Source organism: Pempheris klunzingeri, chromosome 21 (genome assembly GCF_042242105.1).
Source record: "Pempheris klunzingeri isolate RE-2024b chromosome 21, fPemKlu1.hap1, whole genome shotgun sequence".
In the NCBI taxonomy this organism is placed as follows: domain Eukaryota; kingdom Metazoa; phylum Chordata; class Actinopteri; order Acropomatiformes; family Pempheridae; genus Pempheris; species Pempheris klunzingeri.
Genome location: NC_092032.1, coordinates 18,348,335 through 18,420,423, shown reverse-complemented (window position 1 = coordinate 18,420,423; position 72,089 = coordinate 18,348,335). Strand labels below are relative to the sequence as shown.

Sequence of the window (72,089 nt, the reverse complement as noted above, 5' to 3'; positions counted from 1 at the left end):
AGGAATTCAACATTAAGGGTTCAAGAATTCCCACATCAGCAGCATCAGATATTATACTGAGCAGGAAAAACTCCCCTTAAACGGGAAGAAACCTGGAACAGACCCAGGATCAGAGGGGGGCGGCTTTCAGGGTCCGTGTTGGGTGGAGGTTAGACAGAGAGAGAGAGAGAGAACAGACAGCAACCAAAATAAGCAACTATAGTGCTGACAATAGGCAAATTGAGCAGTTTATGCTTTGAATGAATTGAACATTGCAAGTAAAGTTAACTTTTCCTGAATAAGGAAGTTGGCAACTTTAAACGTAGGGAACTGAACAAGATGCTTCAGTTCCAGCAGCCAGTTACAAATTGCTTGCTTGTTTTTAGGGATATTAGCTAAAGCCAGTCCACACACCCAAATTCAAATGTTTTCACCTGTTCAGTGGTCCATTATGATAATACGAAATAAAACCATCTTGTCTTCGGGATGTGGTTACCTCATTTTTAAAAACGTTATCTGTAGTAATTCCCATTTAGCAGCTGCTGAACCACCATCAGTCTACCAAAGGTGGTGATGGTGATTATAATTAACATTGCCCTGAGCCACTGCTCTGGTCTATCTCACCAATTCCTATGCATTTCAATGAAAGTGACACTGTTGGGAGAATGCATTGTTATTCCAAGCCAATACACTGATTATGTGACTTTCATTTGTTAGGTAACATAGTGTCAATACTGTTTTGATCAGTTGGTCAACACAGCTTTTTTAATCGCGCCTTTAAACTAAAGTGATGGTGAATATTAGTTAGACCATCTTCAGCACACGGTTCCTTTTGCTGATCACTCCTTCCATCCAATGAGCATGTGAATGTAATCACCGCATTACTGATGTATAGCTTTAATAGCTGATCTATAGCTTGAATGAATGACCTGGACCTGAAATGTTGGCATCTTCTCTTCTCTCATTCTTCTTCTTTCTGTGTCAGAGGTCTGTTACATTTCTTTCTTTTAATCATCAAGTTCTCAAGGTGTTTCTCTTTAACTACACATTATGATATAACAACATAGTATTCGCAATACACAATACACATGGCCCTTGAGAATTAACTATTCTGTAATATTTCCTTTAAAAAAGAGAACGTAATACAGGCTTAAATCCCTTGCCTACATACTATCCACTATAGGAATACCCTTGAGCCAAGAAAGCATCTGGTGGAAGAGTTAAATCCTTCCAGCAGCCACCGTCATTCCAGGTCCCGCTGCGCCATGTACAAGCCAGTGATAGACATCCACACCTTTAAAGCACCTGGTAACTTCCTGTCGATCACAAATTTACCCATGTTCACAAAAAAAATTAGTTTTGGAAAGAAGTGGGAATTCAGGGAGCTTGTGTAACTTGGGGGACTCCAGTGTTTTGTGAGTTAATATGTGCTCATGGAAAGATATTAGTACCAGCAGAGACGTAGCTGATATGTAAAAAGATGCAAATTTGCTGTGCTTAAACTAAGCCAATGAGTTATAAAAGAATATGTTAAGTAATTTTAATTAACTTTTAGTCATAATTTCACATTCACTTCCCAATTAAAATTCATCTTTCTAGCTTAAGATGTTTTTAGATCCTCTGAGGACAAAACGGAGCCACGTGAAGATGTTTTGTGGTTTTGTTTTCTTAGTCTTTAGTGTATTTTATACCTGTTTTACTGAAATGTCTCCATTTGAAATGCAGCCTGCTCGCTTGAATATCCAAACCAGAAAGATTTTTTATTTCATACATTTTTTTTTCAGCAAAAGTTTAAAACTTTACAAGCAATGGCCATACATCTATAAGCAGTGTAGCAGACTGAATATAGTTTTACACTTGAGCAGTTACCAGAATTATCTTTTTTTCTTTGCTAGATAATAGCCAGTTACCACAAGTAACAATAAACCCCACCAGACATCCAAAGTTGTCTCCAGTGTTGTCAGAGAAGCCACTATTTGAGAACAGTGCTGTTCGATACGTCATGATTTGATTTCTCGGAGTATGGCAACTTTCAAAGAGAAATACTAAGACAGAAAAGAATGTTGGCAGCCGGGAGCAGAGAAATGTGAAACCTCCTCCTTAATGGGGGAGGAAAGATCGACAGTTACTGTGTCACCACTTGTCAGGAAGAGGAGTGGAGGTATACTGTGGAGCTTGAGTTGTTCTGAAAGTAGTTTTACATGGTACCTTCTGCTAGCTGTCGGAGGGATGCTTGGGGAAAGTGGGAGTTCAATAAAGGATGTAGACTGTTGGCCCCAGCAACTGATAAAGTGAGAAAACTGAGCCGCAGTGGGGTGTCAGATTGAAATTAATTATTTCTCAGCAGCACTTTTTGTGCCTACAGTACATAGAATAGACCAGATTCCATACTTATATTTCTTAATTTTTTTTGGCACAATTATACAGGATCCAAAAATTAAAAATTCGATTATTTCCCCAAGCTACCTGCAACTGTAGAGTCTGGTCAGGTAAATTGAGCTGTGTAATGCTTTACAGGAGAGACTACAGCAGCAATTAAGAAAGGTGACAAATTAGTTTTGGCTTGGTCTCTTAACAGATTGAACATTTTGATAATCATCTGTTAGTTTGAAAATGCATGGATTATCATATTCAACTTAAAGTTTGGGTTTTTCAACATTTTTGGTGACAAGAGAAGATCCCTGAAGAAGAGCCTGTACTGGAGGCAGCCAAGAGCACATGACTGACCAGAACAAACAGTGCGTCAACATTAACAAAATATATGTGAAAGTTATGCAGTAGTATGCAGTAACAAACCACAATGGTTATGGCCTCCAATCAACATTTCAGATATGGCTGATGACAATCGAGCTGACTTTCACAGTGGTACATGCACATGTAGCTGATATTACTATAATGTGGTTGCTAAGGGACGTGTGATTGCATGTGCAAAGACAATTGTGAACAAACAATTTCCCAGTATGAAAATTTGTTTAACATTCTAACAATACCATTGTGTCGGATCTGTATCATCAGGATGTGGCACTTAACCATGGGGCATATACACGTCTTACTGCATGCACACACCTGCTGAATGATGCTGCTCGTCGATCATACCGAACAGAAATTGTTTGGCAAAATAAGGCTATACACTGTTTTAGTATCTAAAAGTTTAAATGTGTTTAAATGGTTCAAAAACATTGTCCTTGAATTTACAATATGTTCATAGTCCGTACACTGGCATGTAACACAACACTTCCTTGCTTCTTAGAGTGCAAGAAATTTCCATCACTGTGCCATTCTGCAATTATGGTGGTGATAATACCATGTCTTTCCCAGAGAATTATCTGTTATCATGCTTGTCCTGGCAGAGGGCAACATTGGCAAGGAAGAAACATTTGGAGTGGCTGGATTTATCATTCAACATCACTTAAACGCCTTGAGGTGTAACTGTGCGCTTAAGTAATGTTAGGTTGTCGAGCTTTATTCTTGACTTAAAATGCTCCTGTCCTTCAGGCAAAATGGGTTTGTGTGTGCGTATTCGCGGAACAAGGGTGTATTTTGTACATAATTACATAGATACGAATAAGGTCAAAAAAAAAAAAAAGAGAAAATCAAGAAGTTGCAAAGACTTAATAGGTTTTCCACCTACGTAAATGTCATAATGTTATTTCTCTTGTTTAAAGAGACAAAAACTAATCTACATGTCAACAATTCAGTGGTAAGTTTGTCTCCACAGAACTGAAATAGGATATGTTATTGCTTCTCTGAACGCCATGCATTTCTTCGTCTTCCACAAACGGCCACAGGAATAGGACCGCAGACTCCATAATCATTTCATTTCATGTCCAGTAACCTCTCCAAATTGTTCCATGGCGACATAGCGTCCATGTAATCCCAAAGGAAAAACATAGAGCATAAAAAATGAAAAAAAAAAAAAAACAAGTAGGCTAAGGAGGCAATGTCAGACTGGTGGCTCTTGTCATAATGTATAGCAAGGGAATGGATAAGCCCCTCATATCACCATGTTGTCGTTGGTTAATCAGCACATTGGTTGTGGAGAATTACAAAATTAATTAGAAAATTAATAACCTGGAAAGGGAGAAATGTTATGCCTTTAAGAGAATTATAGCAAGGGCGAACAAAAGGAAACAGTTACATGGATGATGTTAAACCCACAGAGTGATGCCCACCAATGTCTGTTACACAAATAATTGTCTGCTGAAAAAAGTAAAGATGAATGGTCTTATTTATAATAGCCACCCACCACATATGCTGCATGCAGCTTGTGCATGCGTACAGTACAGTTTTCCACAAAGAGGGGTTACATAACGCAAAATCCACTAGATGAATAATAACAAATAAAATGATATGTGGGTCACCCACTGCAAAAAATGAAAGAAAGGGGAGAACTCAAATGTCTTCTGTATTACATATTTAGGAATGGACAAGTTAAGGTAGAAAACACATGACACAGACATGGGTAGTCACATGTATGGTACAAATCTCCTTCCTGACTCATTTAAGTTTGCCAAGTATAACCACTGTTTTGAATTACTAGTCAAGCCTTGAGGACTAGAAACGTGTGGATTTTGTTAATTTAAAACTAACTGTACTCAACTTAGTGAGACAACAGCAGTGTTTATCCGTGTTGTACTTATATTAACATTTAAGGTTCAACCTTGGCCTGGAGAGGAAAAAAAAAACCCCTTAAGCATCTGAAGTAAGAATACACAAATTATTCAGAACTCTTTCCAGTGTCGTTGACTGTGACTCTAGAAAGACAACAGTTCCCTTGGGCATTTGTTATTTTTTTGGACACAGCAGTTGTTAAATATCATAGCTGCAAAAATAATGTTCAATTTTGGGGGGGGAGTGTGTCAGACAGCTATTGATTCTATCCATCCATCCACTTTCCAGCACTTATCCACAACCGTGCTATTACTTCTCCCCTGCTACATCCTGCAGTCCTTCTTGGAGATCCTAGTTTATTCCTGGGCTACATGGGATGCAACAAATAATCCATCCAGTGTGTTCTGAACTTTTTACAGCATCTTCACCCATTTGGACACTACCTCTACAGAAGGTATCCTGATCAGATGCCTGGGAACCGTCAACCCAAAGGGGCAGCAAATCTGCATTATCATTAATAATAATATTAAAATAAATCACCTTTCATCATTTCCTTTTATAAAGGACCACTGAGGCTTTCTTTTGTACTTAAATAATTTGTCACAAATTAGATATACTTTTCAGTAAATCAAAGCTTTGGACGTTAGATTCTTCATGGGTTCATTATTTTAGGTAGAACTGTGAAATACTACTTGATTACATTAATTATACATGCCCTCTTGCTCTACTGTGTTAGACCCACTTCGTAAAACTGTGAAGTAAGCATCACCAAATCCTGTTGACATAGTTTGAAGAAAAAGAAAGTATTGAATCATGCGGAGTCCTACAGATTAGATGGGATAATGAAATGAAGTCAATGATGAGATAACTACACAATATTATAGTTAAAACATGGATTAAGGTTGATGCTGTGGTTACAGTGATACACTGGAGGGAAAAAGTCTGGAAAATAATATTTCCTTGTGTGTTAGTGCTCCCTGACTGCAGCTGATGTACAGTAGACAATACAGTGTGTGGATGAAGGACTATCCATACATCACATTTACCTGTGTTACAGCACTTTGCATGTTATTCATGGTGACTGTGGATAAGAAAATGGAAACCATGATGAGACCTCAAGGAACATAAAAGTGTCAGTTTGTAACAGTGATGCAAATCCACCATGTACAGTTAACACACTGCAATGTAACTCATCTTCTCTACCAACAACAGTTTGGCAATAAAAACCACTTGGGCACTTGGGGCTCTTTGCTGGGACAGCAGAGTTGAGGCTGTATTTATGTCTTAGTTTACCCTTCAGGCCTACATGTTCAATTATAATGTGCAGCTTGTAAATTCAGAAGAATCAGAATCAGCTTTTATTAGCAAAGTATGTGAACACTTACAAGGAATTTGACTTTGGTTTTTTCCACTGCTCACACATGAACACACAAAAAAGGGAGACAAGAACAACAAATCTGAACAAAGTAAACACACATTTAACTTAAGCAAAAAATAAACAATGTAGATATATATAAGTATGGGTGTAAAAAAACTATGACAGAGTGTGAAGAAGACAGTGGTGCAAGGATGCAGAGTGCAAAGATGCTGGAATAAATATGGAATTACTATGTACAGGTTAAGGGCACGTCTTCACTGGGATAGCCGAGTTGAGGCTGTATTTCTTCAGGCCTACGTGTTCAATTATAATTTGCAGCTTGTACATTATTATTATTATTATTATACAACCTAACAGTGATGCTGGAAATAGGACATTATACTGGTATTTTAGGATTAACGCTTCTTTTGCCATTTTCCAGTTAGCTTACACACAAACTTGGGATGTATTTATTTTCTACTTGTTAATGCTTTTCAGATCAAGTTTTGGATGTGGTGATGTCGTCCTGATCAGCAAAGAAAACCTATGTTCAGCTTTCTGCAGCAGTGGGTGAACAAACAGGTCAGTGAAAAATAATTACTAAAAATGAGACAATTTCACCAGCAGTCTTAATGGAGCCTGATTCTCTGTTAAAGCGCCATTTTCACCGATCACTGGTGGTAGCAGAGTGCGGTCCAGGGGTGTGTGGTATAACAGCAGCACAGCTGGTAACAGTGAGAAGGGACATATTACTAGTCGATGTTGTAGAGGCTAGTATCATTCATGACCAATCAAATCACCTCTTCCCGTCCCCTTAAAAGCAGTACTTAGGGCTCCAACAATTTGAGTCAATTTCGGTGGAGAAAATGGTGTGGAGTCGATTCGCTACATAGGTGAAATTGAAAACGTCTGTGGTGGAAAGTATAACATCTCAAGGATGACTATAAAGCACATTAACTTCAATAATGCTGGAAAAGGATAACGCGTTGTTTACCACTGGTCCCATGAGAGCCCCTGTTCTGTTGGGGCTCACTTCACTTGTTCATATGTTCAGATACGGAGGTTTGGTTTTTGAAAATGTATCTGTAATATAACTTTTACCTTCTATATTTATGTTTTTAGTGGCTGTAAAGAATTTCCCATTTTACTGACATCTGTAAAAAAGGATTTGCAAAAAATCACATCACCAACCAATTTGACCAATCAAATGATGCAGCTCCCAGCCCGGTATTCCAGTAATCTGTTACCATTTGATTGCTATTGACATAACCCTCCAGCTTCACTTTAGTGCAGTTTAAAGAGGCTCTATTTTGGTCATTTTTCAGCTTCCTACTTTTATTCTAGGGTCCCACCAGAATAGGTTTACATGACTTAATGCTCAAAAAACACATTAGATTTCTAATACTGTGCAACGCTGCAGCACCTCTTCTCACCCTCTCTCTGACACGCTCAGTTTTAGCCCGTCTATTTAAGGCCCTTCCAAAAAGCCCTGTCTGCTCTGATTGGTCAGCTCTCACAGGTGTTTCCAAACTATTCCCAAGTTTAGCTGCACTTCTACCACAGTTACCACATCTAAATCAAAAATGTCATCACTCCCTATGTTAGAGCAATAAACTGATCTGGAATCGGAAAGGAAGGAACAGCATCAGCAATCAAAAGAAACGTTTTCTCTCTAAACCCTAAACATACACTCTACTTTACATATGTCTTTAGAGGGATATTTGTGAGAAGTAACCTACAGAGACCAAAAGTATTAAGTATTTTATTCATAGCCATTGGAATGTCAATAAAAATTGAGTTTATATAATGCACAAAGCAGCATATATATTTTATGTAAACTGTCCAGATCATGTCTGCCATCGAGGTACAGGGTTTCTGGTACACTGAGCTGTCAGCTGGTAACAGACCTCCCTGGTGCCAATGGTCATGCTCACCTGTCTTTCATTGGAAATAGAGAGATTGTGATGCTGCTGGCCACTATGGTGTCTTCAGGTCATGCTTGACTGAGGCCCAACACCTGCCTGTCTTCCCTGTCTTCCTATCTGTCACATAAAGCAAAAAATAATCTTCAAAAAAATTACACTAGTACAACATTGCACATGCTTGTGGAAGGACAACTGATGCTAGTCACACATGTGCCTAGTAAAACCTACAGGCTCCAAATCCAAGTCTAGTCAAGGACAGCTGGTATCGGTCCATCCGTGAACCATTCCTTAACCAGCTGCTGTAAAATGTACACACAAGTTCCAGCTTTCCAATCATCAGCGGGACATTTCGGTCACATTTCCATTCAAAATAAAGTAAATCTGCTGTCTTCACTTCCTCCGATGGTGGAAGTACATGAAGATTGTTGTGTGGCATCTTGCAGCCAACAACAAAACAATTAGCATGCTTTACTGGTACCTTCAATCTTTGCATTACTGGAGTCAGCTAACTCTCTAACTAGCTTTGCTTGACAGCATGCCAAAATAGCCAGTAGGCAGGTACTGTTACATCGTGATGTAACCATGTTGGCAGTGTTGGAGAGCGCATTCCCTTTAGAGTTTGTTTTGGGCTTTGTAAATTTGCAGAGCTTTTACATAAACAAGAATGCTACAGAACATAGAAAAGGACAGGGAAGAACTGAAAAAGCTTAATATGGCCTCCTTAAACTGCTCACGTGTGTTTGCATACAAGATGTTAAAACAGACAGATGCCTCAAGAAAATGCTTCTTGTTGGTGCAAACAGACCATCAATATGTTCCCACATATTGACACAAAAACTCGAGGTTAACGCTCCATTCATCCTCGTTCTCTGATTCTTTTGAGGCAGAATGATCACAGAGCAAAAGCAAACTTTGAGGGCTGACCTTGCATACTGTAGTTAAATTGATAAAGTCAGATTTGTGTTTTTAGGCAGGCTGCAGTGGAACTGGAGGCACGGAAGTTTTAGCACTGCTTTTCACAGTTTCAATTACTTTTACACTTTTACACTTTATTTTGTAAGAATTGTTTGTTAGAATATATAATTGCATTGTTATTTCTATGGTGATGCTAGTTGATCTTCTCGTCTTTTCTGTGTGACATTAAACATATTGCATTCTGGAAAGTGATGACAAAAGGCAAAGTTGGCTCCATTCTACTGACAAAATTATATTGTGTCTTCATCATGTTATGTTAACTTTAACTTTAAGCATGTATCAGGGTTGTACTGTGGCTGGTGTACTCCCAAATGTTTTATTTTTTACTTCTTTACTTATAGTTTTTACTACCTGCCTTAAATGTTAATGACAACTTTGACCATTTCATTTGTTTATAATCGGCTCTCTTGCACGACATAGACTTTAATGGTGACTGGCTTTAACCCTTCAGAGTCTGGGGTGAAACGGCGTTTTTTACTACTTTTCATTTTACCTTTGTGTTTCCCATTAAAACTGCTTAGCTTGCCTTTCTTTGTGTCTTTCTTTTCAGCACAACCTCACCTATGTGATTCTACAAGTATTTATTTATTTTGACATAATATATGGACACACTGTATGTAAAAGTGCAAAAGAAACACAAAATCCGAGTAGGAACTAGTTGGATCTCTTGTAAAAAGTTTGAAGTGTCTGCTTTCCAACAGTCTTTGAATTGAGCACCTGCGTGCTTGTGTCACAGCTTTACGTTTTCAAACGTGCGACATGTGACTTTGACGCCGTGTGGCGGTCCTAGACTCCGAAGGGTTAATGATCTTCAACTACTTAAAAATGCATATGAATTTCAACTGGATTATGTGAATAATCTCAAATATAACCTCAAATATTCTGTCTCCTCACTCGGGGAAAAAAAGTGTGAGAGCACTGTCGTGGTGCACTCGAGCAGCACTACACTAATGCAAACAGAAATATACACTCACACACACAAAGTGTCAACTGATTGAAGTTACATTCGATTAATTGGGTTTGACTTCTCAACCCCTTTCCACCACATTTTTTTGTGTGTCTCCTCATCAGAGTGAGTAAAACAGGCAGACTTGCGATTCTGTCAGTGTCACAAATCTTCTTATAATGTTTAAAGGTGGTTGTGCATTACTGCCACCTTCTGGCCTGGAGTGGCATTTTACAAATCTCTCTTAAAAAAAATGTTTTTACCCGCCGCCATGGCAGGTAGGTTCTGCATATTCACCTGCCACAATGCAAAATCATCCACTTTTGGTGGGGGGGGGGGGGGGGGGGGGGTAATTTCCAATGCTGCATTTATTGATCTTTGCTTACTTTTCAGAAATGCATTTGACAGAAAAATACATTTAAATAAAAATACATTATGCAAACAGATACTCAGCACATTTATTCTCTAGTATTAAATGAATTATTTCTCCAGCTGAGCATTGCACAACAAAATCTGGGAAATGCCCACGAGAGGGGAGTGGGCTGTGAAATTTTTATGATAGTGGAAATTTAGTCAATAAAAGCAGATGTATAGCCTGCTGAGCACTATCATAAGTTAGTGTTCACAGACTTAGTGAAGTGTCATCACTGTGGCTGGGACAGGAGCATCCTCAGGGCCTTTCTTGTGAGGCCATCATGCAGCACTTCTGACTGCACACCTCCTCACTCCACATAAATGTCACTGTACATTAGAGGGGCCTTATACCCACCAGTGATGAAGGTTTTTTCCAAAAGTGACATGTGACACACTTTGTGAACTAAAATCAATTGATGGGAGTCATATGCTACATTATAGAGCATATTTACATAATTATTGTTAGTCTTATTAGCTTACAAACACAAAAATGCTTTGTGTAACTCGACCGCATATTCATCGAAATGGCCCAAATTCAACTTCCTTTTTTTTACCCGAGCCAAGTGTATGATCAAGTACTAATCACAACGCTTACATCCCAAGTGAAGACGACTTCTAAATAACCTTTGATTTGACAAAAGAAAGCATTTCTCAAGCACTGGTCACAGAACCAAGATGGTTACAGTTTAAGCCCCTATAATGGCTAATGTGTCTATTAAGAGTCATGTAAACTGTCAAAGTGTCCTTGAGCAAGGACCTGAACCTTAAGTGTACCTTCTCACCCAGTGTTAGTTGGTCTAAGTAAGAGCTTCAGCTGCAGTAAATCTGTGAAATGTATGTAAATGAAACTAAGTCATTATGGATCAGACTCTCCCCTCAAATTCTTCAAACCTTGTGAATGAAATTATGGAATAATTTTAGCGAAATCATATGACTAGTACTGACTAGTACCTCATGCCTTTGATGTTGACACGACCATATTGAACGACTACTTATAACTCCATCTGAAGATAAGATACGCTTGATTCATGAGTCAAACATGGCAAGCAGTGTTCAATTGTTCCGAATCTTACTGCTTCGAATCAGAATTTTTCATCTTGATTGGGAAAACTGCTGAGAAATTAAATTCAGAAAGGTACCGCGATGCTGTGTGTGCTAAATCAAGTGATGGTGTAAGTATTGTGTTTACATGCTCCATAGTTTGTAATCACAGAGAATGGTTCTGACATTTGCGATGTAATAACCGAGCACCGCATCATCACCAAACTTCTGAAAAGGATGGCGAATCATTATTAATTTACTGCTGTGCTTTCTACTGAAACAGGCATTTTGTTGTCTATTCCTGCAGTTCTTAAACAGGAGAAATTGAGACACCCGCTGCACTCAACAAGGATCCTCGAGAAAAAAGGCAATTGCCACTTTGTAATACTTAACTGCTTTCTTGCAGATGTTATAGTAATGCTGCGATATTTTAAAGGAGGGGAACTATTTGCCCACTCAGTTCTGGCATTGACAAACACTTTCTTCTGCTGACAAGTTGGTATTTATTTCAGCGCTACCGACTATGTACAGTTTTTATTGCATACGATGCTGTCAGAAATAAAGCCAACCCATAAACCCAAAATGCACAGCTGTGCAAGCAGGTGTTTCTGTAAAGAAATACTGACTCAAACAACATAGCTAGTCACAAAGTAGGTGTATGTTCAAAAGACGCCAGTGTTCAACAAGTGGATTGGACCCATTCCCCAAAATGCCTGATGCCACAGAACCCATTTAATCATGAACCAGTTTTCTATTTCTTTATTTGCTTTTAATTGAATTCATTTAATTGATTTAATTCAAAATGATTGAAGCATTTGCGTTGCTTGCAAATGTATTTTGTTGTGCTTTGAATACAGTAGAAAAAATAACTGAAGCCTTTGAATGGTATTTTTCATTTTAACTACCTCTGAATCATTAAGAATTAATTATATTTGGTTATTGTGCAACATATTTACAAATCAACCAATTATAAATTATTTGAATTTAACTGAAATTGAAAGAGTGCCTGACATATTTGACAGTGAAAACGGACGATTAACTATTCGGCAAACAACACATAAATTATGTTAAAGAAAATGTTGAAATGTATTAAGGATTTCTTCAATCAAGCTTCATCATACATTTTATCATTCTTACTGTAAGAAAAACATATACAACAAACACAAATTCAATTCATATACTTCCCAGCTGTGTGGTAGAAAAAGACTGTTACAGTAAATGTCTGGTCATGTAAGGATCATTGGCATCAGATGAGGTTCAGACTGTCTAGCCGTTGACCTTGGGGTGTCTCAGTTTCTTGAGATATGTTTAATGGATTCCATTGTTTAGACAAGGCAGCGGAGAAGACCACACACACACACCACTCTATATGGCATTGTTTCTTGAGTACTTCTAGCATAGTGGAGATGTATTTGTGTACTAGTTCTTCTTGGTGTCAGCACTTTAATAAATACATTAATGAACAGAATGGAGACTGACCACACAGCGTTTCTTTATTCATCAAAAGACTGAGCTGAAAGTGCTTTTTATTCATTCAGCTGTAAACACAATTGGGTGAAGAACTGAGAGAACTAAGTCACCATTTTAAAATCTACCAAAGTCCATTGAAATGATGTAGGAGGTCAATCAAAACAACTACCTGTAAATAACTAAAAGTAAGTACCTAAAAAAGAAAAGGTTGGATATATGCATGTGTAACAGGTGTGTGGATGGGCATCACCAATAGGACCACTCCACAGACTGTTTCCCAGAATTTATTTAGTACAACCTGAAGAAGATAAACATAACAAATGTCTTCTGGGTTTCTTTTCACCTTTCCTGCTCCCCCAGCAAGGCACAGCAGCCTTGTCTTTATATTACAGAGGAAACATTCTTCATATATAACAAATCTCCTCAAAACCAGAGGACTAAAACAATGCCACCTGGTGGCGACAGTACCATGGGGGTCCGCAGGGGACGGAGTGATTAAACATAAACAAAATTACATTACTGAATAAAGCACATACCTGAAGAAGATAAACGTAACAAATGTCTTCTGGGTTTCTTTTCACCTTTCCTGCTCCTAAACATATAAACGACATTACAAACAGTTAACAAGGAAACTAGCTAACACAGGGCGGGCTGCTGTTCGCGCCAAAATAACAAAACTAAAAACATCTATAAAACTTATACTAACGGCAAAAACAACACAAAACAGCCTGGCAACACAAAAGTATACATCGATAAATAATCTACACCAAAGATAATAACTTAAACGACTACATTTACAAAGAAAACAACACAATTAGAACAGCAGCCTTCACTCACACAACCTGCCCCCAGCAAGGCACAGCAGCACTGTGCGGGGTAAAGGGGGGGAGCTATGGAAACACAGGAGCTACGGAAACCCAGAAGGCAAAACAAAGGCAAATCGATGAAAAGTAATCTCCACAGGAGAAATGATAAAATAATTATAAACAAAAATAACTCATGAAGATAAAATTCACAATGATTAAATAATAAAATTAACAAACATGAATTGAAAATAAAGTTAGTTTAGCAGTTTTAGTATTTAAGTGCTACATGTGCCACATGTTTCTGTCTGAGCCAGATCCAAGTGTAAGAGAGTAGTAAGTGAGTCTGACCAGGACCTGAACGTGGCACAGTAAATGTTTTACCACGCTTACTGCTTGGCTATTTACCCTAATAACACATGTTCAGGCACCTTGTAAGTGACCACAGAACGAACAGGGGAGGCAGCAGCCATAATGTAGCTCTTGTTAGTTAGATGTTACAGACTCTGCCTTTAAAAGTCTGTGCCGGCAACACTGAAACTGTTATATATCAGTCACATAGATGTTTTCACGCACAATTACCAACTTCAAATTAGTATGTGGGATTATAAGGAATTGTGTAACACTCAGCTGTGTCAGGTAGGCTGTGTACTGTAAAAAGAGTGGGCGCAGGAAGCTGCACCTTCAGCCTACACCTTTTGCTAGTTTGTAAAGCACCTTCATGTGGCCACTAAAAGCAGCAACAGGAGACAGGAACTGAGTTTTCAGCGCTCGGTTAATGTGGTCTTGTCATTGCCATACAGAGAGCTATATCAATAACCTATCAGCAGCTGCAGTTGTTATGCTAGCACAGCAAACAGTGGGCAGACATACGCACTTGAGCGCTCCTTTGGGAAGGCAAGGGAAATCAGAGAACTAATCAGCAGCGCCGAGGACTGTGGAGGTGAATGCAAGTGCAACAAGCTAGTGATGCTGATGGGAGCTGACACTGAGAATTGGGAGAGGATCAGGAGACACCCTTACTTAAGGAAGCTGTTTCCTCAGCCTGGAAAACTTTGATTTAATGTAATGGAGTCCTCATCAGGAGGGTAAGGGGGAAAAAAAAACAATGGGAATTTGGAGATTGTTTGCTTGGAAGGCGTGTGAAATTAAGATGAGAAGATTGGAATTTTTGTTGTTTTTGTGTGGCTCTGAAAACACGTTTCTATATTTCCACAAACAGTTGGGTACAATGCTTGTTCTTGTTCTCTGATGTTTGCACACAGTTGTTTGAGTTCTGTAACAACAGTGTTATTAATGTCCCAGGGGTGTAGATAGCAGGTAAATTAATACTAATTCTATGCAGAGATGTACAAATTAGCCTGCTTTTTTTTTCCCAGTGGCTTGTTAGTGAGGAACACCACACACACACACACACACACACACATATATATACGTGGATGCACACACGCTTACAAACTCACACAGACTCTCATTCACATCCATCCCTTATACACATGGGTATAAGTAAACATGACACACCTCTCCTCCCTGAGTCATACATACAAGCACAGCGCACAAGCCAACATATGCACACATGAACAAATTCAGGCACACACCTGCTTCTTAATCTCTCAGCACCATAAACACAACGAGGGAGTGAATTATGAACTGTGAGGACTTGGCTTGGTATCAGAGGGAGGCTACCTCACTGCTTGTTCAGATGTTAATTAGTTTGGCCTGTTTGCATTTTTATTTATCTGGTGCAGAGAGTTGGAGCTGATAATCTATTCACACTGATATTGGAAGATAAAACTTGAGCTCATATGAGATTGGCCAATGAAACTGCTGCTTTTTCTTAAATTATTCATCAACAGTGCAGCTCTGAGTGGCATCCCATGCATTTCAAAGTCACTTCAACCAACCGTTTATCCGCTCAAGGTACATGTTGGGAACAGATATCGGCATCTAATAACGTATTGCGCCCTGTCCCTCTCTGTCTCAAACCTCAGCATCAAACAGCTCCATGATATATTATCCCCCACCATTCCATTCAGCTGAATTAAAATGCCATATCACTCTCAATAGCACATACTGTATGGAGACGGATTGATATGCATCCAACATGGGGCATGTAATGAGAAGAGATGACAGAGTGCCTGGACTGCATGAGCACCTGCCACATAGTGCCGGCCAAGTCAGCAGGACGAGCGCCGAAGATGAAGATGAACAGGGCAAAAAGCAGCCCCCCCCCCCCGACACCTTCCCCACACCCCTCGCTGTGTGGTTGATTTACAAGTTATGGTCTTTTTCTCCTTCATTCCATTGTCATTGAAAAAGAGATTAGATGGGGCCGATTGCTTTAGACATCAAACATCATACAGTCGATCCGTCATAGCGGTCGCTCTCAGTGCAGCCTCTTATGTGAGAGCTTTCTGGATGCATTCACAGTAAGAAAAAAGGAAAGCACTCTGTGCCTTCCCAGCGTCCACTCTCTTCTCCAGCCTCTAACCTCCCTCGTTTCTCCATTCCACAGGCAACTGATGCTCACTGGGATGTAAGGGCACTATTTTCTCCCTTACCCCTCCCCCCCGGTTTTTCCCTCCCTTTGCTTTTCTTCCAATTTTTCTGTCTCCCTTTTCTTTATCGCTAACTTGTGAATGGCAGCCAATCAGGGGCAGAGTCGCCTCAGCCTCAGCCTCGGTGACATCCACCGCCAGAAGTGATGCACTGCTAGAGAAAGAGAGAGGAGGGGACAGAGAGGGGAGGGGGAGGGCGTGGGGGAGGAAAGGAAAGGGGGAGGGAGAGACAGAGAAAGAGAGAGAGAGAGGAGATGATAGAAAGAAAGTGTAGAGGAGGAAAGGGAGAGAAGCCAGAGAGCGGGGAGGAGAAATGGAGCGAGGGAGGGCACAGAGAAAGAGAGAGGCATAGAGCGAGGGAGGAAAGCAGGCAGGAGACTCTCTCTCTCTCTCTCTCTCTCTTGCACACACACGCACACACACACTCCCATACACATTTGCACCAGCTGTGCTGTTGTCAGTCTTGGAATGTAAGCACTGCCGTGAGGAGTCAGATTCTCTGCTGCTAAGCACTGCAAAGGAGTAGGGACACAGTCATCGTGCACTCAGTGACACAGATGGATGCTAAGCTGTGAAAATCAAAGGTAAGGGCTTTTTCTGATTAATGTTTAAGGATATATTTATATTTCCTCTGCCTCCAGACTCCAGGGGATGATCTGCTTCTTGCACTGTGACAAAGCCAGACTAATGCAGCAGTGTGGATATCTCACAAAAAGTGTTGCAACTTCAAAGAGGCTGATAACAGCTAAATCGACTGAACTAAGAAATGATTCGATTCGCTGTTCAATACTCTAATTCCAATTGGCCTCGACAATTTATTTATGTACAAGGTGTGCTTGAAAAGGAAACGAATGACATTTTATGTGGTATAGTACCAGAAGGGATTCTCAATATTTTGGCTTTTGACTAATTGGAACTTTAAGCTCATTAACGATGCCTAATAAATCAACCTATAAATGAGTACAAGTATTTTTAGCTTATGTTCATTCCCTTTAAATGCTATGATAATCAGCCGATGACACCTGTCACACAATGACCAACACAGTATATGTAACTTTACAGTTGGCTTATTGCTTGGGGCCATACTGTGCTATTATATATCCCAGCATTAACTTTGTCACACAACTCAAAGTGCCTCATCCAACTAAGTGTTATTCTGACTCCATACTTTGCACCACTGGATTCACATACGCCGGTGCATGCACATGTGTAGCTGCATGAATCTTTGTACGTGCACATGTGGAAAGTAGATGAGCATCTATAAGCATGAGAACATCTGCGTTTGTGTGTGCACCTGTTCAAATGTCCATGCCAAGCTCTGTACTCTGTGTGTGTGTGTGTGTGTGTGTGTGTGTGTGTAGGCATATTCGCTTGTCTGCTGAGAGGCAGTGGAGGAAAAATCATACTTGTGATGTGCTCTGGGCGGATTTGATGGAGAGGCACTGTACCATTCATATCTCTAAAAACGCATGGAGGTGTTTATCGTGGTGTTGGAGCAGTGCAGCGAGAGCAGTCAACAGTGTTGCCGAGTGTGTACATGTGCATATTCTCCACAGCACAAACTTAATCCACCCCTTACTCTTCCTCGCTCTTTCCAACTGCCTTGTTCTCGGCGAGCTGCCTTACACACCGACAGATTCACAGCCATCAAAGTCATATTTTAGGGTATAGCAGCATGCGCCAGGTCATCCATGTAACGCCATTATTGTTTGGTGCAAATTAGCCACTAACACGCTCCCTGAATTACTGTCAGTTATGGAGTGACCTTTCCTTGTTGAAATGAAAAGAGGTGGAAATCCATTCTCCCACACAGGCACAGAGGCTCTCATGAGCATCCACACTGCTGGCTTTAAAGGATTAAACATGGATACTGATTTGGAAAACACTGCATAATGTTAGGGAGAAAAATTGTAAACAGGAAGGAAGAAATTTGGGCATTTTCTTGACAACATAACGGAACTAATATGGACATTTTAGTCAATTTTCATTAAATTCAAGCATGTTAGTATTCTTACGTTTTCCTTTTCGAGTGTCTATTTTCTTACGGTTGGCTATGCTATCTGAGGAGACTTCCCTTCACATGATTCCTAGATCTTTAGCAAGACAGATGCTGAGAAGAACTGATTATTATTACCCTGTTAAAATCATACAATCTTCTAAAGGCATTCCAATACATTACATTTATTTTTTTTTAAACAACAGAGTGGGATTTGTGTTACATTTTCACTGTGAATGTACCCTTTTCAAGAATTAAGGCCCTACCTCCTCTCTGGAGTAGCTTTTCAACAAGGAAGTGTGCACTGTATCACACAATTGCTTAAAGAATTTGAAAACATGAGTAAAGCTTGCTGGGGTCTGTCAAAGACTGCAGCCAGTGGAGGCAGACTTGGGAAGGTCTAGGGCTCCACCAAGTGGAGGTTTGCACAGGTACTGCATCTTGGTGCATCAACGCCCCTTATGCTAGATTTACACTCTCTGTGCTGTTCTGACAACACCAGCAAGCAATCACTGGAGCTACTCAAACTGCCACTCACATTTCACCAGTTTCTTACACCTAACTCACATGCATCGTAAGTCTTTGTTGGTACAAAACTACTATATTTACAGTCGTAAATCGTGTGATTGTATGCAATGGTGCAAGTAAAAATGATCTCCAAGGCTAATCCAGTTTCATGACCTTACAACCCCTCCGTTGCCCTCTCTCCATCTTTGTCTTTTCCTCTCCCAATTAATGTATCTCTGTCTGTGTTAATTGTTCTAGTATAATATTGTCACTTGTCGAATTCCTCAACCGTACAACATAACACTATAAATAAAATGGTCTATGAATGCCAGTAAATTTAAATTTGGTTGACGTTAATGTAGTAGGTTAGAGGTTTTGGATGGTAGATGCTCAGGTGTGTGTTTCCACCGTGATGTGCACTAGTAGCACAAGGTAGATATTTATTTGAATGATTGATTTGAATTTATTGAAGGAAACCACTGACTATTTTAGATCTTTTTTGCCTTTGCAGTAAAAGTGTGTTTATTCAAGATGGTCTGGGTGAAAGAAGTGTTATGTTAGGACCATGCAAACAGATCGGGGTGTTTACAATAATCTCTCTGCCAAAGGTTGCAGCAACTTTGAGAACAGATGGTCAATTTAGGTATTTGTATTTTGCCACATATGGAGGATTATCAATTTCCTATGAAATACTAATACAACTATACAAGGTTTACCTACCAATCTGCATGATGCACCTTTAATTACTGTGCCACTAAAGTCAGAGAAGCCATAAAAATGCCTAGTTGCAGTGCTCAGTTTAACGTTTGCAGGGAAGCAGCATGTTCAATTTTGGAATGCATGGGCATACAAATTTATACAGACTAATGTGCGAGCCTGTGCTTTTCTAGGAGCATACTCTGATGAACAGCTAGCTTATATCTGATCAAAGATATTCTTATTCAGCAAAACAAGAATGTATAATTTTGCAGATTACAGAAATGGAGCACAGCCGAGCTCTTGCCAAAATATGTCTCAGCCAAGATTAAGAATAACAACCCTAGACAACACTTTAAAAGCGTATTTAACAATTTTGTCCCATCACATCTCTGTTTTTAATGCCAAGCCATATACGCTCGACAACTAAATCTAATCATAAACAACTTTTTTTTTTTAATAAACTCCACTATTTAATAGGCTGAAGAAGTTGAGATAATTCAGCTGAAGTCTATAGGAGCTGGCATGGATTCAGCATGCTCACTCATCCTTTAATGGAGTGTTTGGAAGTATTCTGAAAAGACACACTGGCCTAATGCTTGATAGGCGCGCCACATCAAAGATTAATATCCAGAATGCTATTAAAACTCAAGGACAGGCTGGAATGATAATTAGAAAATGCAATCACAAGCATCAGACTAGATTAATTGCAAGACGGCGTTTCCTGATTTGGGGAATGTACATGCCACACTCATGCCACATTACGGGCATGCACAAGAAAATACCATTAAAAAATGTAGCAGTGATCAGCAATTTACAGCATTATCAACATTCAACCATTTCTTCTATTATGGCTGTACTTTGACAAAAATAACATCGTGTGCTATTTTACGTTATCTGGTTCAACATGTTTGTTGAGGTTTGGGCCGGTTCTATCATGCTGCTGTAGCTGGAACCAACATATATTAAACAGCATCTCTGAGCTTTACTTTTTTAAGCACTGATACTTACGTTCCTCCAAAACCAACTTTGATCAACTCAGACAAAAAGTATTGTGAGTGTGGGTGTTTGATTTGAAAGTTATTGCTGATTAAACTGATTGAGTTAAGTTTAACTGTCTGAGTGACTAAGAACGAGCAGAGGGAGGAATGTTTTAAGTTGAGATCTCATTAGCTCAGTTATTTGATTTTCTGTTCAAAGGATTACATTCATTTATATTCCGTACTTCACTTTTACCAATGGAGCCACAATACTAATTTGTTCGTAGTGAATGCCTCCACTGACATGACACTCCTTGTTTGAGAGCGCTGAACAAAAGCAGAGGAACTGCTAAACTAGCATGTGCCTTTACACAGTGTTCCCTGAGGTGAGAGCTTGTCAGGACAACTCTGGTATTCTAACCTAATATGGGAACCCTACTAAACGAGCTCCATTAGAGAGAAAGGAGAAAGATTTATTAGGATTACCTTCCAAAGATCATAAATTATGCATGTATACCCAAATTACGTATCAGGACGAGCCGTGGTGTGGACACAGTATTAGCGAAGTATCGGAAGAAGACAACACAGCAGCAGGTAACTGGAAATAATTCTGAGGGTCTTGGCAATTTATCACATGTCTATAGAGATTTTCTCCTTTTCGAGTACATCATAATATCTTAAGTAAATAATCTATTGAGTTAATCACCCGTAGTGTTTGCATAGGCAATGTGACAGACTGAGTGTGAAACAGGACACTAGAATAAAAGCAGAGTTTCGGTAGAGCGTTTCACGGGGCTGCCTTTTGCTCATGTTAGGAGCATTCTGCTCCCAGAGACGCCGGTATTATGCTATTCAAACATACTCACCGGCTGTGAAGCACTGTTTGTGTATCCTCAGTAATGCAATTTATAATTAGCGAGGTGTCTTCATTACTCAAATACAGGGGGGAAAAAAGTCAAAAGAGACAAGATGGGGGGGGGGGGGGGGTTGTAGCTGCAGTGAATAAACTATTTGAATTTGAAATTCTCTGAGTTGCTAATGCACAATGATGACTGCAGTCTTTTGGTGATACATTTACATTGCATAGGCTTTTTTTTTTTATTTCTTTTGGTCATTAATCACTTTCTTAGAAGTTTGTGTAATGACTTCTATTGAAATAGCAGACATTATTATTAGATTTAGTTTTTCTGAAAATAAATAAATAAATATCTGAATAGGTTTTTAAATTGGGGTTGAATCATTTTTGGTTGTTAATTCATCATTTGTACTTTTAATTCCACAACCAGTAAATTTAGATATATTTTTGAGTTTACTCATTTTATCCCACCACTAAAATATGACTTGTAGTCCATACCTCACTCTCACAGTGCACGTAGGGGGAATTCCTATTTGCAGAATGCATAATTAGCCACTGCTCCGGTAAAGCGCTACTGGATAGAGACACAGCATACACAAATGAGTTTTTGTGTACATAAGCGCACCCTGTTGAACTCCACAAGTGGTCTCAGTGGTCTTCTACCCTGCAAGGATTTAACATCTACTAAAGTAGACACAGCAGCGTCATGAAAGTGGTTCTTGACTAAAGTTTCCTCTTTTCACAGGGATCCAAATGGCATCCAAGCGAGGAATACAATGTCTCCTCTGATGACACTGCCTTCCAGTGTTCATCCTATCAGAAGCTTATTACCATAATTGAGAAGTCATCCAGGACATTTCCCAGCTGATTGGATACCATGATCACCAATCAGGTTCTGCTCCTCCTGATGCTCTCTGTCCTGTGGCCCAGTACCGCCCTGCCTTTCACGCCTGGGAATATTGGGAATCTGTTTGGGATGCCAGAGAGTGATGGGAAGATTCTTCAGCGCTCCAAACGTGGATGGATGTGGAATCAATTCTTTCTGCTCGAGGAATACGCAGGAAATGACCATCAATATGTTGGCAAGGTAACGTGTCCAAACACATCGTCTGCAGACTAATTATAGAAGGTTTCGCTTGTTGAAGTGGAGTTTGATGTAATTGGCTCAAGACGAATGGGCTGTCAGAAATCTGGCTGTTACAGGCACAGTTAACTGGAGCTATCAGCTATCAGCAAGTGCACACATACTGCCCTCTCTGCCTCCAGCCTTCCACAGTTCTTTTGAACAGGGCTTTTTAATCACACTGTTTGTTCAGTGAAAAACATACAATTACATCCAAAATCAACATTTCAGTGATTTCTGGTTGGGCAGGTGCCATCAACGTCAAAAGAATGTGTAATTGTTAAGCAAAAATAACAACGTGTGGCAGTTTTAACAGTTAATGTGAAGTAATTTTTTGTCAGACTAGCCTCATAATCATTGCTTGGATCAGTCTATAACACCAAGTGTTCACAAGGTGTGAGCCAATTGAACAGAAACTTCCTGTTGGCAAGCACTGTTCGAAACCAGGGCAATGAAAGAAGTAGACTTTTCTTTATTCCAAACTGACCCACTGAGGAGGTACATGAGAGAAACGAAAAGGGACATAATAAAAAAAAAGAGTAGACAGCGACACCTATTGATCAGTAGATGAAATCAAACGGACACAGCTCACACTTATTAGGGCCAAACATCTATTTTTGTAGGAAGTCTACTTCACAAGGTATACGGGTTTGTCAAAGACTGTAATTCCCTGAGTGCGTTTAAAAACAGAAACACAGAGATAGTACATTGATAATCAATATCAGGTCATGACCCAGACAAGTCGGTCTCAAAACAGACAGGAGACTAAAACCAGTCTCAGATGTTGGAAACGTGGTTTGAGACCAAAGTCAAAAAGTAAAGCTCTTGCAACAGTTTTCACCTAGAAATCACAAAAAAGGGGGATAGTTTCAGGACAATGCTCCTCCTCCCCCACCCACCCAGATCAGAGAGGTTCTTGTCAGCTCACCCGTGCTAGCACTATAAAGACAGGTGTGATGGGGAACGCTACAGTTATCAACTCAAGGGAGGGAAATGAGGTGACTGTCGACAGCCAATTTTCTCAGAGGAAGCTGGCTTTCATCACACACCTCATTCTCCGGAGTAAACAAGTGTCTTGTGCAAGGTTGAGTAGGGGGATATGACAACTTCTTTTGCAGAAACCATCATCCTGATGTGGTGAAGAGAACGAAAAAGCAAAAATAAATGAAATAGGGAGAGAAGGAGGAGGAGGAAGAAAACATATCAATCAGGAAGGCCAATGAAATTCACCCTGTTGTGTTATGTGATGAGGCAGCAAAGCAAATGCTAACTATAAATGGGGCCATCCCTTGATATGTCACTGACTGGTGCGATGTGGCTTTCTTCTCAACTCTTTGATGCTTGCTGGCACCCAACTTCTGTGGCATGACAGCAATCGCATTCACCAGTTCCCTACTCTTCCTGTGTCCAATATCATTCACTATTAAACTGTCAGAAAAAACATGAGGCTGTAATAAATTACTGAGGGGGAGAAATGGGGCAGCCACATACTGCCACTCTGCTTTACAGGAGAAGCTGTGGTGATCCGTATCACCAGCACCATCAGTTTATCAGTGGAGTTTTAGATGGACAGACAGACTGTGGTGGCGACAGAGACTGATGTACAGAAAAGACATGAACAGGACAGATACTGTACTTAGCTAGGTGGACAACAAGTCATAGGATGGATGGGCAGACTGAAGACAAGCAGAGCTGCAGTGAACTGTTTCAGTCTGTTTTCAAGAAAAATGCAAAATATTCTCTGGTTTCAAATTTTCAATGTGCTGTTGTAGTTTATCATATATAATGCTAAACTGTATTTTATTATATTATATATATTAAAGCTTTACACTGTGAGGCAAAACATGACAATTTATATTATGAAAACATATTACTGTGGCCTCTGGGGAATTGGTGTGTCATTTTCTTCAAGCTGGCAAAATAGATACGATAGATATAAAGAAAAAAATATGTCTGGATAGAGCAATAAAAAAAGACAAATAGACAAGTAAATGGACAGACGCATAGACAGAGGTATAGACTAATATAAAGAGATACAATTACAGAAAGATAGAGAAATAGATTAGAGAAACAGAGAGGGAGAAGAAGAGATGGAAAGGCTGACCATGACCAAATGCAAAAAGCACTTTCATGGCCAGTACAAAGCCATCAAAGCCTTGTTGATCGTCCTTATAAAGATCATTTAATGGCCTATGCAGCGCCCTGTGGGAGACCTTGTTTATTTCACATTCAATCAAACCTCTCCAATCAACCCACACACACTCACTATCACTTGAGGTTGATTTCTTGATTACGGCAATCAAATCTGATGTAAAGAATGGTCACACTCTCTAATGGCTTGCTTCTTGGCTGAAAAGGAAGCACTACTGCAACTGCACCAAAGAATAAATGCAGCTTAGAGTATATTGCTTATCGAGGTGTTCAAAAGACAGTCTGCTTTGAAGCTTACTTCACTGAGTGGTGCTGACTGATACCTCACAGAATGATAAGAAAAAAAATAAACTGCTTTAGTGAAAGTAAGGTTTTGATCACTTATTCAGTATTGTCAACTGAAAAAAGCACAGTGCATTTTATGATTGTAAATACACTATGCAGCGGCTGTGCATTTATCAAGCGTAAAACCCTCAAATCTCATTTTCACTGACTTTCACGGGGCCATTAATGAGTGTGAGCACTCACTGTGTGCAGCTGTGGTGCCCTACTTCTTAAGCAGGGCTGTGAAGTGTGAACACTTGCAATGCTGAGCAATACAACCACAAACTTTGGATTCTGGAGCATTTGAGTGTCGTGTTTGAAGTGAACAAAATCCTATTAAATTCCTGGTACACTGTATTGTCTTGCGCCTTGTAAGGAAAATGTGCTGCCCCAAATTAGAATATTCAAGGTAGCTCACTTTGTTGTGTTAATATTTTGCCAATAAGTATCCTTGAGGTTTTGCAAGGCCTTGCTTAATACATCCCTGCATAAATTTTGCAGAACTTCTGTGAGGTTCGAAAAATACAAAGCATGCTAGAGATACTGTGAGCTATAACTTGAACCTGCATAACGCACATTATAGTACAGTGTTCCAATAGTAAAGAATTGTTGCCTATGTCTTAAGAGACAGAGGGAGAGAGAGAAGAAGAGTAATTATTCTGTATCCGTTCTGCACTCTATTTTGCTATCTCCTCTTTGCAGCACTGAGCAATGCTTACCAGAGACCTGACAAGAATTGCCAATGATTTTGCTGCTTTACTGACAATTCCTCAGTGTTTGTGCAAGGCGATTTAACTCATCAAGGCTCTCTTCTGTGCTTCTGTTGTAAGGCCTTGAAAAGGCTGTGTTTGTGCTGCAAGGCCTTGAAAGGAGAGCCACTAAATCCCTGCAAATATAGTGTGGTAGTGCTAACATTTGATTTTGTTAAGGCTGTTTGAAAACACTTTGTGCTGCACTTTGTCAAGAGTATCAATGCATTTTTCCTGCTGTGCTACACGAAATTGGTTTACACTACATTTTAAATGGAGAATTCACTGCACTTTGACATATTAAAAAGTCACCTCTGCAAAATGGCAATTAAAATCCATTCAGCTTAGTTTTTACACTTTAAGTCACAATGCTGTGTACATTAAATCTATTCCATTTGTATGGGACGTCCTTTGCAGAAGTTAAATCTTAAACCTCTATGTTGCTGGCACAGAGCCTCAATGATTTAGATGCACAGGAGAACTATTAGTCTTAGATGGCGTGCTACCTCAGAATAACTCAGCACAGCATTGCTTACTTCTGTAAAAACCTTTCCTTATTTGCTCTACCACTCGGAAAGAAATCTATATGCCCATGGGGAGAGGATCTGTTTAGCCATACGATTAGGAAACTGGCATAATGTAGGCATCCAATAATTAGTAAAAGTGCGTAAGGGCCTTGCATGCTCCCATGCCGATTAAGAGATATATGTAAAATGCATACCGCACAACTCTGCAAAGACTGTAAAACTCCTATTATCCTGTACACAGCTTGGCTGCAAAGGGTACGGGCTCCTATGACGGCTCGTTGTTTGTCATTTTGGCTTCTCAGGTGTCTTTTACAGGATTAACAACCAAGACTGGAAATATGGTAATGATCAGATGAAAACTTGTGGAGAACACAATCAAAAGATTTGGAAAAAGGGAATTCATGTGGTGGGAAATTGTAATAGCCTAATTATTACACTGGAAGCACAGAGGCGTGTTTGAACGGAAACATTTCTGAATATCAGCAATGAAATATGTTCTTATGTCACACTAGTTCAGCATTGGTTAGTCAGCATGTCCTAATGTCTCCTACAGCCAGTATTTCACTTCACAGATGATGAATGTCAAAGTAGAGAAAAGGTGGTTGTGCGACTACACAAGATTTTTAATGGGAGTAAATTCGCATACCACCCATTTAAAAACAGAAATTCATACAAGCACTCTCCTGCTCACCAAAATTAGCCTGTCATTCACAGTCAATAGCAGGAGCAGCTTTCACATCCATAACACATTATAAATCCTTGGTTCACTGGTCTACAGCTCAGGAGGGAATTTATATTCACAAACAATGAGTAGATTGGCCCAGAACACAAATATATGTGAAAATTCAAGCTGAGTGATAGTCCTCTCTAATAAACTTTGGGTAATGGAGTTCATCTGCATGGAAATATTTTCAAAACACAATGCCAAATACTGTGCATATTGTTCATTTGAACTTGACAGCATCTTGTTTTCACATGCGTCCTCATTTTTTAATTCTGCCTGAGAATAGCTAGCAGCCCGGCAATACATTTCTGATTTCCATTCAAAGTTGTACTGTTGACATCACTCTTCCAACTGCGGGAAAAAATAATTAGTTTCTTCACAGCATGCAGACATTAATATTAATAAGTTACTGACGTACATTCTGTGTCCCTAACTACATGTCATTTAAAATGTGAACCCATGAGATAGTGCTCTAAATATATCTGCTGACAGATCCAGTACAGTAATGAGCCTGAATCAAGTGTCTGTCACAGTACGCCACCATTACTCCTCCATGACACTTAGAGCCGCTTCAAGGTGATGGATAGGTCAGAGGTGACTAATTTTAGCAATTGTTGCTGTAGGTCAGGTTTTCATCATTTTTCAAAGGCACAATTTGGAAGAAAAATCTAAGACTAATTTGATCTGAACTAATGGAGTATGTCACACTTTGACAATGTGGGTGCCAAGGCCATGTTCTGTTCTGAAACAGATGGATATTCTCACTGGGTTTACACCATTATTTCTGTGTCACAAAGTTTTTATAAATGTAGACTATGGTGCAAATGTAGTTGAGCAAAAGACTATGTCTAATATATTCATTCCCAAGGAGCTCATATGGCATGTACTGTTTATCTGCTCCGTGTTCAGCAAATGAAGCCGAGGATGTAAAATACAAACTTACTTCTTGAGTGTCTATTAGGGCTTGTGTGTGTAAGTTTGATACTTGAATGCTTTAAATAGCTTGAGTAAAATGCTTTTTCAATTCCCAAGATCATAAATTTGACCTGGAAGATACAACATCATCGATTGGGGGAGAGTAGTAATGTAAGAGGGAAAAATATTGCAAAACAAAGGCTCAACTGGCCAACCTAAGAGGCAGATGAGGACAGTAGGGGGTCGACAATTCACAAACATTGCCTGGTGCCGAAGCCTGTAATAGATTTAAATTAATAAATAAATAAAAGAAAGAGAGAGAACTGGCAACCAGGGCATGAAGCTAAACTTGGAGATACGAGAAGGAAGCACATTTTTCTCACGAATGCCTACAGACAAAAGGCCCTTGGGAATACTCCTAAATTGGGAGACCCAGGGCTGGACAGATTTTTTTTTATTCTATTTTATTTCATGAATGTATGTTCAATTTTTCATCCACAGCCACAAAATAGTTCTTAGCATTGCAAAACAAACTTGATGTTAGCAACAAGGATTTGTGGTGGACTGAAGAGATGTTCAAGGCCAATGATTCGGACCTGTACATATTCTGCCAGTGGTTACACAAAATGTTCATCGTCTCTACTTTGACTTATATGAATAAAGCGTGTCTCTAATTTTCAGCTGCACTCCAACATGGACAAAGGTGATGGCAATGTGAAGTACGTTCTGAACGGAGATGGGGCAGGCACCCTTTTCCTGATAGATGAGAAGTCCGGGGATATTCATGCCACCAAGAGGCTGGACAGGGAAGAGAAAGCTATGTACACACTCCATGCAAAGGTGCTGGATCGGAACACCAACGCCGAGCTGGAGCCTGACACTGAGTTCAATATAAAGATTCACGACATCAACGACAATGAGCCGAGGTTTGCGAAGGAAATCTACTTTGCCAGTGTCCCTGAAATGTCTGAAGTTGGTAAGTTATGATTTGTTGTATTTTCAAGTTGAATGAATTAGTCAATTAATCAACTGGTCAACCGACACGAATGAATCGGCTACTAGTTTGATAAGTGGTTAACTTTTTTCAAGGAGAAATGTCCAACATTTACTGGTTCAAAATTCTCAACTACAAAATATGCTGCTTTTCTCTGCTTTATATCATTGTAAACTCTTTTCAGGGCAATTAGTTGAACAAAATTTACAATCTGAAGATGTCACCTTGGACTATGACACATCATATTGGATCAGCGCAAAATTTTAGAAGTTAAACAATCATTGGTTGCAGCCATACTACTTTTTCTTTCATTCATTAGTTGAGTATCAAAACTTTATTTATCTTTTTAAAAAATTATGGAATTATATAGTTAGTAGAATTTAACTACTTAAAAACGACTTGTGGGTAATGTAGAAAAACCATAACGTTGTTCATATCTCAGCTAAACTGGCATGTTGTGATGCTGGATTCAGTTCTTCAAAGTATTTATTCATTTTTTTTCATTTTGTTATTATTTATTTGGTCAGGCTCATTGGGCATTCATAAGAAGTGATGCCATTTGCCATTTTTTAATAGGCAGTAGAAATATTGAAAGTTTAGATTGTCACAGTCTTTCCAATTAAGGATTTGCTCCATTGCACTCCACTTCATTCCATTCAAGTAATATAAATAAACCAATTGGCACGAATATAAACAAAGCTTATGAAAATAATGTATGCAACTTGAAATCAATCCTCAATTATGCAACCACAAATTAATACACGGGAGCAATCAAGGGTAAATCAAAACCCAATTGCCTATTGGTGACAAATAACAATGGCCTATTTGGAATTCATAATGCACTATGCTTAGATTTCTCAGCTGCATGGATACTGGCAAAAGGTGGGTCAGGGTCACCACTACTTGTCTCCAGACTAATAAACTGCCTTATATGTTCAGACTCAACACACTGGTTAATCAAGCCAGCCAGCCATGAAAAATCAGCAGCTCCCTTTTATGCTATCAGTGCCGGGACTAAGTGGGACAGATGTTCAAGGGTTCATTAGTATGCACGGAGCCAGTCAGACCCAAACAGGACACGGCAGAGGTCTCCTGAATGCCAAGGACAGTATTTGTAATGGGGTGTTATTGAAACGCTTGGGTGGATTATGCAGGACTTAATATGGAAGTGACTCAATGACAGAATATCTGAAAGGAACTGAGCAAAGCCAATGCTTAAATATTTATTCATTTTACTATTTTAATTTACTTCATCGCTTGATTGTAGAGGCTTGTGTGCAATATGTGTTCCGGGTCCCTGTAGTTGGATTTTTAATGATATTTGAAAATGGAAAACAATATCACCTGACAGTTTCAGTTCAGGTTGCTGCGTCTAACTCCAGCTGCAAATACAAAAGGCGGTGTCCATTAGCACATGCATACAAATGTCGGACAGTGTCGATGTGCACAGTAATTCCAGCTCCTCGGTAGAAGCTTGTCATTTGTATTTACCTAATGGTGTCATACTTCTGGCTCTGGCAACAGAGGTAAGGAAACAATATGAATCAGTAATATGACCTTGCTAAACTAAAGGTAGAACTGGTTGCATTGAATTGATACATGCTAAATTAGTCTGCAAAGACAAATACATTTCCAACTTTAACTTGAGATGTAATATTTGCACATCTAACAAAAAACACAAAAAGCAAAGAACTTTGCAAATGTTGAAGTCGTATGAGCAGACAACATATTTAGTACTTATATGCATAATATGGTTTGTTCATATCAAACGTAAAAGCCAGTAAAGGTTTAATTTATCAGACCTATCACAGCCCCTAATAGTCACTGTCTTGATGATGTAGAACCTGATATTTAAGAGAACCATGTAAAAGGATACCTGTGGTTTAATCAAAGCAATAATGAGGTGCCAGACGACATCCAGCGGTACTCTGCAAGCCTATCAGGGAAGATAAATATAACCAATGCTTTGGTCCTGATTGATTTCACTAAGACATCACTGCCTTTTTGTAGCCTCCAATTTCATTTTTGCCTGTTGTTTGACATGAAAATTACAGATTTGCCAGTATGACTCATTGCATCGCTGAATAGTGCTGTTAGGTTTATCGTAAATTCTCAACACAGAAAGTAAATACAAATATATCTAGTCAGTTACTTGATCGTGTCTTGTGTAGTATCATACGGCTGTGACATTAAACTTGACTTTGCATCCTCTTTTTGCAGGAACGTCTGTTGTCACTGTAACTGCTACTGATGCTGATGATCAAACGTATGGGAACAGTGCCAAGCTTGTATATAGCATTCTACAGGGACAACCATATTTCTCTGTGGATTCTGAAAATGGTAAGCAAAACCCTGCAGGATCTCTTGATGCAGCAACTAATGTTATGCAAGGCTGTAATGCTGATCTGCAGACTGCTTGGTTAAGTGTTGTGTGTTCTGTAGAATAAGTGAATGAGACTCAAACAAGCACAAAGAGGATTTATCGGCCCGTCAGTGCTGCTTATCTTATAAACTGTAAGATATCTTAGAAAACGTAAGAGTTCACTTCACTTAAACTATAATATGCATAAGGAAGACATTCCTTTCAGCATCTTACAGACTACCACCCAGTTTCAAGCTAAGAAGGGGTTGCACCAGTCAAACAGGGATTTTTTTAGCAAGTAAAGAGTTGTTTGTTTGTTGCTATCTAACATATATAGCAGCGTCTAATCAGAGAGCATTCGGTATCCTAAAGAAGAAAGTCAAATGCAGAATCACGTTTCAGCAATAACATTTTCAACTGACATGTTAACAGTCTGTTAACACTGGTGATTTGCTCTTAAAGGTAATAAACAGGATCTGTATATGGATACATTTACGTTTTTTATTGTATATCATAGCATTATGTCACCAAATGGGTATTTACTGGTCAACTCTGTTTTTTTTACATTTGTATAACATTTTATTGAATTAGTAGCATAATCACATTTGTCATAACTGTTTGAGGTATGTTAGTGGTGCAAGTAGAAGACTGCAATTAACACCATAGTGTAAAAAGTTGGATCGCTCCTCTTGTCAAAATAGCATTAAGACATTAGAGTTGTGTGTCCAAAAGCCTTGTAGTTACTGTGATGAATTATGTGGCAATGTGGCAATAAAGCTTGTAGTTTGTGATATTTAGGGCTGAAAACTTGAAGACAAGCGTCAGGAAAAGAAAAAGCTTGACAGATAAGATCACGATATAACGTCTTGTGAAGGCAAGAAATCACTGCTTGAGGTTCGTAACAGCACCACCAACAGAAAGAAGCTTTAGACATGACAAAAGACAAACACATCCTTGATTTCAAAAGGAATTCAAGTTAGAAGTAGAAATGCCACTAAAGAAAAGGCAGTAGAGGACATTTTTCCAGCCAGAGGTGGGACCTTAGTCATCACTGGTGTTGGATGTAATTTGAGAGGTCTCACCCGCAGATGGAGGTATGGGAAGACTTGTCATCATGCTCTGAAGAGAATGGACATTGTCAGACCCCCAACCAGTCAACCATGGTGTCAGACAGCTAACCTGCAAGTAATTCAGCCAGTGTTTCTCTAATTCAGTCACCCAGCCATCCAGTCAGATGCCTCCGTGGGTCAGTAGGCTTATACAAGCACCTCCAAAAACCTCTCTCCCTCTGACCCATCAGCTGTTCCTCAGTCTCTCAGACGTCCTGTGAATCAAGAAGCTACAAGGAGCAGAAGCCACTTGGCGACACATTCAACACAATTGAAACAATTGAGGCTAATAAATTGCAATTAGTGTAGTCAAATGTTAAACATATTACAGTTTATTCAAAATATACTGTTCAAACATCTTAACATGTGAGGTTGAATGCAACGTTTTTTTTATTCTACTCAGTGTTAACTGCAGATTCATTTTGTACCTTTTGTATGATTTTGATCTTTATGCAAAATGGTGTTTAATATGTGTGATTGAATTGTTGTCTGCTCTGCATCCCTGCCACATACAGGCTCGTCTTTTCTCTCAAAGGGAACTCTCCATAACATGGCCATATTGTAAAGACACATGATCCAACCAATGTACAACTGCTAATAATAGGTGTCATCTTTACATCTGCGCTTTTTGAAGTAAATCGGTGCATTAGATATATAAGGTTAGTTAAAAGAGTTGGTGATGATTTGGTGATGATGAGGAATTAATTTTTCCCACATCTAATTTATTCTATTCAATTTCTTATTTTCTGTTTAAAGTCATAAAAAGGCCTTGATATCACCAAAAAACAATACTTCAATCAATAATTTCAAAAACATTTTCCACCAATTACTCTTGCACGCACTTAAACTATCTATTCCATCAAGCAGGATCAGCATGGCTTCTCCTCCAAACACTCATTCAGAGCTCAGAGGCATTTCTGGTCTTATTTTGTTGCACTCCTCAGCATCACTAACCAGGTGCAGAATAGGTGTCATCAGCCGCTGCCTGAGATGGTGCCCTGAGTCTCCCTTGAGCATCTCACGAGGTGTTGCCTGGATCCTGATGGCAGCTGAACATAGTTATTGACATTGCCTCATAATGAATGCTTTTATAACCTCTCTGCTTGACAATTGCAATGTTCTCTTGTTTGTTCTACCTAAAAATACTGTTGGCCGCCTACAACTTGTGCAGAATGCAGCAGACTGAGTACTGATGAAGACCAGCCAGTGAGCACATGTAATACCTATTTTAAAGTCTCTGCATTGGTTACCTGTCAGCTTTAGAATTGATTTTAAGATTTTCTTATTAGTTTTTACTGAATGGTCTGGCACCGGCCTATCCCTCAGACATGCTTCTTAAATATGTACGTAGCTGGTCCCTCAGATCCTCTGCAGCTGGCCTCCTAGTCATCACAAGGATTTCAAAAATACACAGGGAGTCAGCTTTTAGCCATTGTGGCCCTAGTCTCAGGAACAGTCTGCCAGAGGATCTGAGAGACTCTACGCCTGGGGACATTTATGAAAAAAAAAGGTATCCATTTACTGCTGTGTATTCTTGTTTTTAGTTGCGTTGAGTTCAGCTCGCAAATCATTAAAGGGCAAAAATCCAAATCATTTTGAAAATCAAGTGGGTGTAGCTTGTCAGATATTACACTGGTGGTGAAGATGTTCACCTTTATCACGTACATCCTGTAGTTCATCCAAATGGGACAAATGGGACTGTTACTACATGTAAATATTTAGTAAGGACTAGTTTGTGTGGTGCAATCCCCCTTCAAAGTTATTCAGAAATTTCAACTTACGCAAAACTCCTGCAACCAGTTCCTGCACCTCTATTGGTTTTTCATGGAGACTACAGGCTTGTAGTTACAACATGTTTTCTGCCCTTTTTCTTTGTACTTTGTAATGAATGTTTTACTTTGCGACACATGCAAGCTTTAAAGGCAAAACCTTTTAAAGCAATAATTTACATTATTTATTTGCAGCAGATCTAAAAGTACATTCAGGTAATACCTGACATTTTGGGAAGTGTGCTCATTTGCTGTCTCAACAAGAGGTAGATAAGATGATCAATGTCAGTTTCATCTCTGGGCACTCAGCACAAAGTAGCTCTGTGGCATTGGTAGCTGGAAGCAGAGGGCAAAAGATCGTCTAGCTCTGACAAAGGACCATTCCAACAAGTGCAAACTCTCTTCTGTGCATGTTGGATGTGTTTATACAATATGGGTCCATTCACATGAGAGGGGTCCTGTCGACATCTTGCAGGTGGTACAAAGATGCAGCACTTCTGACACTAGAAAATTGTTGGCAGGACAGAAATTACATTCCCCTTCAAAACATAATTGGCAAACCAAATTAGTAGTATATAAATGAAATTTTATTTCTCGTAGAAGATGGAATTGATCTTAATCTTATCTTGTTTTCAGTAAGACAGCAAATCAATTTCCCAAGATGAAGATTTCTTTTAAATTTTTTTTTTTTTTCCTCCAAGGCACCATCAAGACAGCCCTACCTGGCATGGACAGAGAAGTCAAGGAGAACTACCAGGTTGTGATCCAGGCTAAAGACATGGCTGGACAGATGGGTGGGCTTTCAGGAACCACTACAGTCAGCATCAGCCTCTCCGATGTGAACGATAGTCCACCACGATTTGCTAACCGTAAGAAGCCATTTCTCCCTCTGCAGTATTGATTTGTAATAGACTTTTAAACATGATTGAGCTTTTGCCACAAATCACTTACAAATACTCAGGACACAAACACACACTGTAATGAATTTATTTCATTCACTGTCACGTACAGATTCCTTTCGTTTGACTGCTGTGGAGTCTACAGAGGTTGGAGGTGCCATTGGCCGTATTAAGGCTGATGATCCCGACGTTGGGCGTAATGCAGAGATGGAGTACAGTATTGTCGGTGGTCATGACATGTTCAACATTATTACTGACCAAACCACACAGGAGGGAGTCATCATAATCAAAAGGGTAACTTAGATTTTGTTCATCTCCTTTTCTTTGCAATATCCTCGACTGATTTGTGCTCTGTAGTGTGCAACCAGCATCAAACTCTGTTTGTTAGCTGTCATGTAACTGAACTATTACTTGATTGATAATGGCTATGCAATCAGACAACACTTCATGTGGCAAGTGACATACAGCTGCAATGAACTGTTTTATTTTTTTTTTTTGAGGTTTTTTTTTTATCCTTGAGGGCTTCCTCTTCACTGCTCAATTTTTAGTGCATGTTTAAATTTAAACTTGTCTTTTTATCTTGTTAGTGGAAAGACATAATAGTAAGAGTTTCAGCTTCGAAGAAGCCACTTGACAACCTTTCTTCATGTAAGAAAGACATATGAAAGAATTCATTTTTGAACTGTAGTGTAAAATCAGATACCCTAAGCCTGTGAAATGAATAATATGAAGCAGAAACTCTTTTTAGTTTCCCCCTAAGGTCTCCTAGATCAAAATTCCTCCCTTGGATTTGTAACTTAGTATTTAGAGTATGAATAAGATAAAGGCAGACAAATGAAATGCAATGAATTGCCTATCAAAGTCCTCGAGGGGGCTGTTTTTTTCTGGAAAAGTCTATAGCTTGACATCTGATGCTCTTTTATCTCCAGGCACTGGATTACGAAAATAAGAGGGACTATGAGTTCAGAGTGGAGGTGAAAAACACATACTTAGACGCAAGGTTCATCCACGGTTTGCAATTCAAAGACTATGCCACAGTCAAGGTGACAGTAGAGGATGTGGATGAGCCTCCTGTTTTCACCAGGAACCCCTACATCATCGAGGTGCATGAGGACACAGCCGCTGGCAGCTTCGTTGGCGTCGTGTCGGCCAGGGACCCTGATGCTGACAACAAGCCAGTCAAGTATGTTTGGACCTTAAACAGTGCCAGACTGCTAGAGCCAACCGCCAAACCCCATCCCTACCTTTTTGAAACAAATTCATCCAACTGGGAATCAAATACTCCCATTTAGACATAGAAATTAATGAACAACGTGTTAAGCAAAGATTTCCTCACCAAACAAGGGGGTGTAATGCTTTATCATGGTAATTTGATTGTTTCAAAACGCATTGTTCCAAATTTAATTATACTAGTATATAATCAATAAGAAAAGAAGCAACACATGGTAGAAATCCAAAATCTCCTCTCATCAGTTTCTTAGAGGGAGAATGAAAATGTGCCTTCTTGACTAAATCTAATCCATTAGCCTTGCCATGTGTCAGTGTGGTGGGGGGAGAAAAGGATATTATTCATTTCTCCCCCCTGGTCATTTCCCAGTGGAAGGTGGCGGCAGTCCTGTGAAGTGAATACAGGCGCTGTTTATTTCCCAGAATTATGGAAGCCCTCTGTGGCACCGCACAAAGTCAAAGTGAAAGAGGCTAATTTACTGTATAGATTCACACAGCTTAGTGCCGCCATTCCACACATATGGCGCCTGCCCGTCTCTGACACAGAGATATGCCACTTTCGGCACATGCCACATGGCGTATTGTGTTGCATATTCAAATTTCAGTGCAATATGAAAGTTGACAATGACAAATGAGGAGCAGGAGGAAAGATATATCATCTTTCGTCAATGCAGAAAGAGAGGAATATATTTATTTTGAGAAACGAGGGATGTAATGTGGAAAACACATTTTTTAAGAAGTAAAGAAATACTTCAGTGTACTCGCCTGGTGAAGAAAGATCAATGTGAGCAGAAAGGATCATAAGTGCACTTCATTTTATAAGCAATTTGCCAGATATGCAAATGTAGTAGAGACTGACAGGTATTGAAAATAACCTGTTTGCGTGTTGTTAATGCAGATACTCCATCGATCGGCATACAGATCTAGAGAGGCTGTTCAACATTGATTCTGTGAATGGAACCATCACAACACTGAAAGCACTGGACAGAGAAATGTCCAAATGGCACAACATCTCAGTGGTGGCCACTGAAATAAGTAAGTTTCAACATTTAAAGTACTTCTGTATTTTATGTTACAGCCCATAACCTATGACACTTATTGACCTCTGTCGTGGTCATTTTGTATTTTCAATACTTCAAAATATCTTTTTTAAACCTTTGTATTTCAGATAACCCACGTCAGACGACTCGAGTGCCTGTGTTCATCAAGGTGTTAGACGTCAATGACAACGCCCCTGAGTTTGCAATGTCTTATGACACATTTGTCTGTGAGAATGTCAAAGCAGGACAGGTACTTACAAGTCATGATCTTCTATGAAATATTGAAATAAGAAATGATGTTGGCTATTGTTACCATTTTTGTATCGTTTCAGATTTCTTTAGATTCATTTTCTTGAGCAGTGTCCCGCTAACTTAGCCCGTGACATAATGATGTCAAATTATCAACCATATCTAACTGCTTTTATGAACAGGCTGCTATGTACTCTAGTTAAGCTGGTCATATTTCTGTACATACAGTAGCGATTCATTTTGCAGTGACGATGTATCTGCAAAGTGATGTTGCATGAATCAATTCAAAGTTAAAAGCATACACAGTGAGCAAACTCAGTAAGGCAGCTGACTCTTTCATGAGTCAGATTACAGTCCAAAGGGGATCCGTCACAATAGCATCTTTTAAGAGGAAATTGTGTGCCGGAGGAATATATATGAGTGCCTATATATTAGGTCTAATTAAATTAGCCTGGAAGCGGTTGATACATGTGGTTATTGCAGGACTACAGTGTTAAAATAACCATTTCCTATGTCAGGAAACATTTTGCAGTGTTATTGGGCAAAGAGCCAAACAGAAGCTGGCAGCGAACAACAAGGACAGTTTAGCTAAAAGACGAGGAGTCATCTACCAGCCACCTCCTGACATTTACAGGGGAATTGTCAGCACACACAGTGCTCACTACATGTGCACAGTGCATACTGACAGATATGTGTTGGAGGACAGTGATTCATGCTACAGTCATATGTGTTTATGGTTTTGAGAGACAACAAATCCCAAACCCTCCTCTCTAACTGCAGATTAGTTTATGTGTCTTATTCTCAGTGAATGTTTACTTTGTTTACAACAGAGAGTTTTCAAGGTGCAGTCTTTAATGCAACTATGCATTCAAATACATACATTTTGAATGTAACAAACAGATAGAAGAGAGGAATCTGCTTTGCTTTGTGTCACGTGTTTCAGAATAAACACTTGAGAATAACAAGTCTTTATGCATTTGCTCATGCTTTGTTCTGTTCTTCGCAGCTGATCCAGACAATAAGTGCTGTTGACACAGACGAGCCCCTTGTTGGACACAAGTTTGTCTTTAGCATAAGTGCCACCAACCCGAACTTCACTATTGTCGACAGGGAAGGTAGGATGTGCATCTTTGCATTTTTTTTTTTTTTGGAGCAATACAAAAACAAAAATTGTAATTCAATTGTGAAATTGTGACTTTCATTGTGAAAGTCAGCCATCAGGCAGCCGTCCCACATCCATCCCGTACTGTGTCAGACAGATTTTGATTTCTCTCTTGTACAATAAAGAAAAAACAAAACAAAACTTGTTGAGAGAGAAACGCAGTGGTACTTCAGCAAGCTTGCAGTACCAAGCTGAACAGCTTCAAATGCTGGATGTGTGTATTGTCTTTCTATCTAGTATAACTGCTTCACTTTGCCTAGGCCTAGTTTAACATTGACTCAGAGTAAATATTCGGCACAGCTCTTCAACTTCTGGATATGTATTGCAGTGTACAATGAAAAGACTACAGCAGAGACTTGAAATGGAGACTGGAAGTTCCACTCCGAGTTGAATTGTAACACCCAAACTTTGGACTTTAATTAGTTTTGCAAAAAAGTCTGGCCATGCGTGACCACCTTGCTTTGCTGAAGACTACAACATGATCAGTAATTAAGCTGTGTTTGAGTTTGTTTTTGACAAATATAGTTTTTTTTTTTTCTATTTTCTTTTTTATTTGAGCAAACAACAAGGTTGGTATTATTATAATTAGCGTTCAGCCTACTATTTAGACACCTTTAGCCAAGATGCCAGTGATTCTAAACGGCCATGCAAAGTTATTTTGAGCTGTCACAGGACACAGAGAGAAGGAAATAAAGATTGCAATTCCTTCCTCTAAGATTATTTAGCTAAGTGAAACATCTTCTCACTGACAAGCTTTTGCCCATTTGCATCTTTCCACAGATAACACTGCCAATATCCTGACACGGAGGGGAGGTTTCAGCCGCCGTGAGATGAGCATGTACTTCCTGCCTGTAGTGATCTCAGACAATGACTACCCCATTCAGAGCAGCACCAGCACGCTGATCGTACGCGTGTGTGCTTGTGACAGCCGTGGAAACATGCAGACATGTAACCCTGAGGTCCTGCCCTTCTCAGATGGTCTCACAACTGGAGCTCTGGTGGCCATACTGCTCTGTGTCATTATTCTCCTCAGTAAGTCCCCTTGTGTATGAGCATGTGTACGTGTGTGTGTTCGACCATGTATATTTGAACCCTCTTGTCATTCTGGCAATGCTTGTTTCTTTGTTCAGCAATGGTTGCCATTGCCGCTTGAAGTGACGACTTGGTCCGTCTATTCAAGCCCAGTTAGGTTTATTTTTCCATTTTTGTATATCTAACAATCAAACATCACAACTGGCCTCACATGTTTTTGATCTCTACATAATACTCTTTCTACTTAGACCTTCAAAGTATCATTTGCTGTGGCCCAGAGTGAGGTTCCTCGTTCAAATACGTGCTGCTAAATGCCTACATGGATGGGTGTAGGGGGAAAAGAATGAAAAAAAAAAAAAAAAACCTGACAAATGTCTCTGCTATAACAAGGTCTACAATTAGAAAAAGGACATCAAGTGAAACGCTTGCAGTTCCAAATCACTGCATTGATTAAATGTTACTGAAAATGTGCACTTCTGCCGCAAGTCACCACTCCGGCTGGCAGAAGCTTCACATCTTAATGTGTTAAAACCATTATTGTGACATAAAATACTCACAATTAGTGATACAAAAATATGTTGCCCTTAAACAGATCTTATTGTGTTAAACATAATGCACTGAAATGATTCCGTTTCCGTACAATCATTTGTATGACCACAATAGGTCGCTCATCCAGGAAACATTAAAGTTTGCTGTTTGTATGTTAAGGACACAGCTGAAATTATAAAAAAACGCCTGTTGCAAAGTGCTACAGGACGTTTTGGAAGTTTTTCACATGAGTGCCACCACTGGTAATTGAAGCAGGTCCAATCATAGACATGCTACTTTGCTCATTCAATTATATGCAGTTCTCTCATAGAAAACAGTAATGTCGTTCTCAACTCCATTCATTAGCAAATAAATTCGTTTAACAAAAAAGAGCTGCACATTTCTCTGGCAAAGTAGGTTGCATGTTACTTACTGACATCCAAAAGCACCACTTCAGCTGTCCTCTCCATCTAATGCAGCATGTAACAGCAAACGGGACACAACAGCAACAGTGCCTATCATTTTACCCACGAAATAGCAGAAATGTGTAGTGCTTATGGTCAAGGGCATATCAATAAATAATGGGTTTCAACTGCCACTGAAGTTTCCCTTGCATGGTTAAGGATAGTGAGGAGCATTTTTGACTCACTAGACATGGTGAATGTGGAGTGAGGGCAATGTGACTGAAAGATTGAGCAAATCTGTTCTCATGAATACATGCAAGAATATTATGGCACTTCAAAATGTGCTCATTTTGTTTTGTTGTGTCTCAAATTATGGAGGGCAGGAAGATGCACTAAATTGTGAAATGTATGTATGAAATTACCTACATTTGGATAAGAGATTTTGGTCATATCACAGAGCCATAATGCACATGTATGTGCACTGCCCTGTTTAAGAGCCTCCAACCTTTTCCATGTGCTAAATCTCTCATGTTTTGGGGATTGGTGTGCTATTTGATCTGCACCCTGACTAGACCGGTGATAGAAGCAAATTAGTATTGACCATCATTTCTTCCATCTGCTTGTGTTAACTCCAAAATTTAAAGTCTGTTTCTGGTGGTGGGCAGATTTTCTCCCACATATTGAGTGTACTGAAGGTTAAACTCCATGCTCTCCTCTTGAGCAAAATATCATGACATCTGCTCATTATCTGACGCTTTTCGCGCTTGAACCCCCTTGACAGACTGTCTCATTCACCTCTGCTTGACTCCGACAGGCAGGCGCTGAGCAGGAACGTCTCTCCCTATCTGGTCCTCTTCTTTGCAGCCCTCTGTGCTGTCTAAAAACGTGCCACTGGTCAGTCACAAATGTTCGTAAAGAACCTTATTAAAAGCCACCCACATCCCCATCCAACCCATGTTGAAGGCACTGTAATTAACACTCAGGTGGGAGGCAGGTAGAGAACTACAGTACCTGCTGATAGGACAAAAAGGGAAAGGAAGGAGCAGGAAGGAAAGGAGCATGGGTGAAGCAGTGTTTGTGCTTTTCTTAAATGAAAGATTGCTTCCTCTTTTTCTAAAGATTTATGGGTTTATTTAAAACTTCCTACCACTCAGGTGCCACTCTACCGAAACATGCTCACTTTGCTATCTCTGATTGTCTTTTACGGCTGAAAAAGGATGAAGGAGATGAGAGATGAGGCTGTGTGCTGGAAAGAAAAAAAACAAAAAAGATCCTCCAACCCACTGTGCGTTTTATACAGTGAATGTGCCGTTCAAGGGAAAAAGGAAGAAAAAGCTTTTTCATAAAATCTTTAATAATAGGAGGTGAATGCCTGAGGCAGTGTTAGGGATTTATCACTGGTAGCAAATGTGTCTCCCCTCTGCGCTTTTGCTCCCCTGTGCTCTTTAATGCATGACACATGTTAGGAGGCACACATCTTATGCTGAGCTTTCTGTCTCTGTATTTCCCACTGTTTTTGTGTAGTGATCGTGGTGCTGTTTGCTGCCCTGAGGAGACAGAGGAAGAAGGAGCCTCTGATCATCTCCAAAGAGGATGTCAGAGACAACGTCGTCAGCTACAACGATGAAGGGGGTGGAGAGGAGGACACTCAGGCCTTTGATATTGGCACACTGCGCAACCCAGAGGTGATGGATGCTAACAAGCTACGCAGGGACATCATACCTGAAATGCTGTTTCCCTTTCGGAGGACATCACCTATAAAGGATAACACGGATGTCAGAGACTTCATTAATGGGAGGCTTCAAGAGAACGATTCAGATCCCACAGCGCCCCCCTATGACTCCCTGGCCACGTATGCTTATGAGGGCAGTGGGTCGCTGGCAGAATCCCTCAGTTCCCTGGAGTCTGCTGCCACTGAGGGGGACCATGACTACGATTACCTCAGCAACTGGGGACCACAGTTCAAAAAGTTGGCAGAGATGTACATAGGGAAGAGCCCCGATAGAGAGACCTAGACAGAGCCACGGCTCTCTTTTGTTCCAGCCCATTTTTTCTGTCTGTTTATCCAGCTAGCTAGCCAGACAGCTATTTGTCTAGTTAGTTAGCTAGCCAGCTAGTTGACTGTCTGTCTACCTATCTATCAAGCTATCTATCTGTTTATCCGTCTAGTTTGCTAGCTAGCTCGCTGGTTAACTAGTAGTCCGTCTGATTCTCATAAATGTGCGTGCTAGCACACACGCACAAACCGAAAGTCCTGCAGTCCACCTGTGGATGCTGAAATGACAATTAAGACTTGAACGGAGTTGAGTTTCTCTCATTAATGGAGACAAAGTATAATTCTCAAAGTTTTACTGTTTTTGGTCATAATCAGTAAAGATGCCTTTGAATTTTAGGATTTTTTGTGAACAATGGTGTGGACAATGTGTTTTGTAATTGACCTGAGAGATAGTAGTATTGTATACTATCGATGTTTAATGGCACTGGACTGGGTTTGGGTGGGGTTGGGAAGGAGTCAAGTGGTTTTTCCAGCCACCTCCATTAAATACTGTACATGTACAAAGTGTTTTTAATGATGGACATCCTATATACTATTTGCTATCTTTGTTTGACAAGCAATGTTCATGTGAGTGGTTGGTGCAGTTTATTTGTCAAACTGTGAATTCATTTTCATCATATAGATGTAATATGTAATGGAAAGTGTATGTTGTAGGAAAACTGTCATACACTGAATTCATGCTGTTTGAATGCTGACTCATATTGTTTTATATTTATATTTTTATACTTATTTTCTTAATAAAATGATGTAAAGAAGAAGCAGCTATATTTCCAGTCCATTGCCTGCATGTGTGGTTGCTGTGGGGGTGATGCTGTAATGCCGAACACACTGATACTTTCCTCAAGGCAAGCAAGCACCCACATTTCATGCAGTTGCATGTTGGGAGCGCTGGTATAAAGACCAAAGCAGATGCAGTTTATAAAAAAATTTGTATGATTGTCTGTAAGTAATTGTCTGTAAATTAATTCAGACTATAAAGCATTTCAGGCCACGGTCACTGTACTTGGATTTTATAACAGCATGGCATTCCCAGTGGTTTCCTCTTTGGTGTTGATTACTAGCTGCCTTGTTAGAATAACAATGTTTGTCCTAAATTTGGCTTTGAAGGAAGAGTGTCACGCACAGAGGTGAACTGCAGTGAGTGATTTATGTGAAAGAACAGTACCATGTGTACTTTTAGGTAGCTGAAAGACGAGATGAATTATCTTTAGAGAACAAGTCACATTGTCCTCAACGTCTCATTTATACTTTTAATGAAATTAAGGAAGACAAAGCGAGTCGTTCTTTCAGGCTACTTGATTTGGTTTTTGAATTGGTTTTAGTTTTGGGTTTTGAGCGGAGATCATGTACTTACACAAATCTGTTGAAGGAAATGGCTGTTTGATGTTCTGGGCATCAATCTAGACATTACAAACAATACTTGTAGAGCAACAGTCTTTTCTGGGACTCTAATGAGTGAATCTCTTAATTATGTCTTCAATCTGTAAATTTGTAAAACCTCACACTACATTGTTATTTAAAAAATTACATTCTCCAACTTCCAGTATACCGAACTCCATGTGGTTAATTACACACTCATCTGGAAATGTCCTGTTATTCAGCACAGCACTTGCTGATTAGTGGGCAGCTGTGGAAATGACAATACCTCAAATCAATGCCCTTCTCACGTCGTTTCACTTGGTTTCAAATCTTCACAGCTGCCAGCTCACTGTTGCAATGCCACACATGTAGCTGCTGTCCGAATGTTTGATGTATGATTCCAGAAGTACTTCCAACATGTGTGCAATACCCAGAGGAATAATTTAAGTTAAATTGCTGTTCTGTTGTTAGATATCTACTCAGTCTGTCGATTTGCTACGATTTTATGTACCAGTCCATGCATGAGTCCAAGCACTTAGCTTCGCTGTCTGAATTGTTATAGTACAACGATCCAGATCACTAAAAACAGAATAACAGAAAGGAGGATTTCAGAGCTGGCTTTACAAAAGAGCTGAGACGAGTTCTACAGTTATTGCTTAATGAACAGCAGGTTCACTGGACCCACACCATTTAAAACTCAAGACCAAATGCCAACGATTTTGTTTAGAGTTTTGCAAAATCTTATGACATGTCTTACTATCTTGTGACATTATTTTACCAAATCTTTTTGGACAAGTAATTCACCATTGTTCACAAAGTTGAAGAGAAACTTAATAAATTGTAATTCATGGTGTTAAGTGGTGATTAATACACCTGTACAATCTAAAAATACATATATTTTTGTGACGCTTTTATTGTCCAGCCATGACAGAGAGCTTCTGACCAAACCCTGTTGTAAATGTTGAGGCCTTTGTTAGTGTTCGTGTATCTTTATTGACCCCTATTAGAAAATAATGCACTGAAATACAACAACAACACACACCAAGGCCTCAAAACTAGTTCACTCAACATCTCTCTGAAATGGTGTTTTTAAATGATGCATTATATTATGAAAGTGTAGAAAAGACATGAAAAAAAGATCCATTATTCTATTCTGTTAATTGTGTGTTCCAAGGTGAGCGAGCAGCAGCCCTGCTTCTTTCCATGGAACTGATTATGGTCAAAGTGAGCGGCGGCAGGAGATGCTGGACCTGATTCTGCGAAACCTCTCGAGTCTCTTGAGTTCAAGGCCTGTCCAGGCTGCAGCATACGAGCAGATTCTCCATGTCGCACAATTATAAATGACTGTCCTGCTTTCTTTCACCTGCCACAGCTTGTGGATTCTACTGCTAGACTGAACAGGGGAGTTTTATTGTGTTCCCCCTATTGATCATCTTTCAACTACTGATGATGTAAGTAATCTTATCAAAATGTTATTATCTCACAGCATAATAACTAGCTAGTGAATGATGTGGACAAAGGATGGTTTGAGAATCTGTTAAATAAATCAGTCAATTATGGTTGTTATGATTTTATTTGATTTAATTTTCCCCCCACTCCTCTTGATCTACTGGACTGATTCCACAACTTGTGTACCTACCAGGCATTTTGGGCCCCAAACAGGCTAAATGTGCATATATGGAGTTTAAAACGTGTGAGTGTGTGTGTGAGAGAGAGAGAGAGTCACAGATGATGAAAATGTATTAATGAATGTGAAATGATTTTGCTTGTCATTAAATAATTTGGTTTTCTGTCCAGTGGGATGAATCAAAGGAAGTGCCCTGAATTTGACCTGCTATCCAGGGACACATGCCCAGTGAGAGGTGATTATTGTTCCATCATTTCATCAACAGCGTTTCCCCGTTATGTTTCATGTCTTGCCACTAATTTGACCACAGCGACCTGTGCCGAGCCCGTCACACCGGCTTCTGTTCTCTATCAGGTCTCCATTGGAAGAAAGAGAGAATTTTCTCTTTGCTACCCCAAGTCACATGACTTGACACATGATTACAGCTTAAGTAAAACATCTTGTATCCTGTTTGATATAAGAAAGGCATTTGCATGTTGCATTGAATAATACATAACATGGCTGCTTTTTTCTCTGCTGGACAAGCTGCAGGATGTGACTACAGACCGACTGTAAAATGTAACAGTGTTGATTAGTTTTTAATGCATTTTTCTGTTGTGGTTCTTTGTTTTGCTTAGATTTGATGAGTCTTTAAAGAGATATCAGAAACTTCGTACATCCACGAAACACTGCTGAGCTCCAATTTGAAAAAGCAGATTGCAGCCAGCAGGTTGATGCCATAACTTCAAGACTTCAGTTTTAAGGATGTTTTTGTGCCCCCCGCCAGGCTCATAAGAAACAGGCCTTATGTCACGATTCATAATGCATAATGTTTTATATGAGTCTATTGTGGCTGGGAAAGACTAAAACATGCAAAGTGTTGTATTCAATAATGCAGGTGAAATATTGGTATGCAGACAAGATGTGACAGCACTGAGGCCACCTAAGGGTTTTTTTTTTTCTTTCTTATCCTGTGACTGGATTATTTAAAATCGTCCTTTCTAGGACAACATTTCCCCAAAACAGGTTGCAAGCAGATACCCAGCGTATCAGCTTAATGTGGAGAGAATGTAACTGAAAGGGAATTATTTTTAACACATATTGATTACATAACTGTCCATTTGGCTACTTGTGAAGCCGCTGCTAACCCACCGGAGTGGAGCATTGATTTTTCCATTAACTGACCTTTAGAATCTGAAACCCCCATGTGCCAATTATAGGCTGACTTCAGAAATGTGCTCTAAAATAGAAAACTACATCATGAAGAGCATTGGTATTTAAATCTACAACTGGAAACAAACCCACAGCTATAGTTACAGATAATAGACATCTATTATAGTTGTAATTTTTGTTTATTTTCTAAATCACTCAGCATCCATTGCATAGCCTGTAGCCACTTTATTTTAGGTCTGCCTATGGTTTGTCTACGCCAGGCCAGTTTTAGCCAGGTTGTGCACCTTAGGACAGACTGTCACATGTTTGTGAGCCAGACAAGTCACAGCATGGTCGGGCGAGCGCCAGTGAAAAGAAGAGAAAACTGTGAAGCTCGGTTGAATCCTGGGGTCTTGACATGTGGTGACACCTGCTTTGTCTCATACACCTTCTACGATGACACGTGCACCTTTTGGACGAGGAAAGCGTTACAAAACACGGGAATGAATTTTGTAGAATACAAAAAAAAAACAAAGCACGATAACCAGCGACTGCCTTGGTGATAAATGGCTCTGAACTAGCATGTTTCATCAATCAAGCTGAACTCAAAACTGCAATTTCAAGCTGGGAAGGCCTTTTATACATTTTTGGACTAACTCATAAAAATGATGAATGCCGTCGGCCATTAATAAAGCAAACAGAGGATGGCCATGACAGTCCCTGACATTAAAACCGATGACAAACTAAATTTCCAAAACTCAGATCAGAGGGAGAGCACTTTTGTAACCGTGTGGTCACAGTGCATGCCAGCCGGCAACCTTTCTGTCTTTATTAAAGAAAGGAAAAATGGCAAAAAACAGAAGGTAAGAAAAACTAAAAAGTAATCAATGACATTTCTCACTCAAAACTACACTACTCACAAAAAGTTAGGGATATTCAGCTTTCAGGTGAAATGTCAGGATGAACCACCACCAATACATTTCCTGCTTCAGGTAGAATTGGTATTTAAACAGTCCTCCTCATCCTGCTGTTCACATTCTGACATCATGAGACCAAGACGACACCATCAGCAGCACCTCAACACTGGAGGCTTCAAACAGGAAGTCCTCAGACGGAGGTGTTCACTGAGCTTAGAGGGTCACAGAGTGTCATCAGCAGGTTGCAACAGAGATACAGAGACTGGAAGAGTCACAGAAAGGAGAGGAGTGGACGTCCTTTGGCCACATCCCAATTTTACATTTACCCTCGTTTACCCCCCACTGTTGTTAGATTTTCTTTCAATAAATAGTTTAAGATGAATAAAACTACCAGTGCATGCTGATACTTAAATGCCCTACTTTCATGATATAATATCACTGTAGCATTAACTTTTTACATTTTCCATAAATTTCACCTGAAAGTCGAATATCCCTAACTTTTTGTGAACCCTGTATATATATGGCAGTTTTGGTTCACATCATATTGCAACTTCAAACGTGGAGCCTTTTTATTTCAAAATTCAAGAATCCATCCCTTTCAATGTCCACAGACATGATTATATTGTAGGCCGTGTGGGTAAAATCATGCAGCTCATCAAAATACAGCATTTTTTAATCAGTATTGTGTGGTCTAGAGACAAATAACACATTTGCTTTACTGTATACGTTCTACTGAATGTCCTGTGTCCCCTGTCCTACGTTCAAAGACAGGACAGTAACAAGGAGCATATTGAATGGAAACTGTAAAATACTACATCATAGAGCTAAATTTGGACAATCAGCTTTATCTATAATGGGCTCTCAAATGTGAAACACATTACCGACTGAATTCAAATCAATTTCAAACGTAAAATCTTTTACGATGAAGCTGAAGTGCTGGCTAAAACCAAACCAGAGCTGTAATCATTTTGGCTAATTGTCCTCTAAATCATTATTGATCTATGTGTTTTTTGTGGATTGTACATGTATTTTATTGTAATTCCATATTTGTAGTGTAATGTGATTTATACACTTTACATGTAAAAGCGAGAGCTATAAACTCTCACATCAGTTTCATGCTCTGTACTGGAACTGTGTTCAACTGTATCGTCCCCTATCAACAAAAAAAAAAAAAAGAAAAGTAAGAACAAAGTGCATGCTTAAGGGACAGAAGCTTCGAGGAACAACACACTCGCTGGTTTTCAGTCCTTAAGAGCACAATTCAAAACCTCCTTTAAAACAAGTGTTTTGTGATGGTGGCAATTTCATCCATTGCCTAATTCCTCAAAAAACAATTCACTTTTCACAGAATCCCTTTACTTCGTTTGTAATAAAACCCAGAACTTCACATGGAATTTTATAAAAAACAAAATCTTGGAGTGTCTCTTCCAGGTTTAAAGCGATTTCATTGCTCCACTGGCTAGTAGTCACAGACATGGGATGCACATTAAAAAAAACACAAGGCAGCTTTTTTCCTTTAGGAAAAGAAAATTACTTGTGAGCACAAAGGGAAAGCATCAGTGGCATGGCATACTGCCTAGTTTGTTATAATTACAAGCAAAAGCAGTTCTGAATAGGCATCTTAATGACCAAACAAATTGTTGCATATTTCAAACCCATCTGGATAATTTTCTTAGGGGAAATATAATTGCTGTTCAGAAATGGTGAATGCTATCTTTGTGTGTGCGCACATAAACATATACAGCACCTGAGATGATGCGTAATGTCACGTCTTTCGCTGCCAAAGGAATGTTATTCTGTCAGGTTTCATATAATGCAGGTGAACAATTGCCCGCCTTCTGCCTGTCAATTAGGTCTGTAATGGTCTATTAAAGCTTGATCTGCAGGCTGCTTTTACTTGTGTGTGTGTGTGTGTGTGTGTGTGTGGGACTGCGTTTTCAGTGGAAATGGTGCAGTTCCCATATTGAGGATAAGTATCAGCATGGAATCAGTTACAACATGCATGTTCCACACAGTTCAACATAGCTTTGTCAACTGCCTACTTCCAACATGTTGTGTGCATTAACAACGAGGAACCTTATCACAACAACAGTAGATTTATTTCATGAATATTTGGCTCCATCTTCTGGAGGCCGTAAACCACAACATGGAGATGCTGCAACACTTATGCTGCTCTAATTGTCAGATTCTTTCTTTCTTTATTTATTTCTCTCTTTTTCTTTCTTTCTTTAAAACATTCTTGAAGAATTAAGTAATATATGCAACATAACAATGTAATAATCTTTCTAAATGGTAACTTTGTTATATTTAGTTTGACATACTGCAGTTTTCTGTGCAGAAAATCTGTTGTGGTTAGGAAACGATATGGTATTCACTGAATTGGAGAGTTGGCTCTTTAATATGTGAACTATACAGTATTAAAGTCTCTTTTTTACACCTTACGTGTTCAACATAGACACTCTGAGGGCTGCTTGGTTTCATGTTCTTGGGTGGATCAACAGAGGGCAGCAGAGATCTTTGAACAGGTGGTGGGAAGCTGTGCCAAATGTTCTTGCTACACACGGACTTCCATGCAGTCGCCTCTACATCCAAAGAAAAAGTAAAAGTGACTGCAGTCATTTAAATAAGCACTAATGAGAGACCTAAGGCTTCTTCAGAGCCAGTTACATAGCATGAACATTATGGAATCTATCCACCTTAAAAGCACTGCATTACCCATCAACTCTCACCTTGTTCACGTTCACTCAGGTACATGTTAGCATGAGAACACTTGGAAATAAGCTAATACAGATGAATAATTAAAAGCTGGTGTAAACATGTATGCTGAATTGAATGTTAAATGTTCAATGAGAAAGGGGACGCTGGATGTGATGAACTCACAGAAAATCACCACCTGCAGCTCCCTTCTGCATCTTTCAGCTCATTGTTTTGGTTTTACAACCTACAGTTTTTCTTGCCTGGTAACCAGCCGTGTTTAGATTAAACAGATGAGATAAACCATGTTCATTATCCAGCTTTACAGGTATTGGTAAGCATATTAGGTTTCCTTAGGACAGAGCCAAGTCGTTTCTTTTTGTCTTCTTGGTAAGCTAAGATAAGTTTCTCCTGGCAAGAGCTACATATATTGATTTTCTATTGATGTTCTCATCTAAGTTGGAAAGAAAGCACGAGCGTATTTCCAAAAGGGTCCTTTAATGGATGACAGCCTTTTGTCAGCTTCAGGTGAGTCATGCCTACAAAGGTACACTAGCTTACCAAAAAATTGATTTAGTCCATTTGAGAATCTGCCTATTCAGACCATTTCTCCAGTTGTGTAACTGGCAGTGATCTCACCTATATCTCCTTTATTCACACTCCATTAAGGCAGTGTTCTGTTACCAAACAGTGATAAAACAATCCTCATATAGCGTAAAGTGTTGGAATTATTGCAGCAGTTATAGATGCTTTTTCATTAAGTGAGTTATACGAGTTGCAGCATTCAGCGTTTATGATCATAGACATTTTATTTTCATATTACACAGATGAAATGCTTCCAAAACCATACACCTCTCAATGGGTGATTACATTTCCTGATTTAGACTGTCCTTGCTTTCACCCTGCTTGCAATGAAAGTAAACAAAGAGATAGCCCACTTCCGTCAAAGAAAATCTGCATTAAATCTTCAAAATGTGTCACCTTTCATCTAACCTCTCTGAATCTGCCAAGAAAACAATCCCCACTGCCTCATATAGAATAATCAAACTAAATCAGCTCACGTGTGGGATCACGTATGATAGCCCAAACTTTGTAATGTGACCAAATCATGCAATATATAATGGTTCTGCATAGAGTACAGCACATTAGGAATGGCCATTGGGTTTCTCTACATGTATTTTTCAGTGCCAGCATTTGACAGATTACAAAATGTTCATACCACCCCCTTTAGATAATCTCTGCGACTGCAGCCTCTGGCTTTTGTGTATGGAGTGTGTTCCAGAGGTCAGCTCTGATCTCATCTTCTATTTTCTACGTTCGTTAAGCTCCATTCTGCTAAGCGTGTCCAAATAGGGTAATTCTGTGTTCAATTAAGCAGGGCAGACACAGGACATTCAACACAATGTCAATGAGATGCCACTAAGAGTGAGCTATCAATTTGATAGACAGTCAGAGAGGTGGATAATAAGCTGTTGTATGTCCCCTGATTCTGCACCACCCAAGGCCATCCCTACAATTGAATTACACCGGTGCCTTGGTAAGTCACAGCTGATAGGGCCTCATGCATTGCAAAGAGCCACCTTGCAGTGACTGACTGAGTGTGTTGTATAATTGTGCGGCTGTCTGTAGCTATCATGGCACTGTCTTCCTAGCAGCCATGGCCATGAAGCCAGTATAAAGAGACCCGCTAGGCCACACAAAGCACTGCAGTTGTCCTTCGGCAAGTGGCCAGTGAGAGAGAGAGAGAGAGAGAGAGAGAGAGAGAGAGAGTGAGGGAGAGAGAGAGAGAGAGAGAGAGAGAGGGAGGTAAAGTAGGGAATTAGGGGGATGGGGTGACTCTGCTATGCACAGTGAGCCAAATATCCCTGGGCCACAAGCCAAGTGGCCAGTCACAAGGATGGCGTGCCAAGAGAATGCCATCCGGCCAGGTTGCACAGCCAGATAAAAAGCTCCGCGGGTTGCCTGTAGCTCAACAGACATCCCATAATACAACAGTCTCTTCTCTTCTCCTCTCCTCTCTTCTCACTAACTAGCCTCTTTCCATAGTGCAGCTCACAGCAATGCGCATGTGCTGCAATCACGGAGAAGAGAACCCAACCTGAAACAGAACATTCCTGTGATCCGGAGAGAACTCCGTCCAGGTGTGAAAATAGTTAAAGTTTATCCCAAGGCTAGCAAAAAGAGAGACAGGATTCAAGGCTTTGTTTAGTCACAAAGCCTGGAGTCGATGCACTGACATTCCTTTTGTTGGGCTTTGCTAGCAAGCCTCTGAACAAAAGTTCTTTGGGGTGTTCAGTATCTACCTACTGTATATCAAAAGCTACAGTAGAGAGATGGATTAAATACTTTGGAGAAACTTTCAGCAGTGCTCAAGGTTCAGGACTCCATAGGCTGACAACTCCAGAAATGGTTAGCAAGTTCTCTTCATCCAAAATCCCTCTAGCTCAACGGAACTGTGATACGAACAATGCTAATGGCAGGTGCACAGTTATTAGTTATTTAGCTATAAGTTATTTAACTGTAAGTTAGGTAGCTGTGTGCTACTTAAGCTTAGTTAGTACAATAAACGCCACAGCTCTGACTCACTGAGCTACTTTTTCACCATAGTATTAAAAAACTATAACAAAAATTGCATGTTGCAGTCACACTTACTAGTACGCCTGCCCTCTGGTTTAAGGTTTGCTAAAAATGTCACTAGGTGAAGGGAACTTCTGCAGCAGGACTTTCCAGGGTGCACTGAATATATTGAAATATGATACAGAGTAAGCAATGAGACAGCAAGTTACACAATGAAATGAATAAACTAAATATAATAAAACAAAAAAGAACAGACGGTATGAAAATCACAAGTATTGTGTTCCAAAAAAACAACTGCCAGCTACCCACATATATAAAACAATTAGAAAGGGCAATTAATGGCAAAACAAAGTTGTTTTAATTATTTGATAAACACAGCAATGCTCTGTAAACCTTTTTATAGTAAAGGATAGCAGTAATTGAAAATGATAAATTGTTTCAATATGTCTCAAGTACTCTCATTACTGACTGTCAGCACATGTCGGATATTCTAATTTCTAATAGGTCTGCCTTTTTTTTTTATGTTTCTTTTAAAATTGCTTTTACTGTGAGCTTTCCAATTAATGAGCATTACTGTCACATTGAATATTAGTGGATGGGTTATCCTAAAAAAAAAAAACACTAACTGTAACACTATGTCCACAGCTTCGGTTCACAAGAGTGAAATGGAATACATAAGAAAGACATGGGGAAAAAGGAGGCCTGACGGGTAATCAGCGCCTCTTCACTATAAAATGTGTGTTTTGTTTCTTGCTGTTCGACTGCCAAAATGGCAAGCATGTTCAATCCTTTAGCACCACTGTTTTAGAAGGCTGTGCCTTAAGCCGGGGTATTTAGTTGGGACGCTTTACAGAAAAGTGCTTCATCTATTTTATGTTGTTTTCCTTGGAGTGAAAAAAAAGTTGGAAGATGAGCGCGAGGATGATGTCGAAAAAGCAGCTTGAGGATTGCAGGCGAGCCGCAGGAGGGTGTAATGACAAAATTCGGAATGACAGAAAAGTGACAAAGCGAGACAGCAGGGTGGCAGGACTGGGAGAAGACCATGGGAACTTCTTCTTCCTTTATTTTTTAGAAGTACACAACCACCATATGCTGCTTATGAGACTGGTCTCCTTAAAAAAAAAACATTGTATATGTGCTCAAAGTGAGAACACGTTCTCTCACTCTGAAAGGATTACACCAAGGAGATGTGACTAGAAACAGATGACAGCTAAATTGAGAAGCATCATGACAATATCAGCTTGTTCATTTCCTCACTCCCCTCCTGTGACTGAAGTTGTAATAATTAATTCATATACAGTAAATACAACTGCAAAGCCGACACCAGAGAAGTGCGGTGGATCATTTTGACACGAGGACGTCTTATATGTCAGTTTAACATTTGAAACAGAATTATTGCAGTTGCATTTTACTTGTAAACTGATGCTTTAACACTAATGCATGTAAAGGATTTTACTGTTCAACCATTTCTTTGTCCTCCCCTCACATCAGTCATTTCAGTAAGTCACCCAAAACAAAGTAAGTGACGTAGGAAGTAACGGAGGAGAGGAGGTGATGCTGTAATACAAAGTGTGTGTAGGAAGGAAGGGTGGATGCAAGGGACAACAGATTGTTCCACTTTAGCAGGAGAGATCACTGCCTGCTTTTCCTTTTCAACCTACACTCAACGTTACTGTTGGAATATTGTTGAAACCAACAGCAATTGTGTGGTTATTATTGTAACCTTGGCAACCCCCCTATTGCCCTATAAGGTGTAGATAAATAGGGGGTTCGGATCAGAAATGCTTCTGTATGTCATTCTTAAGGGCCATTACAATCGGCATTTAATTCAAATGGCTTCTCGGCTCGTGAACAGAATGCCATTGAACTAAAGGTAATAATTTCACCATTTTAATGTCAGTTTACCTGCAAGTCACAAAAAATAGACTTACTCCACTGCTTAAATACTTTAATTCCCCAATACAGAACAAGCAGCCTGCCGATACAGGACTAATGGTGGGCCTGAAAGTTGGAATTGTCATGATTGCTGCCTGCAGAGTACCACTGCTCGCCCTAGCCGGGTATTTTGTCTTGACTACACCACAAAAGCCAGATTATGTGACAGTACCAGATTGAGACTAATGTCACCCGTTTTCTTGCTAATTTATTAGCGACCGTATGTCCGTCTCGTGTGGCTGGTGGCGATGAAAACATAAAAGCCTCATGAAATAAAAGCTTCATGCTGCCTCTGACATCTGAATGCTTAGAATCACTTACCAGTAACTACTGGTGTCCACTGAGAGTTAAAATTGCATGCTGCCTTTGGTTGATGCTGAACTCTCACCTCCTTCCAGCATGTCAGTCTGTCAAATGCTCTCTTGAATTCTCTCTGAAAATGATGCATTTTAATTTAAAATGTACAATGTCAGATAAGTGGTGGACAAATCGGTGGTGGGGGGCCGTGATGGGTGGATTCCTTCCACAAACCATCACAGTGGCAACATGTTAAGTGCATGTTTTAAAGATGTTCTTAGGATTTTTAAGTTGTATTCTGAAGAATTCAGTGAAATGCTCCTTGCTTAACATTGGTGTGTCACTTGAAATGTGACTTGTAACATTTATTTTGATTTATAGGACTGGCAGTTAGTTTCTCTCAGGGGTTACAGGCACTGAGCTCTGTAACTAGAGTTTGTTTGTGGGCCATTAATCTGGTTTTACATGTACTCCCGTGAGTAAAGCAACTGTTTGCGACTGTGACTGGTCAGGAATCGTCTGGGCTGAGGAATGAAACTGCATCGATCCAGCTAACAATTATGTCTTGAAAGCAGCTCAAAAATCAAGGCAGCTCTTTGAATTCAAATTGAGCCATATTCCCTTTCCAATTAAAGCATATAGAACAAATGTCCAAGGGTTTTTTTGTTTTTACTGTTTGTGTTTGAAAGTCAGGATAAGTCACAATCAGTAGACAGCATTAGGCTGCTGCTTGCTGTTTACTGTATGAAAATAAGCACCTGGGTAAAATACTGTATGTCCAGGGAATCCACATGTTTTATTGCTGAGGGCGTTCTATGATGGTCGTTATGGAGAAAGCATGTGAAGCCATACATACAACACACTGAGGTACGGTTTATTGTTCCCTTATTTTGTTATTTTATTAAATAATCCTGTCCTTTAACTGCGATGATGGTGAGTTGCTTTTGGCAAAAGCCCAACATGAGCGGATTTCACCTTCCTAAGATGTGTGTGCAAATGTGACCTCCAGAGGTCCAACGAAGGGCAGAGATGATAAAGGACACTTGTCTGTTGTTTCACTGGAAGCTCTCCCGCTGATGACGGGTGCCAGCTTGGCTAGGCCTCGTCAATACAACTCATATGTTTCATATTTATAACCCCCTCTCCTTTTTACCCTAAGAGCCTGTAATGCATTATTTATGCCGCCAAGAAGATATATTGAATTTTGCTCTGACACTTCAATAAGATGTCTGTCCAACTTAAGAACGCTACGGCACCACATCATAACATCTGATTAGGAACATCAAACTCATGCTTGTGTTTTCATTTCACTTAAGCATTAATGTGTAACACTGTCACAAACCTCTATTCTGACATTGGCAGACAGGTTCTTAAACGCCTGGACAAGGATCCCAACACAAGTACTGCCACATTGTCGTTTGTCATGTTTAACATTAAAGGTCCATGAATTTTTAATCATCAACATGGTAACAGTTGAACCTCGGTATTGGCCAAGTGCTATCTTTAGCACTCAGCTCAGCCAGAGAGGCAGAAAGGTTGGAGGGAAGTAATATGACCTTAATGTGTCAGACCCAAAGACCTCGCCTGGCTCAGCGCCTGTCAATATTACATCAGAATCAGCACTTTTGAAACAACACAGCACCTCCCCACCTGAATCTCTGCAGCAGGAGGTAGAGAGCTGTCCTCATTTACTGTCTACAAGCACTGGCTTGTTTTCACCTCTGGTGTGATGCTGCTCTAAGTGTCTCTTTCAAGAGTAGTATGTGTGTTTCAGGTTGGACATGATAAGGCCATGTCAATATAAGATTTATATGAAAAGGGATGTAAAAGGTGGTGCAGCAAATAAGTCAGATGATGCAACTTGGCACACGCTATACATCATGTCCCAGTTATCTCTAACCACACTGAATTGCTTGTTAGATATTAAACTGGAATCCAATATTAGGACCTGCTCTACGGCACATATTTAAGGTTTGACCTTGGTTAAGTTTCAGGTATGTTCCTTTAATGCATATGTTATCTCCTAAAGTAATCAGAACATGAGCGATCTGGTCGGCTTTATATTCATGGACATGAGATGTACCCAGTAAATTCATTTCACCACCAAGTGACACACATGGACAGATTATGAATGCTAATGATCTTCTAGCCTTAGTCTCAGTAAATGTACTATGCTCCCTTGCACTCCTATCAATCTAAAAATATCTTGTTTTTAGGAAGTACAAAACGCTCTAGATGAAAATCTAACAGTATGTATGTGCACACAAAATGTTTGAAGATTTATACAGTGCCTCCTACAATGTTGCTGGTGATGAACGTAAAAGATAAGGCTGCATTTGTTTTAAGGTTGTGATGCTACTTTGCCAGCTGAAGACATTTCTAAATTTAAGCTTAAAAAAAACAGATTAAAAATAAGAATCACAGATAGAATACATACATGCACATACATTAGATATATCTAGACATAATGCTGACTGGTCTCACACATGAGAATGACAAAGGGCCCTTCACTTGGGGATATTTTGCCGAATTTGACAGCAAAAGGCTCCACGTAGCAGATTTAGCTGATTTCAGAACAGCAGTGTGCATCATGGGTCATTCAGGATCCAATATAGTGACTGTTGCCTGGGGTAAGGTTAATTCAAGGAACATATTTACTTATTTATTTGCAAAACAATAAAAAACTAATGAAAACAGAATATGAGACCTATGACAAAGTAGTCTATGTAAATTAATACCCATACTGTATTTCAACAAAACTGTATCTTGGGTATGTTTACCCAAGAAGGTATATTAAATGAGATATTATAGCAGTGCTACAGTGAAACAATGACTCTGAAGCGAAGACGCCTGTGGCAACAACACCCCCATCTGCACTAAGTATTAAAACAAATAACATCTGCTTATGTTAACACCACCTTCACTGCAGCTGTGTTGATTCCTCATAATCTTCAAAGAATATAAATGCCAGCAGTGCTTCCACCAACACAAAATGCATTATAGTGCTTTATAGTCGCAATATGGCAACAAGTTACTCGCCTGTTTTTCTTGCAGTGTTGTGGAAAATTCCCCCACGCAGCTGTTGTTCAGGACAGTTAACAATCACTGGCAGATTAAAGTCATATCTATACTTGAACAGCAAAGTGCTCTGAAGGTACTATGTGACTAATGCACTGACATTCAATGGCCGAGATCTTCAGTACAATAAGTAACCTCAGTGTTATTCCTCTTTTCTTATTGTGTAAAGCTTAGTGCAGAGGGAATGCAATTTCATGCCTGTGTATAGGGCGCACAGAGAGAATGGCAATAAGTTCTACCTTGAACCTTAAACTTCCAAAATTGGAAGAAACCAGTATTATGTTCACTTTAAACTTAAAAAGTTGATTTAAAAAAGATTTTTAAAGTTTAAAAGAAAAATATGTCTATGTTGGAATCGAGTTACTACTGTGTTGGAGACAATAAAAATGATGTTTAATAGGTAGACCAAGAAAGATCACTGATGTAATATCTGCCTCGGAGTCTATTCCATGGTCAAAACTGATTGCACTGGTAGACGTTTAATTCTAAAGTGAAAAAAGCCAATTGAATGTAAAGGGCACATGATATGTTGTAGACCTTCCATTTTCCAATTATTAAGTAGAAGTGAATCTGTTTTTTAAGAGATCACATTGAAACCATACATGTATTTATCTTCAAAGGTAAAATTGCACCTTATGACTAACAGTGTACAGTCAGTGACTATGTTTGTGAGTAATGTAGATCACACATTCAGTGGGGAGTACATAGTGTTATCAGACTGCATCAGGGGACTCTGAATTGTTCTTAGGCTCCATCTTGGTTCACTTACCTGAGCCACCGAAGGTTACTCGACTGTGACCTCCATTTTCACAATCTCTAAAGCATTTGGAATTTGCTCCTGCCACCAATGGGCCAACATAGCGTTCTATAAAATTCATCATCATCCGTGCCCAACACCGGAATAATTTAATGTGTGTGGATCCCAGCAAAGCTGATCTCTGATAAACTCATCTTTACCATCCCACCCTGTTAAGTGTGAAATATTATGAGCATCAGATAGGATATCCCATACTGGTATTGCCATGAGGCTGTATCTAAAAAGTCAGGTGGAAAATACCACTGTGTATTGTGATTCCCACTGCTGATTGCACCTAACGGAGCATTCACTCTGTATTTGTGATGCACTTTTGTACCTCAACTAACTGCGAGATCCCAGAGCACTCTGTAAATTGGACAATCAGTAATGGTATTTGATGGCATTAAGAGTGGAGATGAAAGGAAGGACACTTCAGTTATCAACAGGATAATGGGGCTGCTGCCTTGCACTTTGTGCCCACTGAAATGGGACTCAGTTAATTATCCTTGCCATTAATTAGGCCATCCTATCAAGGAGAAAGGGGTTACCCTTCATTGACAATACACCGTACTATATTGAATTATCAGCCTCAATAAATGTGCAGGGTTTTTTTTGTTTTTTGTTTTTACATTTGAATAGGTATGCCCTTTTAAAAAGTGCAATGACCAAATGTCTCGAGTGACCACACAAAGAAAATAAGATTTAAATCAAACCTTTTCTAACCAATAATCCACCACACTTGGGGGTGATGTGGTGGATCATCGGCTGTGCTGTTACGTTTTTGTCAGAAGAATTTGGTAGCCCAATTATACTTTTACTTTTTGCCTTTTAATGTATGTGCAGGATAGTATTCATCGTCACTGGTGACGGCATTCCTGCTTGGGTTTAAAATTATGCATACACACATGCAAGGCGTTCATATGACGATTGCAGTTTGTATTTGTGGTCGATACAATGATGAGGGATGCGGATGTGGCTCAGAGGTACAGTGGATCGTCCCTCCATCGGAAGGTCGGTGGTTCAATGAAATGACTAAAAAGACGCTGTGCAAATACGGAGCCTTTACCATGACCATAAATATAAGTGTGGGATGTGTCGTAACAAAACTCACTTGCAATCACCACCAACCGTAAATGAGAACTGCAATCTTTAGCACTAGAATGGTTCTGAAGTGTACTTTTATCCATCAGTTCGTCATAGTCCCACCTATCCATTTGCCTAACCTTTTCACAAGCTGTCTGCCTTGAAACAGCATCTCCTATTACGCTGAGGTGACATGACCCATTAATAGCATGTTGCAGGTCCTGTCTGCTGCACATTTAACTTTTTTCTTTATAGACACGGTGACTCTCCTGCAGAGTTATTCCTAGCTTCCCACTGACAACCACACTCAGCTCATCCAAATTGTGACAAAAAAGATTTTCCATTATTATTTCTCAAAAATATTTTCAAGCCAGCAGGTTAAAATGGAGTTGGCTGTAAAAAGAAGGTCGGTAGCCATCTGAATATCCAGTTGCATGCATGTAGAAAGATATCAGATGCATTTGTAGGACTTGTGTTCATAAGCCAATGGAAAATATGGACAGAAAACATGCTCCTCTACATATAAGAGCAAGTTGCGAAGAGGTTGCAGTAGGAAGTGTATCATGTTATTACACTGAGAGTCAAGAGATAATCCTATATATTAGTTAAAGGAAAAGAAAACCCTCAATGTGACACATCCGCAATTCTTGTCAGTTAAACCGATACGGGTTACACCAAAGCTGAATGTTAAATTCGCGTTGAGTGAATAATGCATAATATGACTCACTTCAAATTGAAATGTGCATATTTCCCAAGTTAAGTCTCATATAGTTGTACAATGTGAGATAATGCTCTTTTGGGAGTGCCCATGAGATGGACAGACATGGCAATTATAATAATGAAAAGCTCTTAGAGGACTCCAGCTCCTCCATTCTGAATCCACAGACGTGCAGACACGCAGGCCCAAGTGGGCTGCCGACCATGGGAGAATAATTCGTTTTTATTATCTGCTACCAAAAGGGGGTACTAAAGGTGTGTGCTTCAAAGACTCCCTTTATGTCTTTATTTTATTAGATAACACCACTGGGACACTGGTACACAGCTTAATGAAGAAAAATGCCAATGAAATAAAAGTACTGAAGAAACTTTAATTTGTGCATCACATAATGCACTTTGCAATATGAATTACAGTATTTGACAAGTTTCAACTAAGTTAGCCACACTTGCTTCAAACCGTCTCAAATCAGCGCCAGATTAATAATAATAATTTAAACTTAAATCTGCCTCAAGAAACATCATAGATTGTTTTTCTAATCTGTTCTGCAACACGCCATTTGAAAACCCCAGGTCACATTCCATCTTAATTTGGTTGCACAACAGAATCATAGTATTAATGAGGAAGATGGGAACAGCTACAGGCAAATAAGGGCAGATTTCCCACTATATGTCAAGTTTATTATTTCCTTTGCCAAGTAAAAACATGGCTCAAAGGCCATAACATATTTCATCCATGATTGCACTTGTGTAAACTTACAGTACTATTTTTTTTACAGCCTGCGGCGACGTAATGTTAATCAAAATGACATATCTGAGGTACCACAATAAACAAATGGCGTGGTCTTTGTAATCTAATGGAAAACAAGGATTAAGTACAGATGTGCTTCTGATATATGTTTCCCACAGAGCTTTACAGAGAACCTGAACCAAATACAAAACATTTCATAGAACAAATACACCTATCCAGACACAGCCCACCAATTTGTTATGTGTTGATGTGATGCACGAGTTAAGATTGGTGAAGTTATGAAAGCATCTATTTTAGTGCCATGGCCACTGAATAAAGATGGGCTCTGCTGTCAGAAAATGGAGATCTCTAAAAGCTGGGAAATAATTTGTTAGTGAAGCTGACCTTTCAGCGTCTTTATTGTGCAAACAAATGACCATTTGTAATTTCCTCTAAAGGGTGTGTGTGCTCTACTGCGCACTGCTGCAAATGCCCATTAACAGGCAGAAAACTGAATAAAAGGCAAATACAAAAACCTCAAAGTCAGCTGCCAAAGCAACAATAGAAGCAAACAAAAAAGAACACAGGATGCCATTTCCCTGAATTACTGATTTAGGAATCAAATTAAACTATGAAGTCAACCTTTTCTAGCTGTTCTGACAGCATGCATTTAGCAGTCATTGTTTGAAACGCAGGCATTACCATTCCTCATGGTAATAATTAATTAGCTGTTTATTTGAAGGTGATCTCAGCTCTCTGGCTCCCTAGTTGATCAGCTGCCTTAATTTGTTCTATGGAGAATGCAGTGATATTGGGCTACGTGATGCGCTAGTCAATATTTTCCAATCAACCACAGATGCAGCTTGTCATAAAAATACAAAAAGCCTGTGTTATTTAGTTGATATCCTGGTTTTGTGTCTATTTAATGGCATGGGGGGGACCAACGGCTCAGGAGGTCGTACATTTTTCAAAGGGTCTGTGGTTCATCCCCACGTCTCTACATGTTGAAGGGTAGGAGTCTGAACGCCAAATTGCTTCAACATTGATTGTTTTAATTTGCAACAATAATGACAACAAAGTCGCAGACAGAAATCTACTATCTAAGACGGCACTTCTAACTATTGAGAGTCTTGCTGAAGGGCATTCAGAGAGCATGTGAAACCTGTCTCTTAACGCTTGTATAAAGACTTGAAGCTGTAACCTAACCTCTCAAATTATTAAGCCTTCCAACTGCACCAACCCATATGGCATGGGTCACTGTAGCTGACTGTTCACATGGCCCAAACTTTTGCAGCTGCAGACTGCTCACAGGGTTTCACATTATCTTCTAGGCCTGATATATCCTTGAGGCAGCATACTAGTTAGTTTTTTTTAACGGCACAGGGCAGCCAGTTCTAGCATGGTTATGTTACTGCTGCTCTTGTCAAAAGCAGTGAATTGTGGAATACATTTACAACAGCTGACCCCTCTGTCAGTTCAGCTGCTACATTTATTCCACTAAATGGTGGTGAACGAATGCATCCTGCCATATTTTCTCTTGCTTCTGTACTATTTCAGTCTCTTTGCAAAAAACTATGTGCCACAGGGTGAAACAGTTGAAAGTGTCCTTGTTGCTCTGTTCACTGTGCAGACTTTGCACTAAATGCTCCACCATACCCCCATTATGTAAAATTATTTGCTTTTCTCCTAGGGATAGGTCTATAAACAACACCTCACATCACTATCACTGCATTGGTTGAAGTTAATGAAAGATTATCTTTGACATAAACCTGAAGATCCTGTAGGTTGTTGTTAAACCTGCAAATAGTGTCCCAGAAAGACAGGAAATCAGAGAGCACTGCGGAAGCGGGAAAAACCTGTCATATATATATATATATTTTCTTCTTTTATCATTTGTGTGCAACAAGCTATTCTGAAATACAATGTGTGAAATACAGGCGTTTGATTAAACATTGTTTTTAGAACGCAATAATAAGTACATTCTTTATTTTAGTGCATTCTAGTATTATTTCTAATGTTTTTCATATTGTTTTTGTTATTAATGTTTCAACAGTTTGGATCAATGCCACCTCCCTTGGTAGTATTCAAGAGGCACTGATATGGAGTGCCATTAGTCATCTCATTTGTGGGTTTATAAGGTATTGGTAGGTCTGAATGATACAAGAATATTTTGGTTACAGCGGCTTAAATTCAAAGCAAATTCTTTTATTTATTGGTGCATCTTTCTGCTGGTGAAAGCAATACGTTACCTTTGCTGATTATTAATATCAAAGGTCATGTTCTCAACATGTTTGTTTTTACAAGAATGTAGAAAGAAGACAGAAGAAAGTGCATGTTCAGAGCCCAGCAACCATCTGAGTGTAAAACCCATCCCACATCTGACTCCATGCCAATGGACACCAACATGAAACCACTTTCTGTTTTGTTGCCTCTCTCTCCACAGACAATTTTTAGTTGCTGTTAGAAAATGAAGTAACTTGATGACCCAAGTGGGTGAACACACACCTGCAATAGTGTGATACATAAGTCAGACTACCACAATGTACAGGCTAGACTGACAGGCCTCCCAAGGCCTCTGAAGGTCAACCAATAAATCCAAACTTTTGTCTTTGCTTCCCAGCGGTCTTTATACATTGCATCAGCTTGGTCTTGCTCATTCTCCTGTGCCATTGATTGAGGAGGACATTTGAGGGAAGGGCATCTTTAATTGTACACAAAATAAAGCTCCCAGGACTGTTTTTTCCCCCTCGCCCGTTGTTGGATGGGAAGGGATTAATTAAGTACATCTACAACAGGCACAGTTGACTGTGCAAGCAGTCAGTGATTATCTGTGATGGTTCTTTAAACTCAGGAGGGGAAAGGGCTGCATAGCTGTGCTGCTATCAAAATGTTGGCAACTTTCTTTCAAGAATCACTGCATGTTCGTTTCATGCTAATATTTCCCCTTATCCTTTTGTTCTGCAAGCTGTGCTTCATTAAAAATCTTTTTAAAAAGGTTAACCTTCAGCTTCATGCAATTACTTTGCCATCATTGTGCTATTGAGTCAGTGTACAGTATGAATGGCATAGTATATCTTTTGTCTAATCCACTCCATATAACCCAAAACTGGGTAAAGTTTTAACTAAAGTAGAACGTATGTGATAAAAGTCCCCAGGGTTGTGTTAAGTGACTACATGCCTTGATTTATAATCTAATAGGCTTCTGCTGAAACTTTTTTTTTTTTTGCTTAACCAATAAAGGATCATGATACTGTTATTTTTAATATCTTATTCTGACCTAACCTTTGCTTTAGACGGTTTTGCAAATCTCAGTTTGTTGGTGTGTCTAATACATATTTTAATCACAGAATCCCTGGATAATTTCAGTGGTGACATTCTATGGTTATTTGTAATTCCTTTTATCAAACAATGCATTAATTGTTTGTGGACAAAAAAATCCACAGCTATGTATTATTAATCACCACAACAAACTAGTCATAATAATCATATTAATATGTCTGACTTTTTTAGGTGGAAATTGCCTTTTTAGACATTCAGCTGAGACGGAACAACACCATCATCCCACCGTCTGATTCCCTGATATTGATGAATCTGTGGTGCATCGCCACCACTTTATCACGTCTGCCAAAGAGTCATGATGAGCATATAGTATGAGCATATAGTTCAGGGCTGGATCAGGCCTTAGACCAGCCCCTAGTTATGCTGCTATAGGCTCAGACTGCCAGGGGACTCCTATGGTGCACTGAGCTCCTCTATTCTCTCTCTTCCTCTTCCTCTCCATCGTTATGTCTCATGTCAGTCAAATGTCTGCCTCTAACTTGCTATCTTCCCCGGAGCCTTTCTGTGCTTTCTCATCTCTCAGGTTCCTGTGGATCCTGGTCCTGGCCCTGCTGATGTGGTTCTCAGGTTCCTGTGGGTCCTGGTCCTGGTCCCGCTGATGTGGTTCTCCATCAGCCAATGGATGTGCGTCTGTCCAAGGCTACAGCCTGTCCGTCCCTGGGAGCTGGATCTCTCCTTCACTGTGGTGCTCCTGGAGGTTTCTCTTTTCCCACTGGGTTTTTCCTTCCCGAAGAAGGAGGGTCTGATCCATGGGACTGATCCATTGGCCTCATCGACTGCTGGACTCTTTATTAGATTGTTCGTTCGCTTACACTTCTTGTTTATTTCAGTGAACTATGTAAAGCACTGTGAGACACTCTGTTGTGATATTGGGCTATACAAAATAAATTGAATTGAATGAATAACACACATCCATAATTTACCTGTAACATTTTTAATTTCAATGAGATTAACCACATGCACAGAAGCAGCACAACACACAACTACATTCTTTAAAAGCCCTGCTGTTGCAGGTACCAATCCAAACTCCAATCACTACATTATTTATAGACAATATGACACTGTAATACTATTCCTAAATTATATGAAAAGTTTCACATGTGTTTTATCTTTCATTTTATTAATATATATGTTGCACATTTTCTCTTTCCTGGTAGGATGTTAATGTCATGTCCTGACAGTCTGTCCTAATAAAACTGACAGAAACCAGACACCACCGCTGAGTGCTGGTGTTAAAGTCTGCCCTGCATGATTCATAACAAATCATTGTATTCCAACAGCTTTGATTCTCTGCTTGCCTGTCAATCTGCATTTACTCTAAAATATGTCATTCCTCTCCTGGCGACGGAATGATATGGCCTTGAAACTTCTACCCCACAGTCAAAACGCACGCCGTAATTCAAATCTCTGCATATACTAATGTTGTTTGACAAGCTATATGATAAGATTCACTTTATTTCATTTTCCTACTTTTCCCCCTTCTTTTTAATCTCAGGACGTTATGCCTGTGGCAACACCACAATATTTCACCTTGAGAGAGGCATTCTGAAAAAGACAAAAATGAAATTTCACAAGATGGACGATTTTGGCCTGCAAACCACCTCAAAGTCACATACCTTAACATGAAAAAATGAGGATGGTACCCTATCAGAGGAGGATGACTTATTGCTGCAAGGCAGCCTATAGACAATCTGTCCTGTGGTATAATATGTGTGTAAATGATAATGTTAAAGGTTATTGTCATGCTTCGCTAGTGACTCAAAATACATTGCCTCTCTGGAAGCTGACTGATCATTAACTCAAGGTGTCAGGAGACATACATTTGCTCAGTGGCATTCTCCGAAGCCAAAAAGGTATGTAATGCTTTTCCTCTGGAGAAAGGCACAAAAAAGATGCTCTCGTTGTCTGATGTATATCAGCCCTGGATATCTCAGAACCAACCTATTGAATATCTTAAGATTTTGCTTTCACCTTGAGAAGACACCCTTTTTTTCTTGTCATTTTTCTAACTACTTCTAACTTCCAGTAACACTCATTCTTCACAGCACAGTTCAATGTGATCTTAATATGAATCTCACTATCATTGATCTGGTGGCAACTCCATTTTGCAAGAACCCCCCCCCAAAAAAAACACAACAAATTAGTTATTAGTTTTTGAACTCATAGTTCCATGTCAAATACAAACATAGATTTTAAAGTCTAACAGGAACACTAATCGACATCCATGTAGGACACAGACAAGAATGTATTTGTCAAAATCAAGAGGCAATAATAGAACATGGCGGAAGGAACCAGGGACTTGTAATTACAGAGAACAATGTAGCTTTGAGCTTGACCTTACAGGGGTGATGAATGGTGCAAGTCCTATCCATGACATACAAGCACAGAATCATCAATGTTTGTGGGCAACTGCAAGGTATGAGGTAATTAATCATGCAACATGGGGCCAGGCCTGATTTTAATTAACAGCAAAACACATGTTCTTGCCTGTCTTTAGGGGAAGAGGGAAAGGACTGGTCTGAGCTCAACTGTCTCAGCCTTTGCAATATTTATGATCTGACCATTGCAGCTTTTCAACTGCAATCTGTTATACTTGACTGAGAGCTGTCTACACAGTTATGACATGAAAATCACTAAGGTCCTTCCACTTGCCACAGTTTTGAGATAGATGGATCTTTCTAACATAGGCTTAAAATTAAGGTAAGAAAAGGCTTATGGCAAATATCCCCAGGCAGGAAAATGACAGCAACTAGTGTAACTGGTACTTTTTACACTAAACTGCACCATCGCTTCTTAAGTTACAATTAAGTCAACTGTGACCAAACAAGAGAGTGATCTAGGGCATCATTCCAGTTATAAGGGAGAGAAAGCCAGACACCCACAAAAGACTAGAGAAAGAGAAAGTAACGTGTGAGGTCACTTGTGAACTAGCTAAGATGTAATAGATTGCATTTTGGTCCTTTACCATCATTAATAATTAATGATTTCTACAAAGGTGAGAACAGCTCAGTGGTCTTCTCTACTACTTCCATCGCAGCAAAAGGATTCAGCCAAAGTTGATATAAAAAAAAAAAATCACGCTTCAAGTAATGCAGCTAGATGTAATAAATGTAAATGAGCATAGTATGTCACTGGAAATGGTGCAACTAGTTTTAAACCAAGTGAAAGAGTCTCTGCCTCACACTGTTGGAAATGAACTACATTTGAACTTACCCAAAGCTGGTGCGACAGCCTGCAGATCCCTGGCAACAGTCTGGGGGGTTTGTAATGACTCAAAATGCTGTTCTCGACTTTTCGTTTTTTAAGTTTAGCTATTAAAAAAACAGAAATCTATTAATGAAGACAGTTGAAAGCTGTTAATTAGTACCATGCAATATATAAATGTATGTTTGTTTTTGTTTTGAGATGGCCTTTGTGGCTGCTCTCACGGTCCATGATCCATTGTCTCTAAAACATCTCTGCCAAAAAGATATGGGCCTGTTTAACACATTGATTTATCACTGTGGAGCTCCATTTGAGGGTGCACTTCTCAAAGAGAACTACATTACAACGGGTCAACTCATCACATCTATATAATCATTCATGTCATACTATTCCGGCACAGACGGTGAGTATTCCTGGAAGCACTGGGATGCCTCCCAGCCATGTTGTAGGTTAAGTTACAGAGCCAGGGGGATAATTGTATCAAGAATGAAGGTGTTTCGCATAGCTACGTTGACACCTGTCTCAAATACAGGCAGCTCGGCAGCTGGAGGAACAGAAGGCCTTGATATGAAGAGAAAGTAGATGCTCCTCGGTTGGCTGACCCCAAAGCTTGAGCCAAATTATTTACAATCAAAGCTCCATGTCATATCTGTTTAACATTCAGGATAGGAGTTCTATGCTGCAATGGCGCTGAATGTCAATTGGAAAGACATTCTGTTCCAAGCGTGAGAGCAACGAGTAAAATGCTGGCAAAAGTTGTGAGAAATATGAAAAGTAATAGAAGGCAGCAGATGTAGTACTATCTCAGGGCACCGAGGTGCCAAAATGAAACGTCTTGACTTTTGTTGTCAGGATGCACCAAATGTTACTTCATCAAATCATCTGGCAATGATGCAGCATATGAACTAATCAAGCTTGAAGAGGTGAAAAGAAGAAAAAAATAGAAAAGAAAAACCCACTTTTGCATCAAGTTTGTGCATCAAGTTATTTCATTGACTAAACAAAAAAAAAAAACAAGAAAGCGAGCGCAGCACGATGTCCTCAAATGTGTCTTTACTCAATTGTGGACTTTTAAGAACTACTAATGTTTTTTGCCATCCAACATGTTGCTGTTTGCCTCCACAATGTTCATTCTTTTGGAATAACCCTGTAGCCTTGGTCTCGCCAGCTTCTGTGACTCAGTGCAATCTCTTATTCAGTGCCTCCTCCATTGGTCTTTCTGACAAAATGTAATGTGTTCCCGGTGGATTCATTTATTCATATAAAAACAAACCCCTCCGTATCTATGATAGCCGCCCAAATTCTCATCTAATGTAATGTATCCCCCCTTTTTAACTGTAATCTGCCTTAAACCTCTCTGTCCCTCTATTATTGGAGTCGTGGCTAAACTGGAGCCTGGAAGCTCCTCTTTCACTTCTGCTCTCTGTGTTTCAAAGTCTTCAGCATCTATAACTGTTGTTTCAGCCATATGAAACACTCACATTCTTGTGTGTTTGGTTTCAAGTGAGACACCATTACACATAGACTGTATAAAAGAAGTGGACGTAGCTTCTGGGTTTGAAAAGGGAAGCCACTGCAGAAGTGCCTTAAACCTGCCCCAGCAGGGGGCAAAGACTATGAGAACATTAACCTGCTTTTCACTTGAGTTATTAACTCAGTAAACATTTTCATAATGAGGTTATGGTCTTATTGCTCATTTAAAGCATTCTTCAATAAAGCATGATGTTCATTTAGCAAATTATGGTCCCATGTAGAGTAAAATAGATGATAGACGCTTTAGAGCGTAACTACCCTGTGACTAATCCGAGACTGGTCATGTCTAATCCTAACAAATCAGAGGTCGGGTCCTCAGGGAATCTTGAGGCTTCAAAATGGCAGTCCCTAAACCAATGGGTGATGTCACCGTGGCTATGTTCACTTCTTATATACAATCTATGCCACTGCAGTCAAAGCACCCTCTGCCTACCTCTTGGAATTATTCTACAGGTTTAAGGTACCCTGTGGAATATTTGACGACTGTGTGCTGTGGACCAATGATTTGATACTGCAAGTAGGTCAATGTATTAATTGCATTGCATGCTCTACCAGCATACAAGAATACATGCACATGCCACAAACATGTGACACACATTCTTATATTAACACCTTTTTTTTCTTTTTGTTCATCTCTTTTGCTTCAGACAGCCGTGTTTGCTGAGGTTTGCACGTCAGCAACAGGAGAATGAAGCGGAATGGCTTTCATTCTTTGGTAAGGAGTTGTTTGGCTGTCCTTGTTCGGGGACGAGGGCAGCAGATGGAGGATGGAAGTGGTGAAAGAACATAACAGTATGTACCACAGAAAGCAAAAACAAGGGCTAAACAATAAGGTAAAAAGGTGGAAATGTTTCCTGGCATAGGAACTGTATTAATTGTGTATTTCCAACCTCCAAGACTCACTGGCTGAGAGTCAGTTTTACGCTCTGGTTGGGTTAGCTGTTAAGAAATGTGACATACAGAAACATTACTAGTGATGGTATAAACATCCAGCATAGTATTGGTATTGTTTTTTTTTAGGCTATTTCTGCCAAACGTTGTTATGAGGTCTATGCATTGCACATTATTTAAATATTCTTATATTTATATAATTTCTGAAAATTGTTTTCTATGATAAACTGGTATGTGTGCATGTAATCATTAAATGTATTGTTATGAGGCAGGCCATTTGCATTATATATAAAATGCCACTTCTTATGAACTTACGGCTTGATCCATAGTTGGTTTGCTGCAGTAGGATAACAATTTTGAATTTTTCCCATTACCCTATGCAAAATTTAGCCATTAGCGCTAACCGCAATTCATTCTGCAAAACATATGAAAGAGGCTGTTGCAGTTCATTAGCATAATATAGACACTCATCATGCATCAATCTGCAGCCATTACCATCCCTCCTCCCTGCCCCAGCTACTTACCCCCCCCGCCTCACAACAGTAAAGTGACCAATTGTGAAGAATATGACTGCTCTGCTCATCCAGTTTGAAACTGGGATGTTATGGCAGATGGTAGAGAGGGGAGAGGTGCATGACCCGGCATACTGATGAAACTAAACAGAATCAGCAGATAGATATTGACAGAGAGACAGAGATAAAGGTGAAAACAACATCAAAAAGGGGGGCTGTGTCCAGCAACAATCTGGACCGAGCACTGGCTTTATTTTACGTTATTCGATTATCTAGATTAAATTTGTTAATCTCTGTCTGCAGTCTCATACAATATCAGTTACATTCCTATCACATCTGGCCCTACACTAATACGAGGGCCTTGAGAGAGACACCATTGCACAGATGAAATTCAATAATGCAGTTTTAGGGCTTGAGTAGGATCTAATTTCATGCTAGGCCACTCATAAAATTGTTGTATAAGCTACTGTAATTTCAAAAGTACCATTTTCCTTTTTTACATAGCTTGCAGAAACATTCTCTGAACACCCTGTGAGACTCGCATCCTGATTCAATACAATTTCCTTTCATCGTGTACTGTTGATTACAACAACTACGGATAAATATTTTTTAGTTTATTGCATTTGCAAATAATGATAGCTTAAAAAAATATGTAAAATAAGTAACTAATTTCTAGAGCACATTTTATCACAGCTTATGTTGACCAGACAGTACAGCATCATGTAAAATATTAATTTAAATATATGAAAGGGAGCAAAATATTGGATGTATCTTTGAGGGTCCCCTCAACGGGGGGACGGGGCAGAGGAAGAGGCAAACTTACCTATAGCCACTGAGAGAGTCCTTTGTTTAAGACACCAGTTTAGTTCTGTAACCGTAATACCAACCTATTGTTTGAGACTTGTCAAAAGGACGTCATGATCCACAGTATTACAGGCAGCTCTAAGATCTACTAAAACTAGGATGGCATTTCCCCAGAGTCAAGAAATAACAGATCATTTGTCTGCCTTAACAGATCTGCTCCAGTGCTGTGGAGGGATATGAACCCTGATTGAAATGGGTCTAGGCTCTTGTTGGTATTCGGTTATGACAGGACAATTGCCGACATTATGTTTGAGACAAATGGCAATTTAGTGATGGGCTGAAAGGTTTTCAAACATTTAACATCAACATTATGATTTCTGAGCAGAGAATGGACAACTACATGTTTAAGA

The 72,089-nt window shown here is 39.6% G+C and overlaps 1 protein-coding gene across 1 annotated transcript; it reads left to right on the top strand.

Annotated features, from left to right (window-relative positions):
• Nucleotides 1-21,991: 21,991 nt before the first annotated feature.
• On the top strand, nt 21,992-42,417 carry cdh10a (cadherin 10, type 2a (T2-cadherin)). The gene is made up of 11 exons (XM_070852618.1): nt 21,992-22,201; nt 28,309-28,603; nt 30,842-30,961; nt 34,563-34,730; nt 34,873-35,054; nt 35,690-35,943; nt 36,886-37,022; nt 37,156-37,277; nt 38,283-38,391; nt 39,219-39,470; nt 41,927-42,417. The coding sequence occupies exons 1-11, from the start codon at nt 21,992-21,994 to the stop codon at nt 42,415-42,417; spliced, it is 2,340 nt and encodes a 779-aa protein (XP_070708719.1).
• Nucleotides 42,418-72,089: the final 29,672 nt, after the last annotated feature.

Coding starts and splice junctions, on each gene's coding strand:
- cdh10a (XM_070852618.1), top strand. CDS start 21,992: ATGATCACCAATCAGGTTCTGCTCCTCCTGATGCTCTCTGTCCTGTGG. Junction 30,962..34,562: donor CTCTGTGGATTCTGAAAATG/GTAAGCAAAACC, acceptor TTTTCCTCCAAG/GCACCATCAAGACAGCCCTA. Junction 37,278..38,282: donor AGAATGTCAAAGCAGGACAG/GTACTTACAAGT, acceptor TGTTCTTCGCAG/CTGATCCAGACAATAAGTGC.